The sequence below is a fragment of the Arachis stenosperma genome, chromosome 1, assembly GCF_014773155.1.
Source record: "Arachis stenosperma cultivar V10309 chromosome 1, arast.V10309.gnm1.PFL2, whole genome shotgun sequence".
In the NCBI taxonomy this organism is placed as follows: domain Eukaryota; kingdom Viridiplantae; phylum Streptophyta; class Magnoliopsida; order Fabales; family Fabaceae; genus Arachis; species Arachis stenosperma.
The window spans coordinates 28,648,585-28,720,673 of record NC_080377.1 but is presented as its reverse complement, the minus strand read 5'-3'; the positions used below and the strand labels follow the sequence as shown (position 1 = coordinate 28,720,673).

General features: G+C 38.5%; 1 protein-coding gene and 1 non-coding gene across 3 annotated transcripts; both read left to right on the top strand.

Moving 5' to 3' along the window:
* Positions 1 to 15,308: 15,308 nt before the first annotated feature.
* On the top strand, positions 15,309 to 18,236 carry LOC130946169 (transcription factor bHLH18-like). Of its 2 annotated transcripts, none has more exons than XM_057874846.1 (5): positions 15,309 to 15,405; positions 15,520 to 15,612; positions 15,706 to 16,392; positions 16,863 to 17,222; positions 17,677 to 18,236. In XM_057874846.1, exons 2-5 carry the CDS (start codon positions 15,571 to 15,573, stop codon positions 17,749 to 17,751), a joined length of 1,164 nt encoding a protein of 387 aa, XP_057730829.1. In that variant the 5' UTR covers positions 15,309 to 15,405; positions 15,520 to 15,570; the 3' UTR covers positions 17,752 to 18,236. The 2 variants fall into 2 exon arrangements, with proteins under 2 accessions (XP_057730829.1, XP_057730835.1); XM_057874852.1 differs by having other exon boundaries at positions 15,322 to 15,405; positions 15,529 to 15,612.
* A 14,429-nt stretch (positions 18,237 to 32,665) lies between these two features.
* Positions 32,666 to 32,772, top strand: LOC130954237 (small nucleolar RNA R71). Its single transcript, XR_009076232.1, has one exon. It is a non-coding gene; the product is annotated as a small nucleolar RNA R71 (small nucleolar RNA).
* Positions 32,773 to 72,089: the final 39,317 nt, after the last annotated feature.

Sequence of the window (72,089 nt, the reverse complement as noted above, 5' to 3'; positions counted from 1 at the left end):
CTCAGATCCAGGTCAGGAGCAAGAACCCGGACCTGAGCCTTCAAATTCTCGAACATAGCATCCATACCCTTAGCCACATGGCCTTCCAGCTCGTAAAAATCATCCTGAGCAGATTGCAACTTCTCCCTTGTCTCCACAAGCTCGGCATATACCCGAGTATAATTCTCCGTCGCCGCCTTCGCCATCTCCTCGGACGCTTTCGCTGCCGCCACAGCCGCGGTAGCTTTAGCTTTCTCCTTCTCCAAAGAGGCCTCCAGCTCCGTAATCCTAGCAGCCTTCAGCTCACTAAACTTCTCAAACTCGGACTGAGCCTTCTCAAGTCGGGAGCTGGTCGCGCCAATGGGAGATTTCTTGAACTCCCGGGCAATAGCAGCATGAAGACTGGCCATCCGAACACAACTCCGCGCCATATACTGAAAATGATGCTCCATAGACACGTCATCAGTAGAGATAAAAGTCTGAGGGAGAATATGCTGTTCAATCCAACCAAGAGCATCGAAATCCTTATCGTTAAAACCCGCAAGCTCTTGAGAGGTCTTCTGCTTCTTGGGAGGAGGACCCGAGAACGGGGGAGAGAAGAGGTAGCAGGCCCGGAGGTCGGAGGGTCTTGATTTATAGCTCGGAACTGGGGAGTCGGAATAGTCTTCGACCGAGTCTGAACACCCACGGTAGCCTTCTGCGGAGAAGATCGAGCAGAAGCCTCAGCCTCGATATTTCGAGCAGCCACAGACTTCTTCGTCCGACGAAGGAACTTCATGGAATCCGCCTGAGAAGACATCTCTGCAGAAATATAAAGAAAAGGATTACCACAACAGAAATTCAACCAAAAACAAGCAAAACAACAATATTGAAAAAGAAGAATCTCGGAGAGGTCGGGAAACTACCTAACTCGGAACGGAGAAGGCTTGGATCCCCCAACATTTTCTTCGTATCCAAGTGAGGTGCCCGACCCCATAAACTGCTCACCACACCCACAAAAGCCTGCTCAACCTCATCTAGACTCTCAAAAGTATACTTAGCAGACACTACATTCTCCTGCCAACAAAGAGGAAAAGAAGGCTCCCCACTCTCATCCAGAAAGAAAGGTCGGACGTCTCCAGTAGCCCGGACCTTGAAATAAAAGTTCTTGAAATCATGAAAGGACTCATCATAAAGGGTACAAAACTTCCTTCCCTGGTTAGCCCTAAAAGAGACCCAAGACACCTTCCCTCCACCCGACCCCGGCTTCGTCAACACAAACAAATAGGAAAAAAGAGAAATAGAGGGAGCGACGCCCAAAAACTGACACAAAAGTTGAAACAGCTTTAAAAACGCCCAAGAATTTGGATGGAGCTGCGTAGGGGCAAGGTTACAAGACCACAACACCTCGGACTCCAGGTCGGTAAAAGGAAGTCGGACACTCAGCTTAGAGAAAAAACAATCATAAGCATAAAAGAAGAGCTTCTCGGAACTATCTAAAGGCGGGAAGCAAACTCTCTCCTCGGAATCCGGGGCTACTAGCTCTAATCCCTCTCAGACTCTCTATTCTCACATATACTACAGTGCCTACGGAACCTAGCCAAATATTCAGAATCTACCACAGAAGGGACTTTTAGAGGAAGAGGGTCTACCCAACCAAGACCACTTGGAATCTTGGTCGACATCGCCTGAAGAACCTTTCGAGACATAAAACTCTTACCTACAAGAAGAAATACAAAAGCAAGCAAAATCACATAAAGCAGACAGCGAAAACCCGTTCAGCCAAGCAAGAAACAAAAAGAAATTGCGGCAACCCGGAACAAAGTACCAGAAAAACAAAAAGAGCTCCCCCCATATGCAAACAAAGCAATGGCGGCGCCTCTTTTTGGGGCAACCCAGGCATAAAGAAAGAAGAAACAGACAAAGAGCCACACAAAAGAACAGAAAGCATATGTGCGCAAAGAAAAGAGACGGGAACAAACCTGGAAAAAAGAAAGAAGACGACGAGCTCCGAAGCAAGAAGAACGAAACGGCGGCACAGAGGAAACCCCGGAAAGACGCACGGAAAGATTCGGGGAAGAAGAACAAAGAGAAAGAAGAGTGCTCGAAAAAGAGATGGCGAAAACTTAGAAAAAACAGGAAGGAACAGAATAAACGAAGAAAAAGGAAGGGAGCAAATAAATAATGCCTTCACAGAGCCCGAACGGAAATCGAGGAGAAACGGTAAAATGCAATAAATGCAGGAACGGCCATTTTTGAATTTTGAAAAACAACTATGCCCGAGCTCGACCTCCCAAAAAGGACGAACTCGGGCAGGGGCACTGTTCATACCCTGACCGAGCTCCTCCAACTCGGCATAATCCATGAAAGGTCCGACCTCATCCCAAGGCCCACGCCTAAGGTCGGACCTCGGACAAATAAAGCTAAGAAGGCCCATCAAAAGGAACGAAGCCCAAAACCTAAAGGCCGAAAAAGCCTAGGAAAGGCGGTTCCGCAAAGATAGAGGTAAAACTCCCAAAAGATAAGATAAGATAAGAATATCTTATCCAGGGAAGATCACGACCAACTACTATAAATACACTGGAGCACCCAGGTATGACATACATTCCACATTCTACACATATCTGCTTGGACCCATGCTAACTTAAGCATCGGAGTGTCATTGCAGGTACAACCACCAACCGCCAACACATCAAGCTCGGGTCCCTGACCCCCACCTCGGGCATCTCCAGACGACCGAGCTACACGTTTCAGGTAACCCCCGGAACAGTATTATTATAGAATTTTACCTTAGAAGTTATATAGGAGTAGTAGTAATTAGTATGTCTATTTTGATTTTATTTCCAATTAAGCTATAATTTATTTTTCTCATCATCATCAGGCATGAATAAAGTAGTAGATTTTTTTTAGAATAAAGAAGTAATCTATATTTTTCGAGTTCTTAATAATAAAAATTATAATTAATTATATGTGGTGGCAATACTTTTTGTTCTCTGAATGAATGCTTGAACAGTGCATAATGTACTTTGAATTTGATGAATATTGGCTCCTGAAAGGATGAGGAACACGAAAAATATTATTGATGATCTGAAAAATCATGAAATTGATTCTTGAAGCAAGAAAAAGCAGTTCAAAAAAAAAAAAAGAGAGAAGAAATATTCACAAGCCATGAGCCCTAGGTAAGGGTAAAAAGGATCCAAGGCTTTGAGCATCAATGGATAGGAGGGCCCAAGGAAATAAAATCCAGGCCTAAGCGGCTAAACCAAGCTGTCCCTAACCATGTGCTTGTGTCATGAAGGTCCAAGTGAAAAGCTTGAGACTGAGTGGTTAAAGTCGTGATCCAAAGCAAAAGAGTGTGCTTAAGAGCTCTGGACACCACTGACTGGGGACTCTAGCAAAGCTGAGCCACAATCTGAAAAGGTTCACCCAGTTATGTGTCTGTGGCATTTATGTATCCGGTGGTAATACTGGAAGACAAAGTGCTTAGGGCCACGGCCAAGACTCATAAGTAGCTGTGTTCAAGAATCAACATACTACACTAGGAGAGTCAATAATACTATCTGAATTCTGAGTTCCTAAGGATGCCAATCATTCTGAAATTCAAAAGATACAGGGAGATGCCAAAACTGTTCAGAAACAAAAAGCTATAAGCCCCGCTCATCTAATAAGAATCTGAGCTTCATTTAAAACTCTAAAATATTATTACTTCTTTATTTCTGTTAAAACCTATTTTATTTATCTAGTTGCTTGAGGACAAGCAACAGTTTAAGTTTGGTGTTGTGATGAGCGGATATTTTATACGCTTTTTGGGAGTAATTTCATGTAGATTTTAGCATGTTTCAGTTAGTTTTTAGTAGAATAATATTAGTTTTTAGGCAAAAATCATATTTCTGGACTTTACTATGAGTGTGTGTATTTTTCTGTGATTTCAGGTATTTTCTGGCTGAAATTGAGGGAGTTGAGCAAAAATCTGACTTAGGCTGAAAAAGGACTGCTGATGCTGTTGGATCCTGACCTCCCTGCACTCGAAATGGATTTTCTGGAGCTACAGGAGTCCAATTGGCGCGCTCTCAACGGCGTTGGAAAGTAGACATCCAGGGCTTTCCAGCAATATATAATAGTCCATACTTTGCGCAAGGATAGACGACGTAACTTGGCGTTAAACGCCAAGTTCATGCTGCTGTCTGGAGTTAAAACGCCAGAAAAACGTCATGATCCGGAGTTGAACGCCCAAAACACGTCATAACCTGGAGTTTGACGCCAGGAAAGGCCTCCACACGTGGAAAGCATTAGTCTCAGCCCCAGCACACACCAAGTGGGCCCCAGAAGTGGATTTCTGCACCAATTATCTTAGTTTATTCATTTTCTATAAACCTAGGTTACTAGTTTACTATTTAAACAACTTTTACAGACATTTCTTGTACCTCATGACATTTTTCAGATCTGAATTACATACTTTTGACGGCATGAGTCTCTAAACTCCATTGTTGGGGTGAGGAGCTCTGCAGCGTCTCGATGATTTAATACAATTCCTTTGTTTTCCATTCAAACACGCTTGTTCTTATCTAAGATGTTTATTCGCGCTTAATTGTGAAGAAGGTGATGATCCGTGACACTCATCACCTTCCTCAATCCATGAACGTGTGCCTGACAACCACCTTCGTTCTACATCAGATTGAATGAATGTCTCTTAGCTTCCCTAATCAGAATCTTCGTGGTATAGGCTGGATTGATGGCGGCATTCATGAGAATCCGGAAAGTCTAAACCTTGTCTGTGGTATTCCGAGTAGGATTCTGGGATTGAATGACTGTGACGTGCTTCAAACTCCTGAGGGCTGGGCGTTAGTGACAGACGCAAAAGAATCAATGGATTCTATTCCAACCTAGTTGAGAACCGACAGATGATTAGCCGTGCTGTGACAGAGCATAGGAACGTTTTCACTGAGAGGATGGGAAGTAGCCACTGACAACGGTGACACCCTACAGAGAGCTTGCCATGGAAGGAACCTGCGTGTGAGAAGAGGATTTCAAGGAAGAGTTGAAGTCAAAGGACAAAGCATCTCCAAAACCCCAACATATTCCACAATCCTTTATAAACAAGTAACTCTATTATTCCCTATTATTTTAACTTACAATTTTAAGTAGTTTGTAGTTTGACCTTTTACAAATAAATCCCAATAACTTCATTAGCCTCCTGACTAAGATTAATAAAATAACATTGATTGCTTCAAGCCAATAATCTCCGTGGGATCGACCCTTACTCACGTAAGGTATTACTTGGACGACCCAGTGCACTTGCTGGTTAGTTGAACGAAGTTGATCTTGTACCAGGCTCTATTATCATATTCCATAAAGAGATACAATTTCGTCCACCACTATGTCAGAGAGTTCAGGTGCTTATGAAACTGAATACTGATATATACTGAATAATGAATAGTCACATTTTCGGTTCATTGGTTGTGTTAGTTTTGGTTCATTTGTTTATTTGGTGTTCGTAATGTTTGGTTAACACGCTGATTCCATTCACTGTGATTTTGGAACAAAATAGTAGCCAGATAGTTCCAACAGATATATACATCTTGAGTCAGATATAAATGTTAACATTAGATATATACATTAACATTAACATTAGATATATACATTAAGATTTACATTAATATTCATATATATACATTGAAAGAAGCAGTGTTTTTTTTAAACAAAATAGTGTTAATTACAACCAGTCAAACAAACTATATCCTATTTACTACCATATATATCCCCATATGTAAATTTACAAAAATGGATGGAGAGGGCAGCAGATGGCTTCGGGAGTCTTATTGCTTTACATGCCCGAATGATTTGGTCTCTCATTTTGTTCAGTTTGTGGAAGATAATGTTTGCACCATATTCAAGCCTGAAAGCATCAATCTCTTTCTATATTTCAATTGAAAGGAATTAGTTACATAAGAATTGAATCCAACTCAATAAGAATTTTATTTTATTAATTTAGAAACTACTTACTTGTGTCCAAACTTTATATTGATATCGCTTCCCCCTTTTGATCTTTCGAGGATCAATTGTTTCAAGCCATTTTATGACGTATATGCCACAATCATAGCTAAGCAAGAATTTAAGTAAAATATGATTAATAATATACAAAATAAAACACATTAAAATAGCACTATAGAAGAGAAAAATTTTTACCTTGTACATTGACCATTGAGCCTGATATACTCTGCTTCTTCTCTATTTCCTTCCTCCATTAAGGGTTCTGCCCCAGCGTAAACCTTCATCTGGGATATTATTAATCCCTGAAAGTGATAAAAACAGTGACTTAAAATTAGGTGAATCAAAATCATGAACTTCACGGAACCGAACACAAATGATGACTTGAATAAAACGTCATAAAGATTGAATCAACGAGGAAAACATTATAACAATTTTGTTCAGTTTAATCCTCAAATCAGGTATTTCTTTCTTTTTCTTGTTCGCAGAGTCAAGCACATAGAATTCCTTTTATCGGACATCGGCAATCCACAACCACCAGTGTCCTCTATTGTAAATCGGTACAAACATCCTAAAGTTTGGAAAAATGATAGAATATCTCAGTGCAAACGATAGCAAATCAGAGAATTATCAAAGAAGGTTTAGAAATCACGACTTACAAATAGATGCGATGCGAGTTTTCTTTTGTCAAGACACTGGCGTTGGTGTGCACATCGATCGACATTGAACCGGTAGGCCTTCTTGGTCTTTGGATCAATGTAATCCTCGCCATGGTTTCCCAACATAAACATATGCAAAACAAACCTCAGTTAAATCACACAAGAACCAGTAAAAGACCATTCATCTTTTGAATAAAAAGATATAACCGAAGACACTAACAATCAAGTGAATGAAAATGACAAACTCCACTGAACCGAACGTAATTCATGTGCTGAATAAACCATGATACACATTTAATCATCAAGAAAATATTTTTTGCATGCAAAAGGACATAACTAAAGACACAAACAATCAAATGAATGAAAATGACCAACACCACTGAATCGAACGCAATTTATGTGCTGAATAAAACATTATACACATTGAAATAGTAGGGAATAAAAAAGTTGGCTTACCACAATATCTGTTGGCACATAGTATATATCCTTCTCAAACTGGGGACATTTTATGTCGTTGAGAATCATGCAATGTGTATTGACCACCTACAAGAAGAAAATTAACGAGATATGCGGTATTAAAGTCTCTAGAAAAATCATTAATGTTAAGGCAATAGGCAAAGAAATTACTGTGCTTTCCACTTGTTCTCCGGGAATTAGAGACATGAAGTGATGTATAAGCCCCTCGAAATTCTCTTTATGGTTCAAGATGAATAAAGGGTCATATTGATCGGTACTATCTTTGGTTTCTTTTACATGTGTCATCAAATGATAAGACTTTTCCTTCAACTCCTTCGTGATTTTTTTTCTTTCTCTGGAGTTTTGTAAACTTTAGTAGTTGTGAAGCTTGGCTCGGCACTCATTGCTTCAGCAAACTTCAATGCCACCATCACCACAGCATCTGCTACCACGTCTACCAGGATTTCAAGGTCTGATACCGTCGGCTCAGAGGGTTGAGTTGGTTGAGTCACTGCCACTTGAGACGAGGGAGTTTGTTGAGATGCTAGGGGACTTATCCCAAGGCTGAAGGAAGGCACATCATCTTCCTATCGCCTAGGACGAGCAGCACTGCAAGACGACACAGAGAGTAATTGATTTTCGGATTAAACAAAGTAGTGAATGGAAACAAAACAAAACAGTGAACTGAAATTATCCAGATTTGAACAAGCAGAAAACTTACAAATTAGGTTGTGATTCTTCTTCCAATTGCCGTGCTGCCGGAACTTCTTGGCATGGTAGTTGTTGTTCTTCAGGAGGGCTGCCGCATTAAACAGAAAAGAGTTCAATAATGACCCAGAATTATTATCCTATACCATTAAAACTAATAAAAAGAATTCTATTTACAACGTAAAGGAGCATTGAAAAAGTAGTATATAACACATAAGATTATAAAAAATGATATTAAATAAAACTTACATCTTCAACGGAGGTTGTGGCTCCATCTTCCTCGGGAAAGATTCCTCCGCGGCCTGCTTTTCAAGTCCCCCAAAGCAGCTAGAAGAAACAGAAGAGAGTCCAAAAATAGGAACACGTTGAATTCATTTTTGGATGCAACTGAACCACAACTAAACCATGTAGTGAACCAAAATGATCAAGATTTGTACAAACAGTAAAACTTACACATCAATTCAATTCAATCCTCCAGATTTGAACAAGCAGAAAACTTACAAATCAGGTTGTGCTTCTTCTTCCAATTTCTGTGCCACCAGAGCTTCTTGGCATGGTTGTTGTTGTTCTTTAGGAGGGCTGCTGCATTAAACAGAAAAGAGTTCAATAATGACCCAGAATTATTATCCTATACCATTAAAACTAATAAAAAGAATTCTAATTACAATGTAAAGGAATAATAAAAAAGCAGTATATAACATATAAGATTATAAAAAATGATATTAATTAAAACTTACACATTCAACGGAGGTTGTGGCTCCGTCTTCCTTGGGGAAGATTCCTCCGCGGCTTGCTTTTTGGGTTCCCCAGGGCAGCTGGAAGAAACAAAAGAGAGTTCAAAAATAAGAACACATTGAATTCATTTTTGAATGCAACTGAACCACAACTAAACCATGTAGTGAACCGAAATTATCAAGATTTGTACAAACAGTAATGCTTACACATCAACAGGTGCTTCTTGTTCCGATTGCGGTGCCTGTGCTTTTTTGCAGGGCTGCTGTTCCATTTTCAGAGGGCTGCTGCATTACACAGAAAATAGTTCAATAATGACCCAAATTATTATCCTATACCATTAAAATTAATAAAAAGAATTTTATGTTTAACTTACTCATTATCAGAAGGGATATGGACATAGTCATCTTTCAGTAACTCTTCCTTAAGAGAACTCGGAAGAGATACCGCAATAGGATCTTTAAGGAATGTAAAGTAGGAAGAAGTTAATGTTGAATAATTAGAATAGGTTTTGAGAAACCAAAATTTGCATATTAAAAAACTCACATTTCCAAAGGTTGAGAACGAGTTTCTTCTTGAACCTCAATTATTTGTAGGTCAGAATCAGGTATAGTTCTACTGACATTTAAACACGATTTCTGTGTGATTAATTAGATAAAATTTATTATCTAAATCTAAAAGAGCAACATAAATATTTTTAATTTACACTAGTGGAGTTTTAAAACTCTTCTTTTAATAGATTTTCTTTCTTCGAAAAACTTTTACTGAAGTTTCTGGGTTATTTTTCCTAATAAAAAAAAGATACCAAATTAAAATCAGCAACCAAGATTAAAAGCGAAGGTCTAGAAAGACATGAAATTCATTTCTGGAACCCACTGAACCGAAAGTAAAGCCTACAATGAACGAATTTACCAGGTATTGTCTGGGGCATTCACAGACGGTGTGGAGCTCGCTTGAGTCTGTAAGATAGATTCACTACCAAGATTTACAGTCGGCAATCTAAGGAAGATAAATAAATATTACTCAATGAATCCAGAGGAATGAAGAGGTTCTAGCAAATGTTAGCAAACAAAGAAAAAGAATTCAATATAGAAACCAAATCTTACGTCTTAGAGAAATCATTTCGTGCCTCTATTGAGTCAAACCTATCTAGAGCAACGTTTGCTGTCTGAGATCTTTCATTTCTTCTCTTTGATCTCTTTTCTCTTAACATCTCCAACGCATGTCTTCTTTCTGCAGCGCTGTCCTTTTCTTATTCAGTTTTGAAAATTCATAAAATAAGTATCAATGAACCTAAAACGAAAGCATGAATAACCAAAAATATTATTCGAGAAACTTACTCCTTGTCAGATTCAGTTTTGCTCTCTAAAACTATGGAAACAAGCTTTCTTGATTTGGTTTTTTTTGGCCACCCTCCCCGGTTGTTTTCTTTTTACTATGGGTGTTTTTTCAATTTCTTTTTTTCTGTAACACAGACAAACACATTGAATTTATACCGAAGAAAAATATCAGTAAGAAAAACATTTCTAATGCAAAAGAACTCAACTAAAGACACTAACAATCAAGTGAATGAAAATGAGCAACACTACTGAACCGAATGTAATTCATGTGTTGAATAAAATGTGATGCACATTCAATCATCAAGAACAACATTTTCTGCATGCAAAAGGACAAGTGAAGACACTAACAATCAAGTGAACAATAATTACAAAGCCGACTGGACTGAACACAATTCATGTGCTGGATAAAACGTAATACACATTCAAATATTAAGAGAAAACATTTCTGCATGCAATGAACTCAACTAAATAATTGGCAATCAAATGAATCAACTTTACCAACTCCACTGAACAATATTATATTTGTAATTTATTTAAGAAGCATACATAAACAATTTTTAGCAAAGAAAAGCAAAACTAAACCAGTTCAATTTGATACAATCACATAAATGAATATCACCCGATACTTACTAGCTTTTAGATTGGCTTGTGCTCTCTGAATCCATTGGCACAGGCTTCCTTTTTTGCTTTTTTTGTAACCACCTTCTGTGGTTGTTTTCTTTTCTTTGTTACTGTTTTTTCAATTTCTTCTTCTCTGCAATACATAAGAACAAGCGCATAAGAATAATTTTAACCAAATATGAGTAAAACGAAACCTATATGAACATCAAACTTACTAGTTTTTGGATTTACTTTTACTTTCTGAATCTGTGGGACTGCTTTTAGTTTCTCTTATTGTTTTTGAATTCATCTCAACAATCTTTTATTTTTTAACCAGCCCCTATTGTCTTGTTCTCCTGGCTAGTGGTGTTTTGTCGGATTTGGATTTGGATTCAGATTTGGAAAATGTCTTCTTCCGAAGAATAATCCAGATCAACAATTTTCTTTTCTTCTTTCTTCTCTTTTCCTTTCTCTTTCCCCTTCAAAAAAGTTTGTTTCTTCTCCACTTTCTTTCTTTTTGTTTTTTCCTCCTTTATTTGCTTTCTATACAGAAGTTCCCAAAATACAAACTTATTTAGTTAGCAGAGTATTTTAAAAGCATTTGAAACGAGCAAATACAGTAACAATCAGGTGAATCAAAATGAGCAAAAACACTGAACTGAACACCATTCATGTGATGAATAATACGTGATAATCATTCAATCAACAAGAAAAATATTTCTGCAACTAAGAATTAGGTGAATCAGAATTACAAAACCCACTGAACTGAACACTCACGTGGTGAATAAAATATGATAAACATTTAATCATAAAAAAACATTTTGCATGCACTAGGATTCAAATGAACACACCAACAATCAATTGAATTAAAATTAGAAATTCCACTGGATAGAAAGAAAATAAGAACACATTTCTGAATAAGTCGATCTACCAAATGAAGCAACTCAATCCAATAAACTTAAAATGCAACTAGGAGAAATTTTAGGGGAAATTTTTTAGTAATTTACTATTATGTCTGTTAGTTGATTCTTGAGTAATCCGGTCAAGCATCATCTTCTTTGTCCAGTGGGCCACCCACGGTGGTGGGGGAGCATCAGGTCCATCCAAGCGAGGGAACTTGGTTTCATAGAAATAAATAAGCATCAAACAAAAACACAGCCGTCAACGAACTATTTCTTTCCCTTTCTTTTGTTCTCGATTCGCTTCCTCAAGAAGCTAAGCGCATGATTTGCCCAATCCTACCGTCGGATGTTGTCCACATAAAAGATAGACGGCTTATGGATCGGGGAGGCCATGCTTACTGTTGTCGGCAGCAGGAAGCACTTCTGTATGAAGACGACAAAAGTCTTTCAAAAATTTTGCCGGTTTTTCTCCCCTTCAACACTCATATCCAGGACAGACTTTGTCAAAGACACCAATGTAACACATTTGAGGCTGTCAAATATTGCCTTGTCTGCCTCATTCAATTTGCCATACTCAACCTTTTTAGGAAAACGATTCTCTATAATATTTTAATCGCAAGAAATCAGCCAAAAAGCCTCAGTTTAATTTTCTGTAACCAAATGAACCAAAATCAAAGGAACCAATGAAACGAAAATAAGCAGAAAGTGGAAAGTGTATTACCGTCGTGGTTTATGCCCAATGCAGCTACTATCTTACAAGATGTTATGTATATTTTTTCATGGAGAATTTTTAAGTACCCACGGTATTCATTATAGCAATCAATCAATTCTCTCAAGAGGGCGTGAGAGACGTTCATTTCTGGGATGTGTCAGGGCACCGAATCCTATTTCTTCAACTATATCTTTCTTTTTCTGACTTAAATTCTTGAACACTGTTGCTATTGCCTTTGTTTGGCATATGCAATCGTGAGTTTTCTGTAAGGTTTCGAAACAGAATGTCACGATATATTTATAATATAAAATAGATTTTATTTGAATGAAAGCAGATAAATGTATTTAATGTGCTTACGTTGTAGCACGGCTTCTTCTTCTTTGTCACCATTGTCTTCTTCATTTTTGCTGTAAGGACAAAATAATTTGATCAATACTTTGTTCAATACACCGACAAGCACAAGCATGCATATCTTAATCAAGTGAATAAAAATGTTCCCAGCCCACTAAACTGAACTCACTTGATGCACTGAATAAAACATGATAAATTATGAAATAGCTAGAAAAGCATTTTTGCATGCAAAAGAAGCTACTTGAACAAACTAACAACTATGTGAATCAAAATTATCAACTCCACTGAAAAGTGATAAACATTCAATCATCAAGAAAATCATTCATGCATGCAAAAGGACCAAACTAAACACAATAACAATCAAGTGAATGAAAATGGCCAACCCCACCGAACCGAATGGCATTCATGCATTGAATAAAACATGATAAATTATAAAACACTTAGAAAAATATTTTTGCATGCAAAAGAAGCTACTTGAACACACTAACAACCAGCTGAATAAAAAATTATCAACTCCATTGAAAAGTGATAAACATTCAATCATCAAAAAAATTATTCATGCATGCAAAAGGACCAAACTGAACACACTAATAATCAAGTGAATGAAAATGGCCCACCTTACTGAACCAAATGCCATTCATGTGTTGAATAAAATGTAATAGACATTGAATCAGCAACAAAATCATTTTTGCATACAAAAGGACCCAATTGAACACACTAACAATCAAGTGAATAAAAATGACCAACTCTACAACTGAACACCATTCATGTTGTGAGTAAAATGTGATAAGCATTCAATCAGCAACAAAAGCATTTTTGAATGGAAAATGACTCAACTGAACACACTAACAATCAAGTGAATGAAAATAACCAACTCCATTGAACCGAATGCCATCCATATGCTAAATAAAACATGATAGACATTCAATGATCATGAAAAATAGTTCTACATGCAAAAAGACTCAACTGGACACACTAACAATCAAGTGAATGAAAATGAGTAACTTCACTGAACCGAGCAACATGCATGTGCTGAATAAAACGTTATAAACATTCATTCATCAAAGAAGTCAAGTGAACATACTAACAATCAACTGAATCAAAAATAGCAACTCAACTTAACTAAATGAAAATAAGAACACATTTCATTTCAAGCCCTAGTTACGCTGTGAAAATGGAATCAGAATGCGTTGATCTACTAAATGAAGCAACTCTATCCAGTAAACCTAAAATGCAACTAGGAGAAATGCGAGATTGTAATATTTAAAATGAACAGTAGTTTTTCTCATACCTTCCTCAGTCTCTGTTACTGTGGTGGTTCGTTTTTGCTTTTTCCTTGCAAAATCTTCTCGCATTCTTCTCCAGTAGTAGTGTTCACAGAAAACGTGAGTAAAGTTTGAGTGTTTTGAAGTTCGTGTGTTTTGGACACGTGTCTTTCACGTTTCATTTAATTGTATTAAGTTTTTTTGGTATTAAACCAACTTAGATGAACTTGAATACAAAATTACATGATGTGTAGCATGACGATATCAAATGTAAAAATTAATTCCTTAACACTATTCTATAATTTATTTAAAAATCACGAATTTAAAAATTGAGCTCTTTTATAGATCTTAAAAAGATAGCATTAGTCATTTTTTCCGTCCTATTCTTAAAATATATATATATTTGTAGGATCCGAAAAATATTTCAACTAAGAGAATTTTTTTGGAGAATAAAATTAATTGTCTAATATATTATATCTGATTTATTAGAATTTAAATTTAATTGTTTAATAAAATTTTTTATTTTTAGGTTTGTCATTTTCTGATTTACATTATCTTCTTTGAGCATACTTCATACAACATTTTCAAAAGACTAATATTATATCAATACGACTTAGATAACCAATAAAATTGAATGTTTATTCGGTCAATGTCTATAAATATTAATTTAAGAGATTTACTCAAATAAAGACGTTTAAAATATTTTTTTTAAATATTTTTAGTAATTAAAATTTAGTACATATAATCAATTAAATCATGTTATTTTTGTCAAAATTAAGCCAGACAAATTAATTTGATCGAAAATATGGTGAATCAAATTTTGAACCGATCGAAATTTAATTTTTTATAGAAATGACTATAATACTCTTATTATAAAAAATGACTAAAATACTCCTATTTAAGATATTTATAATATTATAATATTAGATTGTATTTAGGACGTTTATAATATTATATATAAAATATTTTTTGCTAACCATTATATTTATGTAATTTATCCAAAAAAATTATGTGAAACAATATGTATATAGACAAATACAGCATAAATATTTACTTATGAAGTGTTTTTGTTTTTGTTTTTCTTTCTTCTTGTTACACTTATATATCCTCACTCCATCAATATATTAATCGATTTTTTTAGGAAAATAAAAATATAGAATTTAAAAAGTAAATATTAAGGATGGAATAATAAACATACTCAACTTTTCAGAAAATGTTATATATAATCAACATATATTACATAACTATACATTCAAATATTTCATATATATAACTTCCTCTTGTTGATTGAGTTGTGTCAATGTATTTATCAAGGATTTCTGTTGTTTTATACTAGCATATGTATTTATGTGGCAAATGAAAGAGAAGATTTAGCTAGAAGCCAAAGAACCCACTATTTGACCAAATACTTTCTACACTAGTGAAGACAGAGGAGCGCCCACCATTCAAACAATAAGAAAAATGAAAGAGAAGTAACAATCCTAGAAAATGGGATATGACGCATTCACACGTGGGTTTTATAGCCAAACGGGTATGAAGCGTGTTTGTCATACATGACTCATAACTCCTACGGTCACACACACACTCTTTCTCTCTATAAAAAAGGTTTGCAAATTTGTTGCAACTTGTTCCCATTCCTTGAAAGAAACAAGAAACAACACCACCTTAACCACTCTCTTCATTATCATCTTTGCCTTCTTCTACATATTACTGTTACTTTTCGATCTAGTTAAGGTAACAACATCATCTTACACTTATTTCTTCACACTGGTACTCCACTTCAGTCTCCATCTTGGGATCTACTGAAACCGCAGCTATATATATATTCTGAATTTATTTCCTCCTTAGCTTTTTCAGTGTGACTCCAATTAATTTCTAAGGAAGCAAAGATTATTAAAGATGATGCAAATCTCCTCCACCAACAAGTACTTGCCTGAATTTGTAAGCATCTTTTATTTTGGGTCAATGTTTTCATTTGTTGCATAAATCTGACGAAAATTTCTGACCCTTTAATTTGATTTGAGCTCTTCATAGGGAATGGATGAGTCGGTTTTCTTCCATAATCAATACCCAATGATGGATTCATCAACAATCACATCATCTCCATCACCATGGCCGCAGATTCTTGATGATATTGACTTCAACCAAATCCAAGAGTCTTTCTCTTCAGCTTCATCCCCAAAGAGCTACACCTCAAACAAGCGCTTCAACTCTTCTTCCGCCGCCGGAACCACCATGCCACAAAGCTCTTTCTCACCAATTGAAAGACCAACTAAGCAACAAAAAAATGCTTATAGCCATGGGATTAGTACTAATACCACTACTACTACCAGCAATGAATTCATGGTTCCCAAAGCTTCTTCCTCTTCTTCTTCCCAAATCATCTCGTTCGAGCAGCACTCGAACGCCTCTTCTTCGGTTGCTTCCTATAACCACCATCATCAGCAACTCTACAATAATAACCCTTCTTCAAATCAGGGTAACCATGTTTTGAGGCCCAAGACTGAGAGTGTGTGCAGTGAGAATTTGGATTTTGCCACTGTGGTTTCTCATGCTGATTACCTGAGTGGTTATGATAAGGCCAATAAAGGTTCCGCGGCGGCGGCCACCACCAGAAACCCAACTCAGGCCCAAGATCACGTCATTGCCGAAAGAAAACGAAGGGAGAAGCTCAGCCAGAGGTTCATTGCACTTTCCGCCATTGTTCCTGGACTCAAGAAGGTACTATTTTTATCTTTGCCTTAAATTGCACAAGTATCGCCTTTATTTGTTTGGAAGTAGTAGTTTTACATACAAATACGAATATAGAACCATTGATAATTAATAGCATGATACATGAGAGTTGTTTCTACTACTAAAACGTTTAGAAACCATTTTTAATAATGTTCCTAGTTTTTAATTTCAAATAAAAATAAAATTTCAGCAAGGAATAAACTAGACTTCATCTTCTATAATTGAAATTTGGTGCATAAAATATATGCTATTAGGTCACCTCAAAATCTTTGTGAAATGACCAACTGATGAAGATTCGCAACAATAAGTCAAGAACCAAAGTCATGATCAATAATCTAGAATGAATTTCATAACAACTCACTTAGCTTTACTTAAACCGTGTAATTAACCATAAAATTACATGTATATAACATAATATATTTGAACATTTTTTTAATTATTCAATGGGTTTCATGCAGATGGACAAGGCTTCTGTATTGGGAGATGCTATCAAATATCTGAAGCAACTGCAAGAAAAAGTGAAGATTCTAGAAGAGCAAGTTGCTGAAAAAACCGTCGAATCCGCAATTTTCGTGAAGAGATCCATCCTCTTCGCAGAAGACAATGGATCTTCTTCGGAGGAGAACCCGGATCAGAAAATCCCGGAGATAGAAGCAAGAATTTCAGGCAAAGACGTTCTCATTAGAATCCACTGTGACAAACACAGTGGAATAGTGCCAAAAATAATCAACGAGATTGAGAAGCATGATCTCAGTGTTCAAAGTAGTAGCTTCTTGCCCTTTGGGAACAACTCACTTGACATCACCATTGTTGCTCAGGTAAATATAAATTTCAACTTCAGCTTAATTAATTTATTGTAGATGAATAATAACGTTCATTCATTAAATCAACTTCAAATTACAATTAGTTAGTTAATCACAAATAAGTAGAAATAATACCACAACTTTTGATTCAAAATATATAAGTGTTCAATTTGGATATTTTTTTTACAATTTTAGATATTTTGAGGGTAAAAATTAAAATAGTAAGTAACATTTATTATTTTAATTTTTTTTATATAGAAGTTCATAAAAATATTTCAAAAAATAAAAGAGACTCATATTTTTTATTCATAATTACATATTTAGAAATTTTAATGGAAAATAAAAAAATTGTAAAACAAAATCAGGCCTTAAATTAAAGAGCTTGAATTTTAATTATCATGATTTAATCTCTTGGATATATTTTACCCTCCATTATAAATTTTCACCCATTAATTATTTTTTGTTACAGATGAAGAAGGAATGCACATTGACAGCAAAAGATATAATAAAAGGCTTAAATCAGACTTTGAAGCAGCTGAGTTGATATTGATGACTACACCAAAAATAATGAATAATAATAATAAGCTAAATAATTAATTTCACAGTAACAATTTTTTTCATCGCAGTGCTTTCTTTTTCTTCTGTGATATGTTGACTATTCTGGTGTACCTTAATTATTTCTCCATACACAGTTTACTTGGATCAGTGCTGAGTTCAACAGAGATAAAAGGCCAATGTGGTTTTTTTGCGTAGTTATGTATAGAGGAATACTATATGGTAGGCTACGTTAATATACGCCCCACCACAATGGCATTTTCAATGTTCATATCTTAGCAACTTTATCTTTTTTTTTTTTTTTTATGAGGGAATTTTTTAGAGGATTTGACTATTGTGATAGATCTCTTTATTCCCTCTTCCACGTTGTGAATTATAATTATAGAGCAGGCTGTGTTTTTGTATTGGTCCCATTTGTGTCGGTTTGTGCCTCTGTCACTTTTGTATAAAATTACTTTCAATATTGATTGGATATTGGGTACTCTAGAACCATTTAAAAAGATAAATTCCGTTCTAAAAGGATATCATGATTAAATTTTTGTTGACTATGTTTTAAAAAAAAAAAACGTTAAATTTTTATTGATGGCTCAGCCGTCGTAAAATTAACTCGTCGAAAGAAAATTTTTTTTCCAGCAAATTACCAAAGCTCATAGTTTAGCTACGGTTTATGGTCGTTGGTAACTTATCATTCATGATCAGCCGTCAATAAAGCTGAATGCAATGGACTAATTTATAGTATTGTTAATTTGTTATATATATATATATATATATATATATATATACTATTTTTACTATATAATTCTTTGACAATAAGATTAAGTATGATGTATAGAGTGTTCATAGATCGGATTCATCTGTATATCTATAGTATTTATTTAAATCAGATTTAAAAATTGTGAATATAAATCGGATTTATAAAACTATTGGATCGGATTAGATCAGATCAGATCCGCACAGTGATATAATCGGATTGTGAATTTTATGTAGATATTCGTATATCTGCAAATTTGCAAAAATAAATAAATATTCTTTTTATGTTTTATTTTAACTAATAATTATCATATATATAGTATTATTTTATTTTTATTATTTAAGAAAAGTATGTTTAATATTATTTAAAAATAAACATATTTAAAAAAAGTAGAAAAAGAGATTTTATTAATTTTTTAAATAAAAATAAGTTTTTAAAAAATATTTTTATATTTTGTAGATATATCTAATATTTGATTGCAAATATGCAGATGTGATTGAATCCAAACTAAAAATTTACGAATATTAAATTTGATTTGATTCGATAATTTAAATATGAATTGAATCGAAATTTTGGTTATAACTTATTCGATCTCATTCGCGTTTACTCCTAAGTTAATGTATGATATTTCATTACTTTATAAAATACTCTTGTTTGCATATCAATCTATCTCACAACTAATACAATCTATATTAACTAGGGACGTCATGATCAAGTTATGTTGATGATAAAGATAGATAATGTTTTGCTCAACAGGTATCAAACATTATTTTTTATTTGTTTATACCAAAAATACTAGTATGAAACAATATCATTGAATGTCAATAAATGTAAACTTTGATCTACTTGGAAGAAACTGCATACGTGTATATATTTTTAATTAACTACAAGATCAGCAAAAGATCTCATTATGGTTTGATAATGAAGTGTTTCTTTTATTAAAATTGAAAGAGAACAATAATAATAATAATGTGATGACATGGCCCCACGATTCGCTTGCAATGTCAACAATCAACAATGATAATCCGCCTGTTTTACAAATAAACTTATTATATATATATATATATATATATATATATATATATATATATTATATATAATATATATATTTTTTAAAAATTTTAGCATTTACTTTATTTTTAAATTTTTTTTTATTTTTTTTAAACTTATTTCAATAATTAAACCCGTTGTTGGAGTTAACAGAAATGAAGACATATCAATTATGTAAAGTGCTTCTCAACATAAATTTGACCTATTACCCTATGTCAATTTTACAGATAATTGAAAACATATTAAATAAAATGTTTGTGGATAAAATTAAAAATAAATGTTATGGTTGGAGATGAAAAGATAAAAAAAACTCCGCAACTATTTTTGTGAATAAAAATTTTATTATGATGAATACTTTTTTCTGTTAAAACTAATAAATACAACAATTTTTTAATTAAAAATAAATATTAAATGATAAAAAATAGCTAAGTGTCATATATTCTTATGAATAATTATATAAAAATATTTTTAAAGGAATGTGACCTATTTCTATATAGTAAAAGTATAGTACGTTTAATCATTTAATTTACTATGTAAGTATGTTTTGACTTTTGAGAGTATCCTTAATATGGTTTTTATAAATTTCAGTTTGTATAATTACTAAATGAGAATTCTTAACATGTTTTGAGAGTATTCTTCTGGATGAATTTTAATTTTATTATTTATTTTAATTTTTTCTACATTTTGGTAAATTTTAATTATATTTCTAAACTTATATATAATGTAGTTTAGGAATCATGTATTGTGATACACGTCAACTTAGAATTAACACTTAAGTATCTACGCTATTAAAGACACTTTTAAAATCTATCCAAGTTATATAACCATAAATGCCCTTGTTAGAAAACTAATTTAAATATTTACTCGTGTATATATATATAATTATGGTTTTCCTATTTACTTTTTTTAACACCTCCAATTAAATGATTAAGAAGCAAATGCACGTGGTCATATAGGCAAGATATATCACTTCCAAGTTCCAAGACAGTTGTCACGATTGCAATTATCACTAAATTTAAGCTTAATTTTCTTCATTAAATTTAATTTAATCACTTTTATATACACTTATATGATCAGATAAATGCACGTGGTGAATTCTACCAAAAATGCACGTGGCTATAAGAAAAATACTGCAAGACAGTTGTCACGATCAAAAGGTATAGCTTTATCAAAAAGTGGAAGTGATTTTATTTTCACTAATTATTTTTTATTTAATGAATAAATTAAAATGGTATAATACATTGATGAGTTAAAATAAATGTATTTCAGAAATGTGATACATAACATAAATCGGTACTCACGGTTTCATAACAAAAAATCATTATTTACGATTTTATAAATTATAATGTTTTAATTAATAAATTAAAATCATTATGACTCACGTTTTTTTATTTCTTTTATCCTATTTGAAATTGTGATTCATAATTTTTGTTTATTTTTTTTATTTTTGTCTTATTTAAAATTGTTATTCACAATTTCTTTTTATCTCATATTACTGTATTACATAAAAATATTATAATATTAACAAAACCCAATGTAAAAAAAATTAATCTCTTATTTTGTGTATTATATTTTCTATTCTTTTGCAAAATCTTTTTCTTAATTCATTTTTAAAATATCATTCATTTTTTAATTTTATTTTTGAATTTTTTTAATTAAATTTATTTTTAAAAATTTTAAATTAGTCACATTAATATTTTTGTCATTTTATTATTATTAATATCAAAATTTGTTGATATAACAACTTTAGTAACACCAATAAACTTATGCATTAAAATTTTTTAATTTAAAATTAATTTGATCTAATTTTATAAACTTATCATATTAACAACTAATTAAGACTATCAACATATATATTATAGTATCATTTAATGTATAATATTAACAAACTTTAATGTCATGAATAGCAAAAATGACTAATATAATCAATTTAAAATTAAAAAAAAAATTTAAATAATTTTTTTAAAAAAATTAATTTAAAAAATAAATCATTTTTCATTAGTAAAAGTAATCATTTACTCAATTATATGAATTATTACAAAAAAAAAAAAAAGACGGAATCTGGATAAGCAAATAGATAGGAGACAAATTACATTAAATAATAAGTATACAGGCCAGAGGTGAGCCCTACTAAAAGAGTTGGTAACAACATTAAATTTTGGTAGAGTTTCAAATTTTTCTTTATTCATTTAGTTTGATGAAAATCCAATATGAACATTTAGGATCCAATCCCCGAATAGCTGCGGCAACGTCCCTTTCATTATAAACAAGTGAACTAAATATAGAGTAATCAATACTCAAGCAAATCCTTCTCAAATTGAATTTCTAGAATCATCAAGTTAAAACAATATTTTTATCAGAAGCCCTAAATTAATTAGTTGAGATAGATCGAATAAGATCGTAATAATAATATTTTTAAATTATGTTCATTCAATTTTAATATTTTTCTCGTTTAAAATTAAATATCTTTTAAGATTTTAGTAGGCCTATAAAAAATAATTAAAATTACGCATTATATGTAAGAAATAATTATATTATTTTGATATAAATTTAAAACTCTTTCATAGTAATTTATGAAATGATCATAAGTTAACAGGGACGGCTTTTAGAATTGATCGGACCTAAATCAATTAAAAAAACTAGTTCAACGGATAAAGAATGTCTCACTTATAAACATCATAGAGAGTATATGATAACTGTAGGACATAATACAATCCCTTATACATTAGATCAACCAAAAAATGAGGCTGATTGTTTTACATATAAAAAAAATATTGGTGTTGCATATGAAATGGATGTATATAAAATATTTATACTGGTATGATATTCATGCAAAATGCAGGCTATAATTTTATTTTATTTTTTTTTAATTTTAATCCTACAAAATATAGGTTACAATTAGCGTTTTAATATTTTTAAAACATACAACCAAAACGCAAGTTGTATTTTACTTTTGTTTTTTTCGAACTTCATTTTGTAATATAATTTTTTTATTATAAAATTTGTAAAACCCAAGTTACGTTTTGTAAAGTGTGGGTTACATTTTGATTAAATAAAATATTTTAATTCGAGAATCTTACTTATAAATATCATTGTCATTCATCTCTCTTCCGTACTTGTAATTTTTTTGTGACAATTAGTAGTGTCAAAAAAATTTGGGTGAGATGAGGTTGAAATTATGAAAGGTATTGCAAATTTGCGAGTGTATTATAATAGTGAGATCATACCTTTATACACGAGAAAATGACATTTATTTGTGAATTTCTGTTTTTTTTTTTTTTGTTATTCCATGCACCATGAGTTTTGTAGAGTTATAAAATAGTCTTTGTGAAAACATATAAAGTCATATTTCAAAGAGGGTGAGTAACATTTTATATAGGAATCATGTACAAGTATTTGGTGGGATACAATTTCAAATAATGTCCATCATTGATGACGCATGTATGTAGAAGATGTTCTATATTCATCAACAAACCCAATTTTACGTGCTGATGATAGAGTTGTACTTTGAGTTTGAACAATATTTAGGGCCGGACGTGGTTGGCGAGGAGGTGAATATTGATGAACTCGGAGATATAGATTGGGAAGAAGATAACAACGATAGTGAAGAGGAATTCGAAACCAACTACAAAGTCAATGATAAAAACGATGACAAAAACAAGGCAGGCAACTCGACAGTGCAAAATAAAGCAGATGCAGTTGTCAACCAGCACCCTTTTGGTGTTTCGTCTTTTATGCGAACTCTGGATCTCATAGCCATGCATGCTTCAGAATTTCCTGAGTATGCGAATTTGGATAAGTTATGTTTATTAATTGAAGTTACCATTATCGTTTCTTTGTTTAGCCTTGACCGACTAACGGTGGTTCGCATTTCATAGGTGAAGGCAATGCTGCAGTAGAAGATGGTGAGTTTAGTATTGGAATGGAATTTGGTTCTAAAGAGTCGGTGATCTCTACAATCAAAAGATACACTATTTCTAGATGAGTTGATTACATTGTGTATGAGTTAGAGCCGCGAACATTTTATGCAAAATGCAAGGGATGTGGTACAGGATGCGATTTGCTTATCCAAGCTAGCTTGATTCGGAAGAAATGTTATTGGGAGATCAGGAGATACAATAGCAAACACACGTGTACCATGTGGATGATTTTACAAGATCATGCCAAGTTGGACTCAGACATAATTGCAGATGCTATCAGGAAGTTGGTTGAAGTAGACCCATTGATAAAGGTAAAATCTATTATTGCAGAAGTTCAATCTAGGTTCAACTACATTGTAAGTTACTGCAAGGCTTAGTTGGCAAAGCAAAAGTTTGTTGCAAAATTTTTTGGGGTTGGAAGTGCGATAAGTTCTAGGGTTCAGGTTGGAAGCGCCACCAAGCTACTTTGGGGGCTAGGAATGGAGGCGCGACCAAGCTGCTCTGGGGTTAGGGTACATTGGAGGCGCGATGAAGAAGCAGGGTTAGGGTTGAAGGCAGGATATGATGAAGAAGTTGTAGTATGATAAAGAGTGATGAAAAACGTGTAAGTGTTAGTGTTAATAGTGAAGTGTTTTTGCTCAATATATTAGAGATACTCTATTGACATGCTTTACAATTGTCATCGTATGATTGCTCTATTAGTACGCTTCACAAAAAATATGGTTAAATCTCTAACCAATTGTCACCCTTATAAAAGTATGGCCATTGACCCTTTTGGTCATGTTTTTGAAGCGTGACAAGAAAAAGTATGGCCAAATCTCTAATCAATCACCACCCTCATCAAAGCGTGGCCACTGACCACTTTTGACTGCACTTTTGAAGCGTAGCATGAAAAAAGTGTGACGACAAACCTTTTTTCTTGTAGTGAAAATTCAACTAACGTGATATAATTCTCTCCACCATTTTTTTAGGCATTTTGAATAAACTTAAGTAGTACAAGAGAAAATTATTAAAAACTAACTTGATTTAAACAAGCTTCTTAGAGTTTAAGAGACATTTTTCTTCTAACATTTTAGTCTCCTTTCCATTTTCTTGATGACCGATGCCAAAGTCTCCACATTCTTGAGATTTACCCTTAAAAAATTACCCGAATATTAGATGGGAAGCTCAACCTTATTACATCCCCAGAATGTAACATGGTTGGTCGGTGGCCCCCTTCTCACAATTCATATCAATGATCACTGATTTTTGAATCTGATCTTCAATCCCATCATAAGTTCAAACCCCTTTAATAATCTCTTATAGTTCACCACTAATATCAGATCACATGACTTTATTGCATCCTACCTCCAAAGTTTTTGTATCTTTTTGTTCAAGACTTCTCTAACTAAGACAAAGGAAAAAAGGTGGCAATGGGTCTCCTTACCTCAGACCACATTCCAACCTAAAAGGTTTTATAGGCACCCCATTTACCAGAATCGACATCGAGGCTGTCAAAGGACACACCCCAATCCACGATATCTACTTCTCCTCCAAATCCATCTTCTAAAGAACAAAGTCCACAAAGCTCCATCTTATCCTATTGTAGGCCTTTTGAAAGTCAAGTTTAATAAGCCATGTTCGATACTTCCTCTTTTTCATCCAAAAAGATAGTTTCACACGCTATCAAAGTCCCATAAAAAATAAATCTTTTTTTTTCTCTCACAAATGTTGACTAAACGTCCCCCACTAGCTTTCACATAAGAATCCGCAATCTATTTGCTAGTAACTTCAATTTCACCTTATATAAGTAACCCAACATGCTTATAGGTTTGTAATCCTTCAAATCCTCTATCCTTCCTAATGCTCTTGAAATTGAGGTCATTTGGTCTTGCCGTTCTAGGACCACAATCCAACTTGCACTTTTAATCTCTTCATAATCGGGGGTCCTTTTTAACTAAGTTACTTTCGAACTAGCTATTGAATTTACAAGAGTAACATCAAAACCAATGTTAAGCTGATATTCTTTTGAGTATAGCTTCCTGAAGAACCTCCTAATTTCCCTTTTCACCTTCTTAGGCCCTTTAAACTTTCTATCAATAATCTGAAACTCCTCAATAACCCTTTTACTTTTTTTGGACTTCACAATAACATGGAAGAATTTTGTTTTTGTCGATGCTATCCACAAACTTTGAACACAGAAACTTCTTACAACTCTCTCCTAACATACCAACCTTCCTCCATTAACCTAAGGATCATTCTTCTTGCTAACGAGCATTTATCTACTTTTCCATCTTTTGTTAACTTGTCAATTTTCTCAATCTTTATTTCTAACATTTTAATTTTATGCTCATTCACCCCAAATTTGTCTTTGTTCTAAATCGTTAGTGGCTTCCTTAGGCTCTTCAATGTTTTCATAAAAATTTATCTCTTCAAATATTAGTCATTCATCTGTACCACTTTCACAAAGTTATCATGAGTTAACCACGTACGTCTGATGTCCTAAAATGTTTAGGACCTTTATCAATATCATCAGTGTGCATCACTAGCAGGCAGTGGTTCAAAAATTTTCTAAGCAGACCCTTTAAGTTGAGGCTACCATAAGCTTTCAAACTGGTGGACGAAATTGTGACCCTCTTTGTATTTGCATGAGATTTATTTAATGGTTATTGGCTATGTGTGGACACAACTCCGTTCAACTTAACCAGCAAGTGTACTGGGTCATCCAAGTAATACCTTACGTGAGTAAGGGTCGATCCGACAGAGATTGTTGGTATGAAGCAAGCTATGGTCACCTTGTAAATCCCAGTTAAGTGGATTCATAAAGTCAAATGTGATTAGATTGGATAAATAAAGATAAATAAAATAAAAAGGGATAGAAATACTTATGTAAATCAATAGTGGGAATTTCAGATAGGCGTGTGGAGATGCTAGAATCCTTTCGAATCTCTACTTTCTTATTGCTTTCATCCAATTCTTCTTACTCCTTTCCATGGCAAGCTGTATGTAGGGCATCACCATCATCAACGGCTACTTTTAATCCTCTCGGAAAAATGGTCCTATGCGCTGTCACTGCACGGATAATCGTTTGGAGGCATCACCCTTGTTGATAGCTACATCCCATCCTCTCAGTGAAAATGATCCAAATGCTCTGTCACAGCACGACTAATCATCTATCGATTCTCAATCAGGTTGGAGTAGAATCCATTGATTCTTTTGCGTTTGTCATCACACCCAGCCTTCAGGAGTTTGAAGCTCGTCACAGTCATTCAATACCGGAATCCTACTCGGAATACCACAGACAAGGTTAGACTTTCCGGATCCCCATGAATGCCGCCATCTATCTAGCTTATACCACGAAGATTCTGTTGGGGAATCTAAGAGATATGCGCCCGGCCTAAGGTAGAACGGAAGTGGTTGTCAGTCACGCGCGTTCATAGGTGAGAATAATGATGAGTGTCACGGATCATCACATTCATCAAAGTGTTGTGCAACGTATATCTTGGAATAAGAATAAAAGAGAATTGGATATAAAGTAATAGTAATTGTATTGAAACTTGAGGTACAGCAGAGCTCCACACCCTTAATCTATGGTGTGCAGAAACTCCACTGTTGAAAATACATAAGTGAAAGGTTCAGACATGGCCGAATGGCCAGCCCCCTTGAATGATCAAGAGACCGAATAATCAAAGGCTAAACAATCAAAAGATTAAACTGTCAAAAGATGTCTAATACAATAGTTAAATGTCCTATATATACTAGACTAGCTACTAGGGTTTACATGAGTAAGTAATTGATGCATAAATCCACTTCCGGGGCCCACTTGGTGTATGCTTGGGCTGAGCTTGATCTATCCACGAGCTAAGGCTTCTCTTGGAGTTGAACTCCAAGTTATAACGTGTTTTGGGCGTTCAACTCCGGATCATGACGTGTTTCTGGCGTTTAACTCCAGACAACAACATGTACTTGGCGTTCAACGACAAGTTACGTCATCAATTTCCGAATAAAGTATGGACTATTATATATTGCTGGAAAGCTCTGGATGTCTACTGTCCAACGCCATTGAGAGCGCGTCCTTTGGAGTTCCGTAGCTCCAGAAAATCCATTTTGAGTGCAGGGAGGTCAGATTCCAACAACATCAGCAGTCCTTTTGTCAGCCTTCTTTCAGAGTTTTGCTCAAGTCCCTCAATTTCAGCCAGAAATTACCTGAAATTACAGAAAAACACACAAACTCATAGTAAAGTCCAGAAATGTGAATTTAACATAAAAACTAATGAAAACATCCCTAAAAGTGGCTTGAACTTACTAAAAACTACCTAAAAACAATGCCAAAAAGCGTATAAATTATCCGCTCATCACAACACCAAACTTAAATTGTTGCTTGTCCCCAAGCAACTGAAAATCAAATAGGATAAAAAGAAGAGAATATACTATCAATTCCAAAATATCAATGAATATTAATTATAATTAGATGAGCGGGATTTGTAGCTTTTTGCTTCTGAACAGTTTTGGCATCTCACTTTTTCCTTTGAAGTTTAGAATGATTGGCTTCTCTAGGAACTTAGAATTTTGGATAGTGTTATTGACTTTCCTAGTTAAGCATGTGATTCTTGAACAGCTACTTATGAGTCTTGGCCGTGGCCTAAGCATTTTGTTTTCCAGTATTACCACCGGATACATAAATGCCACAGACACATAACTGGGTGAACCTTTTTAGATTGTGACTCAGCTTTGCTAGAGTCCCCAGTTAGAGGTGTCCAGAGCTCTTAAGCACACTCTTTTTGCTTTGGATCACGACTTTAACCACTTAGTCTCAAGCTTTTCACTTGGACCTTCATGACACAAGCACATGGTTAGGGACAGCTTGATTTAGCCGCTTAGGCCGGATTTTATTTCCTTGGGCCTCCTATCCATGATGCTCAAAGCCTTGGATCCTTTTTACCCTTGCCTTTTGGTTTTAAGGGCTATTGGCTTTTTCTGCTTGCTTTTTCTTTTTCTTTTTAATAATTTTTTTCGCCATTTTTTTTCGCAAGCTTCTTCTTTTTCACTGCTTTTTCTTGCTTCAAGAATCAATTTCATGATTTTTCAGATCATCAATAACATTTCTCTTTGTTCATCATTCTTTCAAGAGCCAACAGTTTTAACATTCATAAACAACAAGATCAAAATTATGCACTGTTCAAGCATTCATTCAGAAAATAAAAAGTATTGTCACCGCATCAATATAATTAAATTAATTTCAAGGATAAATTCGAAATTCATGTACTTCTTGTTCTTTTGAATTAAAGCATATTTCATTTAAGAGAGGTGAAGGATTAATGGATTTTATTCATAGCTTTAAGACGTAGTTACTAAACACTAATGATCATGAAGTAGAGACACAAAACATAAATGAACACAACATAGAATCCGAAAAACAGAAAGAAATAAGAACAAGGAATGAATCCACCTTTAGTGGCGTCTTCTTCTTGAAGGACCAACAATGTCCTTAAGCCCTTCTATGTCCCTTCCTTGCCTTTGTTGCTCCTCTCTCATTGCTCTTTGATCTTCTCTTATTTCATGGAGAATGATGGAGTGCTCATGATGTTTCACCCTTAATTGTTCCACATTGTGGCTCAAATCTTCTAAGGGGAAGTGTTGAGTTGTTCCAATAGTGTTGGAGGGAAAGTGCATCCCTTGAGGCATCTCAGGGATTTCTGATGATGAGCTTCCTCATGCATCTCTTGAGAACCGTGAAGGGTCTCTCTTGCTTGCTCCATCCTCTTCTGTTGAGTTGTTCCCAATAGTTGTTGGGAGGAAAGTGCATCCCTTGAGGCATCTCAGGGATTTCTTGATGATGAGCTTCCTCATGCATCTCTTGAGAACCGTGAAGGGTCTCTCTTGCTTGCTCCATCCTCTTCTTGGTGATGGGCTTATCCTCTTCAATGGAGATGTCTCCTTCTATGATAACTCCAGCTGAGTAACATAGATGACAAATAAGGTGAGGAAAAGCTAGCCGTGCCATGGTGGAGGGCTTGTCGGCTATTTTGTAGATTTCATTGGAGATGACCTCATGAACTTCTACTACCTCTCCAATCATGATGCTATGAATCATGATAGCCCGATCCACAGTAACTTCAGATCGGTTGCTAGTGGGAATGATGGAGCGTTGAATGAACTCCAACCATCCTCTAGCTATAGGCTTGAGGTCCAGTCTTCTTAGTTGGACTGGCTTGCCTTTGGAGTCTCTCTTCCATTGAGCTCCTTCCACACATATGTCCATAAGGACTTGGTCCAACCTTTGATTAAAGTTGACCCTTCTATTGTAGGGGCGTTCACTCCTTGCATCATGGGCAAGTGGAATGCCAACCTCACATTTTCCGAACTAAAATCTAAGTATTTTCCCTGAACCATTGTGAGATAATTCTTTGGACTCGGGTTCATACTTTGATCATGGTTCCTAGTGATCCATGCATTGGCATAGAACTCTTGAACCATTAAGATTCCGACTTGTTGCATGGGGTTGGTTAGGACTTTCCCACCTCTTCTTCGGATTTCATGTCAGATCTCCGGATACTCATTTTTCTTGAGCTTGAAAGGGACCTCAGGGATCACCTTCTTCTTTGCCACAACATCATAGAAGTGGTCTTGATGGCTCTTGGAGATGAATCTTTCCATCTCCCATGACTCAGAGGTGGAAGCTTTTGTCTTCCCTTTTCCTTTTCTAGAGGATTCTCCGGCCTTAGGTGCAATTGATGGTAATGGAAAAACAAAAAGCTTATGCTTTTACCACACCAAACTTAAAATATTGCTCTCCCTCGAGCAAGAGTAGAAAGAAGAGAAGAAAAGAAGAAAGAAGAAATGGAGGAGAGTGAGGGGATGGATTCGGCCAAGGTACAGTAGAGGGGGTAGTGTTGTATGAAAATGAAGTAGAATGGAAGGGTATATATAGGGAGAGGTGAGAGGGTAGGTTCGGCCATTTAGGGTGGGATTGGGTGGGAAAATGTTTTTGAATTTTTGAAGGTAGGTGGGGTTTATGGGAAAGAGTGGATGGATGTGAGTGGTGAATAGGTGATTGGGAAGAGAGATTGAGGTGATTGGTGAAGGGTTTTTGGGAAGTGTGACATGGGGAAGAGTAAAATAGGATTAGGAGGTAAGGTGGAATATAGTAGGTGGGGATCCTGTGGGGTCCACAGATCCTGAGGTGTCAAGGAATTCCATCCCTGCACCAAATAGGCATGTAAAATGCCTTTGCACACCATTCTGGCATTTAAACGCCGAGTGGTGCACATTCTGGGCGTTCAACGCCCATGTAAAGCATGTTTCTGGCGTTGAACGCCAGTTTCATGCTTGTTACTGGCATTCAGCGCCAGCTTTTCTTCTAGGCACATTCCTGGCATTCAGCGCCAGAATGTTGCTTGTTTCTGGCGTTCAGCGCCAGTTTCATGCTTTGTTCTGGTGTTGAACGCCAGCCAGATGCTCCTTACTGGCATTGAACGCCAGCCTGTGCTTCCTCCAGGGTGTGATTTTTCTTCTGCTGTTTTTGATTCTGTTTTTAATTTTTATATTTTTTTTGTGACTCCACATGATCATGTACCTAATAAAACATAAAATAACAATAAAATAAAATAAAATAAAAATTAGATAAAAAATTGGGTTGCCTCCCAACAAGCGCTTCTTAATGTCAATAGCTTGACAGTGGCTCTCATGGAGCCAAAGTGATCAGGTCAATGTTGTATAGTCCCAACACCAAACTTAGAGTTTGGATATGGGGTCTTAACACCAAACTTAGAGTTTGGTTGTGGCCTCCCAAAACCACTTAGAGTTTGATTGTGGGGGCTCTTCTTGACTCTGAACTGAGAGAAGTCTTCATGCTTACTCTCTTTTGTCACAGAGGATGCCATGTGCCTTAAACACAAGGTAGTCCCCATTCAATTGAAGGACTAATTCTCCTCTGTTGACATCTATCACAGCTCCTGCTGTGGCTAGGAAAGGTCTTCCAATGATGATGCATTCATCCTCTTCCTTCCTAGTGTCTAAGATTATGAAATCAGCAGGGATGTAAAGGCCTTCAACCTTTACTAACACGTCCTCCACTATTCCATAAGCTTGTCTCAATGACTTGTCTGCCAATTGTAATGAGAACAAGGCAGGTTGTACCTCAATGATCCCCAGCTTCTCCATTACAGAGAGTGGCATAAGATTTATCCCTGACCCCAGATCACACAGAGCTTTTGCAAAGGTCATGGTGCCTATGGTACAATGTATCAAAAACTTGCTAGGATCTTGTTTCTTTTGAGATAAAATTTGCTGAATCCAGGTATCCAGTTCACTAATGAGCAAGGGAGGTTCACTTTCCCAAGTCTCATTACTAAACAACTTGGCATTCAGCTTCATGATAGCTCCTAAATATTGAGCAACTTGCTCTCCAGTCACATCTTCATCCTCTTCAGAGGAAAAATAGTCTTCAGAGCTCATGAATGGCAAGGAGATTTAATGGAATCTCTATGGTCTCTATATGAGCCAGTCCTTCCTTTGGATCCTTAATAGGAAACTCCTTCTTGCTTGAGGACGTCCCAGGAGGTCTTCCTCACTAGGATTTTCGTCTCCTCCTCCCTTATGCATTCGGCCATATTGATTATATCAATGGCCTTGCACTCTCCTTTGGATTCTCTCTGTATTGCTTGGGAGAATACTGGGAGGAGTTTCAATGACTTTCTACTCAGCTGGCCCACTTGTGCCTCCAGATTTCTGATGGAGGATCTTGTTCACTCATGAAAACTGAAAGTGGCCTTTGACAGATCAGAGACTAGATTGGCTAAATTAGAGGTGTTTTGTTCAGAATTCTCTGTCGTTGCTGAGATGATGGAAAAGGCTTGCCATTGCTCAGCCTATTGCGTCCACCATTGTTAAAGCCTGATGCATTTTGCCATCCATTCAGACTTTGAGAGATGTTGACCTGTTGAGTCAACACTTTGTTCTGAGCCAATATGGCATTCAGAGCATCAATTTCAAGAACTCCTTTCTTCTGAGGTATCCCATTATTCACGGAATTCCTCTCAGAAGTGTACATGAATTGGTTGTTTGCAACCATGTCAATGAGTTCTTGAGCCTCTTCAGGCGTTTTTTTTAGGTGAATAGATCCACCTGCAGAATGGTCCAATGACATTTTCGAAAATTCAGATAGACCATAATAGAATATATCTAATATGGTCCATTCTGAAAACATGTCAGATGGACATCTTTTGGTCAGCTGCTTGTATCTTTCCCAAGCTTCATAGAGGGATTCACCATCTTTTTGTTTGAAAGTTTGAACATCCACTCTCAGGTTGCTCAGCTTTTGAGGAGGAAAGAATTTATCCAAGAAGGCTGTGACTAGCTTATCCCAGGAGTCCAGGCTATCCTTAGGTTGTGAATCCAACCATATTCTAGCTCTGTCTCTTACAGCAAAAGGGAAAAGCATGAGTCTGTAGACTTCAGGATCAACTCCATTCGTCTTTACAGTCTCACAGATCTGCAAGAACTCAGTTAAAAACTGATAAGGATCTTCAGATGGAAGTCCATAAAACTTGCAGTTTTGTTGCATTAAGGCAACTAGCTGAGGTTTCAGCTCAAAGTTATTGGCTCTAATGGCAGGAATGGAGATGCTTCTTCCATCAAATTTGGACGTTGGCTTTGTGAAGTCACCAAGCATTCTCCTTGCATTATTATTATTTTTGGCTGCCATCTCCTTCTCTTGTTCGAAAATTTCTGAAAGGATGTTTCTGGATTGTTGTAATTTAGTTTCTCTTAATTTTCTCTTCAGAGTCCTTTCAGGTTCTGGATCAATTTCAACAAGAGTGCCTTTTTCCCTGTTCCTTCTCATATGAAAGAGAAGAAAACAAGAAAAGAAGAGGAATCTTCTATGTCACAGTATAGAGATTCCTTTATGTTAGTAGAAAAAGAAAGGGAAGAAGAATGAAGAAAAATGGGTTCGGATTTTTTTTAGATGAAGAGAGGTGAAGAGAAATGTTAGTAATTAAATAATTAAATAGAAGAAGAGAAGAGGAAGAGAATTCGAAAATAATTAAAAAAAAAGGGTTAGTGATTTTCGAAAATTAGAGATAAGATGTAATTAAAATTAAAACATGAAACAATTAGTTAATTAAAAAGAATTTTTGAAAAAGGGGTGAGATATTTTCGAAAATTAGAGAGGGAAAAGTAGTTAGGTGGTTTTGAAAAAGATAAGAAACAAACAAAAAGTTAATTAGTTAGTTGAAAAAGATATTAAAATCAAATTTTAAAAAGATAAGAAGATAAGAAGTTTAGATAAGATATTTTGAAATCAAATTTTGAAAAAGATAAAATTTTTGAAAAAGATATGATAAAAGATGAAAAGATTTAATTCAAAAATTTGAAATTACTTACTTCACAAACAAGAAATTACAAGATAAGATTCTAGAACTTAAAGATTGAACCTTTCTTAACAAGAAAGTAACAAACTTCAAATTTTTGAATCAATCACATTAATTGTTAGTGAATTTTCGAAAATATGATATAAAGATAAGAAAAAGATTTTGAAAATATTTTGAAAAAGATTTTTTGAAATTTTCGAAAAAGAGGAAAAATTGGAAAAGATATGATTTTTGAAAAAGATTTTGAAAAGATAAGATTTTTAAATTTTTGAAAATTTGACTTGACTTGTAAGAAACAACTAATTTTAAAAATTTTTTGACCAAGTCAACCCAAAATTTCAAAAATTTGGAGGGAAATAAGGAAAAGATATTTTTTATTTTGAATTTTAATTATGAGAGAGAGAAAAACAACAAAATACTCAATGCATGAAATTTTTAGATCAAAACATGTGATGCATGCAAGAATGCTATGAATGTCAAGATGAACACCAAGAACACTTTGAAGATCATGATGAACATCAAGAACATAATTTTGAAAAATTTTTGATGCAAAGAAAACATGCAAGACACCAAACTTAGAAATCTTTAATGCATGGATTCTAACAAACGAAAAATGCATATGAAAAACAACAAACAACACAAAACAAGAAAACATCAAGATCAAACAAGAAGACTTGTCAAGAACAACTTGAAGATCATGAAGAACACTATGAATGCATGGAATTTTCGAAAAATACAAGAAAAATTTTTAAAGCATGCAATTGACACCAAACTTAAAAATTGACTCAAGACTCAAACAAGAAACACAAAATATTTTTGATTTTTATGATTTTCTAATTTTTTTGGATTTTTATTAATATTTTTTTTTCTAAAATATTTTTGGAAAACGAAAAAGAAAAGAAAAATTTTGAAAAAGATTTTTGAAAAGAAGATTACCTAATCTGAGCAACAAGATGAACCGTCAGTTGTCCATACTCGAACAATCCCCGGCAACGGCGCCAAAAACTTGGTGGACGAAATTGTGACCCTCTTTGTATTTGCATGAGATTTATTTAATGGTTATTGACTATGTGTGGACACAACTCCGTTCAACTTAACCAGCAAGTGTACTGGGTCATCCAAGTAATACCTTACGTGAGTAAGGGTCGATCCCACAGAGATTGTTGGTATGAAGCAAGCTATGGTCACCTTGTAAATCCCAGTTAAGTGGATTCATAAAGTCAAATGTGATTAGATTGGATAAATAAAATAAAAAGGGATAGAAATACTTATGTAAATCAATAGTGGGAATTTCAGATAGGCGTGTGGAGATGCTAGAATCCTTTCGAATCTCTACTTTCTTATTGCTTTCATCTAATTCTTCTTACTCCTTTCCATGGCAAGCTGTATGTAGGGCATCACCATCATCAACGGCTACTTTTAATCCTCTCGGGAAAATGGTCCTATGCGCTGTCACTGCACGGCTAATCGTCTGGAGGCATCACCCTTGTTGATAGCTACATCCCATCCTCTCAGTGAAAATGGTCCAAATGCTCTGTCACAGCACGGCTAATCATCTGTCGGTTCTCAATCAGGTAGGAGTAGAATCCATTGATTCTTTTGCGTTTGTCATCACGCCTAGCCTTCAGGAGTTTGAAGCTCGTCACAGTCATTCAATACCGGAATCCTACTCGGAATACCACAGACAAGGTTAGACTTTCCGGATCCCCATGAATGCCGCCATCTATCTAGCTTATACCACGAAGATTCTGTTGGGGAATCTAAAAGATATGCGCCCGACCTAAGGTAGAACGGAAGTGGTTGTCAGTCACGCGCGTTCATAGGTGAGAATGATGATGAGTGTCACGGATCATCACATTCATCAAAGTGTTGTGCAACGTATATCTTGGAATAAGAATAAAAGAGAATTGGATAGAAAGTAATAGTAATTGTATTGAAACTTGAGGTACAGCAGAGCTCCACACCCTTAATCTATGGTGTGCAGAAACTCCACTGTTGAAAATACATAAGTGAAAGGTTCAGGCATGGCCGAATGGCCAGCCCCCTTGAATGATCAAGAGACCGAATAATCAAAGGCTAAACAGTCAAAAGATTAAACTGTCAAAAGATGTCTAATACAATAGTTAAATGTCCTATATATACTAGACTAGCTACTAGGGTTTACATGAGTAAGTAATTGATGCATAAATCCACTTCCGGGGCCCACTTGGTGTATGCTTAGGCTGAGCTTGATCTATCCACGAGCTGAGGCTTCTCTTGGAGTTGAACTCCAAGTTATAACGTGTTTTGGGCGTTCAACTCCGGATCATGACGTGTTTCTGGCGTTTAACTCCAGACAACAGCATGTACTTGGCGTTCAACGCCAAGTTACGTCGTCAATTTCCGAATAAATTATGGACTATTATATATTGCTGGAAAGCTCTGGATGTCTACTTTCCAACGCCGTTGAGAGCGCGCCATTTGGAGTTTTGTAGCTCCAGAAAATCCATTTTGAGTGCAGGGAGGTCAGATTCCAACAGCATCAGCAGTCCTTTTGTCAGCCTTCTTTCAGAGTTTTGCTCAAGTCCCTCAATTTCAGCCAGAAATTACCTGAAATTACAGAAAAATACACAAACTCATAATAAAGTCCAGAAATGTGAATTTAACATAAAAACTAATGAAAACATCCCTAAAAGCGGCTTGAACTTACTAAAAACTACTTAAAAACAATGCCAAAAAGCGTATAAATTATCCGCTCATCACAAACACTTCGGATCCACAAAAATTCCGTCAATATAAACACGGAATTTTTCACCAACCCACATGAATTTCTGTCCTTTTAATCCTAGTTCAATCAACTCCATATGGTTCACCCAGTCTCTAAAACTCACATTGCTCTAAGAAAGCGACTTGATGCTTTTCCTATCATCCATCTCCAACACTTCATTAAAATTGCCACCAAACAGTAGTGACACATCACAAACCCTTCTTAAATCCTATAATTCTCCCCAAAACAGCTCTTCCTCTTCCATTGATGTGGCCGATCGACTACACCAATTGCACAAACAAACTTTATCTCCTTCATCCTACCTATAACTGTGAGCCAACTTTATCTTCCTTTACGAATTCTCGCTATCTCTAAAAAGCTACAACACCACCTAAAATAATACCCCTTTCATAATTAATCCATTTTCCCCCGCCCAATCAACATCACTCCCTCTCTAAACAAACCATCTTTTTTTATTTTTTCCAAACCAACAAAATCAATACTCTACATTTGCATAAAAGTCTCATCATCTCTAATTTTTCTTTTTCTCTCCCTTACACCCTTAAAATTATAGAATGCATATGTTTCATTTCAAAAAAATAAAAACACCTTATCTCAAGAATAAAAAAATGATAAATGTTAATTTACTTTGAATAAAATAAGAAGTGTAGTACTTCTTAAATTCTCTTTAAAGCCTAAATTCTAACTCTTAAATCATAAATACTGTTCCGGGGGTTACTTGAAACGTGTAGCTCGGTCGTCTGGAGATGCCCGAGGTGGGGGTCAGGGACCCGAGCTTGATGTGTTGGAGGTTGGTGGTTGTACCTGCAATGACACTCTGATGCTTAAGTTAGCATGGGTCCAAGCAGATATGTGTAGAATGTGGAATGAATGCCATACCTGGGTGCTCCAGTGTATTTATAGTAGTTGGTCGTGATCTTCCCTGGATAAGATATTCTTATCTTATCTTATCTTTTGGGAGTTTTACCTCTATCTTTGTGGAACCGCCTTTCCTAGGCCTTTTCGGCCTTTAGGTTTGGGCTGCGTTCCTTTGATGGGCCTTCTTAGCTTATTGTCGAGGTCCGACCTCAGGCGTGGCCTTGGGACGAGGTCGGACTTTCATGGATTTTGCCGAGTTGGAGGAGCTCGGTCAGGGTATGAACAGTGCCCTGCCCGAGTTCGTCCTTTTTGGGAGGTCGAGCTCGGGCATAGTTGTTTTTCAAAATTCAAAAAATCCTGCATTTATTGCATTTTACCGTTTCTCCTCGATTTCCGTTCGGGCTCTGTGAAGGCATTATTTATTTGCTCCCTTCCTTTTTTTTATTGTTCCTTCCTGTTTTTCTAAGTTTTCGCCATCTCTTTTTTGAGCACCGCTTCTTCTTTCTCTTTGTTCTTCTTCCGAATCTTCCGTGGTCTTTCCGGGGTTTCCTCTGTGCCGCCGTTTCGTTCTCCTTCGGAGCTCGTCGTCTTCTTTCTTTCTTCCAGGTTTGTTCCCGTCTCTTTTCTTTGTGTACATATGCTTTCTGTTCTTTTGTGTGGCTCTTGTCTGTTTCTTCTTTCTTTATGCCTGGGTTGCCCCAAAAGAGGCCGCCATTGCTTTGTTTGTATATGGGGGGGCTCTTTTGTTTTCTGGTACTTTGTTCCGGGTTGCCGTATTTCTTGTTGGGTTTTTGTTTCTTGCTTGGCTGAACGGGTTCGCTGTCTGCTTTATGTGATTTTGCTTGCTGTTGTACTTCTTCTTTGAGGTAAGAGTTTCATGTCTCGAAAGGTTCTTCAAGCGATTGTCGACCAAGATTCCAAGTGGTCTTGGTTGGGTAGACCCTCTTCCCCTAAAAGTCCCTTCTGTGGTAGATTCTGAATATTTGGCTAGGTTCCGTAGGCACTGTAGCATATGTGAGAATAGAGAGTCTGAGAGGGATTATGAAATAGTAGCCCGGATTCCGAGGAGAGAGTGGTGCTTCCCGCCTTTAGATAGTTCCGAGAAGCTTCTTTATGCTTATGATTGTTTTCTCTAAGCTGAATGTCGACTTCCCTTTACCGATCTGGAGTCCGAGGTGTTGTGGTCTTGTAACCTTGCCCCTACGCAGCTCCATCCGAATTCTGGGCGTTTTTAAAGCTGTTTCAACTTTTGTGTCAGTTTTTGGCGTCTCTCCCTCACTTGCTTTATTTCCTATTGTTTGTGTTGACGAAGCCGGGGTCGGGTGGAGGGAAGGTATCTTGGGCTTCTTTTAGGGCTAACCAGGGAAGGAAGTTTTGTACCCTGTATGATGAGTCCTCATGATTTTAAGAATTTTTATTTCAAGGTCCGGGCTACTGGAGACGTCCGACCTTTCTTTCTTAGATGAGAGTGGGGAGCCTTCTTTCCTCTTTGTTGGCAGGAGAATGTAGTGTCTGCTAAGTACTTTGAGAGTCTAGATGAGGTGGAGCAGGCTTTTGGGGTGTGTGGGAGTTTATGGGTCGGGCACCTCACTTGGACACGAAGAAAATGTTGGGAGATCCAAGCCTTCTCCGTTCCGAGTTAGGTAGTTCCCGACCTCTTCGAGATTCATCTTTTCTTAGTATTTTGGTTTTGCTTGTTTTGGTGGAATTTCTGTTGTGGTAATCCTTTTCTTTTTATTTCTGCAGAGATGTCTTCTCAGGTGGATTCCATGAAGTTTCTTCGTCGGACGAAGAAATCTGTGGCTGCTCGAAATATCGAGGCTGGGGCGGCTTCTGCCCAATCTTCTCCGCAGAAGACTACTGGGTGTTCAGACTCGGTCGAAGACTATTCCGACTCCCCAGTTCCGAGCTATAAGTCAAGATCCTCCGACCTCCGGGCCTGCTACCTCTTCTCCTCCCCCGTTCTCGGGTCCTCCCCCCAAGAAGCAGAAGACCTCTCAAGAGCTTGCGGGTTTTAATGATAAGGATTTCGATGCTCGGTGGATTGAACAGATATTCCCTCCAGACTTTTATCTCTACTGATGACGTGTCTATGGAGCATCATTTTCAGTATATGGGCGGAGTTGTGTTCGGATGGCCAGTCTTCATGCTGCTATTGCCCGGGAGTTCAAGAAATCCCCCATTGGCGCGACCAGCTCCCGACTTGAGAAGGCTCAGTCCGAGTTCGAGAAGATTAGTGAGCTGAAGGCTGCTAGGATTACGGAGCTGGAGGCCTCTTTGGAGAAGGAGAAAGCTAAGCTACCGCGGCTGTGGCGGCAGCGGAAAGCGTCCGAGGAGATGGCGAAGGCGGCGACGGAGAATTATACTCGGATATATGTCGAGCTTGTGGAGACAAGGGAGAAGTTGCAATCTGCTCAGGATGATTTTTACGAGCTGGAAGGCCATGTGGCTAAGGGTATGGATGCTATGTTCGAGAATTTGAAGGCTCAGGTCCGGGTTCTTGCTCCTGACCTGGATCTGAGCTTATTTAGTACGGATAACGTTGTTGTGGAGGGAAAGATGTTCCTTCCCAATGAGGATGAGGTTCGGTGTCCGACCTCAAGGTTCCGGTTGCGAACCCGACTTCACCTTTGGCCGGGGATGGATCTGGTGTGGAGGTTTCAAGCCGGGATGACGGTGCCGTTGATGCGTCCCGATTTTCTATGTTTCCTCCGCAGCCTTCTGTTGATGTGGAGTCCGGAAAGGACCTTGATCTGTAATTTTATTTTGGTTTTTTGCCCGGCCTGTGGGCTTTTTTTTTGGTTTTGGATGGTTTCTGTGAACGCTTTGGACACCTTTTTTGCTTTTAGCTACTTGTAGTAACTTTTAGCTTTATGGTGTTTTATTCGCGTTTTGACTTTTTGTTCCGCTTTTGCTTTTTTAGTTGTTTTTGGATAACAACTTTTTTAGCTAGCGCTTTGAAACTTTGCTTTGCCTCTTCCTTGATTTCGTTTTTTCGCTTGTACTTTTTAGTTGTTTTGTATAGCAACTTTTAGCAAGCGTTTTCGAAATCTTGGCTTTGCTTCCTTTGATTTCGTTTTTTCGCTTGTACTTTTTAGTTGTTTTTGTATAGCAACTTTTAGTAAGCGTTTTCGAAATCTTGGCTTTGCCGCTTTAAGGCTTCTTTCTTGGATCCGGGTTTTTCCTCGGACCTGGGTGTTCGAGTACTTCCCTTTGTTGGGTCCGACCTTGTCGTGGCGGCCTTTTAAGTTATTTTTGTAATCTCTTTTTATTTGGCTTTTTGAACCTTTTCAGAGTTACTTTATAACTTCTCACATTAATTTGAACCTCGTCGCTTTATCTTTGCCGACCTGTGCGGTCTTTTGGCAAATGATTTTTTTGCGTTTTGCCGAGCATAAATTAATGCGCCTTGGCGGGGTACTTTGATTTGTTTCATCAGAGGAAGAAGAAAAGAAAATAGAGAATTGATTAGTATTAAAAAAAGAAAGAATATTTACAGAGTGTTTTACCCTTGACTAGGTCGGGTGTCTTACTTAACGGGTCTCATTAAAAACCCTTGTAGGGAAAAAGAGTACACCTCGGGTTAAGTTTTCTAGCTGTAGTACCGTCTTAGATTACAGGCGTGCCAGGCCCTGGGCAGCTCATTGCCTTCTAGGTCGGATACTTTGTAATAGCGTGTCCCTAAGACTTCCGTTACCTTGTAGGGTCCTTTCCAATTTGCGGCTAGCTTTCCTTCCCGACTTTTGTGTTCCGATGTCATTTCGGATTAGAATCAGGTCGTGAATGGAGAAGCTTCGCTTTATTACTTCTGATTGTATCTGAGGGCCGTTCGCCGTTTAAGGCTTCTTCTCGGATCCGGGCTCTTTCTCGGACCTCGGGGAGGAGGTCGAGTTCTTCCTTTTGTGCCTGCGGGTTACTTCTTCGCTGTAGAAGATGACTCTGGGTGACCTTCTCTATTTCGATAGGAATCATTGCCATCCCGTAAGATAGTCGGAATGGCGATTCTCCCGTTGTAGAGTGTGGAGTTGTCCAATATGCCCATAGCACCTGGGGGAGCTCTTCGGCCCATCCCCCTTTGGCTTCTTGGAGTCTCCGTTTTAACCCGGCCAAGATGACTTTATTTGCAGCTTTGCTTGTCCATTGGCTTGCGGGTGCTCGACTGAGGTGAATGTTGTTTGATTTTTAGTTCGGCCACCAAGTTCTGAAAACTTGTGTCTGTGAACTGTGTTCCGTTGTCTGTTGTGATGGAGTAGGGGACTCCGAACCTTGTGACAATGTTTTTGTATAGGAATTTGCGACTTTTCTGAGCCGTAATGGTGGCTAAGGGTTCAGCTTCGATCCACTTTGTGAAGTAGTCGACCCCTACTATGAGGTATTTGACTTGCCCCGGTCTTGGGGGAACGGGCGAGTAGATCAAGTCCCCATTTTGCGAAGGGCCATGGTGCGGTGATGCTGATAAGGTCTTCGGGTGGTGCTTTGTGAAAATTGGCGTGTTTTTGGCAGGGGGCATATTTTCACAAATTCCGTTGCGTCTCTTTGCAAGTCGGCCAGTAGAACCCGGCTCGGACTACTTTCTTGGATAATGCCCGAGCTCCGAGATGGTTCCCACACATGCCCGTGGACTTCTTCGGGACGCTCTTTGTTTGAGGTCGGGACGCACCTAAGGAGGGGGATTGAGAATCCTCTTCTGTATAATACGTCGTGAATTAGTATAATTCTGGGCGTTCGTGAGTCTTTTAGCTCCTTTCTTCGGTGGGGAGGGTTCCCGACTTCAGGTAGTTGAGTATGGGGGTCATCCATCCTTGCTGTTGGTTGGATATACTTAGCGTTTCTTCTCTTATCACGGAGGGAGATTGTAAGGTCTCCTGGAGGAGACTTCTGTTGTTGCCTCCGGCTTGGTGCTGGCGAGCTTTGAGAGGGCGTCTGCGGGCGTTTTGTTCCCGAGGTGTGTTGGATCTGTATTTCTGAAAAGTGGCGTAGTTGTGCTTGTGTTTGGTCCAGGTATTTTTTCATAGTTGGGTCTTTGGCCTGGTAGCTTCCATTTACTTGTGACGTGACGACCTGGGAGTCGCTGAAGATCGTGATTCTCTGGGCTCCGACTTCTTCGGCTAGTTTTAGGCCTGCTAGTAGGGCCTCGTATTCGGCTTGGTTGTTCGAAGCCTGGAACTCGAATTTTAGGGATAGTTCTATCCGCGTCCTTGGTCGCTTTCGAGTATAACCCCTGCTCCACTTCCTGTTTTGTTTGAGGATCCGTCGACATACAGGTTCCATGAGAGTGGGGGTTTCCAGGGGTCTGTGTATTCTGCGACGAAGTCGGCTAGATACTGAGATTTTATGGCAGTCCGGGCTTCATAGTGGAGGTCGAACTCGGATAGTTCCACCGCCCATTGTAGGATTCGTCCCGCCAGGTCTATTTTTTGTAGGATGTGTCTCATGGGTTGGTTTGTCCGGACTTTGATGTGTGGGCTTGAAAGTAGGGACGGAGCCTCGAGCTGTGAACACTAGGGCGTAGGCGAATTTTTTATTTTCTGATAGTTTAATTCGGCCCCTTGTAGTGCCTTGCTTACAAAGTATATGGGGTGTTGTCCTTGGTCATTTTCTGTGTTAATGCTGAAGCGACTGCTCGATGTCCGACCGAGAGGTATAGTACGAGCTCTTCCCCTTTTAAAGGTCGGGTTAGGATTGGTGGCTGCCCGAGGAATTCCTTGAATTCTTGAAAGGCTTTTTCGCACTCCGGGGTCCATGAGAAGGGTTTCCCTTTCTTTAGGAGAGTAGAGAGGTAGTGATTTTATCGCTGATCCTGCCAAGAATCTTGATAGCGGCCAGTCTCCCATTCAGTTGTTGTACTTCTTTGACACACGTCGGGCTCTTCATATTGAGTATCGCTTGGCATTTGTCCGGGTTGCTTCGATGCCCTTTTGAGTTAGCATGAAGCCTAAGAATTTTCCGGCTTCTGCGGCGAAGGTGCACTTCGTTGGGTTAAGTCTCATGTTGTGTTTTCTGAGGGTGCCGAAGACACTGGTGAGGGCGGTCAGCAGGTTTCTGTCTTCTTGTTTTTTACCAGCATGTCATCGACGTACACCTCCAGTGTAGTCCGTGTATGAGACACTTTGTTCATTAGCCTCTGGTAGGTTGCCCCTGCGTTTTCAGCCCGAAGGGCTTACTACGTAGCAGTAGTTTGCCTCGGGGTTATGAACGAGGTTTTTTCTTGGTCGGGTCCATACATCGGGATTTGATTGTATCCGAGTATGCATCCATGAAGGAGAGATATCTATAGCCTGAGGCTGCGTCTACTAAGGCGTCGATGTTTGGTAGTGGATATGGGTCTTTGGGGCAGGCTTGTTGAGATCCGTGTAATCGACGCACATCTTCCATTTTCCATTGGGCTTTTTCACCAGGACCACGTTTGCGAGCCATAGGGGGTATTTTACTTCCCTAATGAACCTGCATCTAGTAGTGCTTGTACTTGTTCTTCTATTGCTTGCATGCGTTCGGGTCCGAGCTTCCTGCGTCTTTGTTGGACAGGTCGGGATCCCGGGTACACTGATAGCTTATGGCACATCAGTCGGGGCTTATGCCTGGCATGTCGGAGGCTTTCCAGGCGAAGAGGTCGGAATTTTCTTTTAAGAAGGTTATGAGTTCCTTTTAGCCCTGCTTCGAGGTTTGCTCCCTGTTTGTTACTTTTTCAGATGTGTTCCCGATCTGGACTCTTTCGGTTTTCCTCTGGTTGCGGCCGAAGATCTTCTCGGGCTTGAACTCGCCGAGTTCTATTGTGTTGATCTCTTTTCTTTTAGGCTCAGGCTTTCGTTGTAACATCGCCGTGCTAGTTTTTGGTCGCCTTTTAGGGTAGCGATTCCTTTTGCGGTAGGGAACTTCATACAGAGGTGTGGGGTCGAGACTATAGCTGCCAGTCTATTTAGGGTTGGTCGCCCAATGAGGGCATTGTATGCTGAAGTGACGTCGACTATAATGTAGTCGATGTTTAATGTTTTAGATTGCTCGCCTCTTCCAAAGGTAGTGTGTAGCGAGACGTATCCTAAGGGATGGATTGGGGTATCCCCTAGCCCAAATAGGTCGGTGGGATAGGCCTTTAGTTCTTTTTCTTCAAGTCCGAGCTTGTCGAAGGCCGTTTTGAACAGGATCTGCGAGCTTCCCTGGTCAATCAGGGTTCGATGTAAGTTGGCGTTTGCTAGGATAATGGTGATTACCATTGGATCGTCGTGCCCGGGTATATCCCTTGAGCATCTTCTGGGGTAACGAGATAGTAGGTAGTTAGGGCAGGGGACTGTCTTCTCGGACGTGGTAGACTTCTTTGAGGTGTCTTTTTCGCGAGGATCGGGATGTTCCTCCGCCTGCAAAACCTCCATTTATCATGTGAACGTGCCTTTCGGGGGTTCGTGGGGTTTGTTCGGCCCGATCTTCGTTATCTCCCCGCCTCTCTTCTGGTCTCTTCTCCTTTTTGCTATGTATCTGTCGAGTTTTCTTTCTGGCTAGCTTTTCTATAACGTTTTTTAGGTCGTAGCAGTCGTTAGTAGAATGACCGTAGAGCTGTGATATTCACAGTATTCGGACGATCTTTCCCCGCTCTCTTGTGTTTAAAGGTCGGGGCGGTGGAATTTTTCGGTGTGGCATACTTCTTGTAGACGTCTACCAGGGAGACTCGGAGGGGGGTGTACGTTTTTTAGGTCGTAGCAGTCGTTAGTAGAATGACCGTAGAGCTTGTGATATTCACAGTATTCGGACCGATCTTTCCCCGCTCTCTTGTGTTTTAAAGGTCGGGGCGGTGGAATTTTTCGGTGTGGCATACTTCTCTGTAGACGTCTACCAGGGAGACTCGGAGGGGGGTGTAGTTGTGGTACTTCCGTGGCTTGTCCGAGTTGGGTTCTTCTTTCTTCTTCTGTTCCCGATCTCGATCTCGGAGTGGGTAAGTTGATTCCTTCCTAGAAGAGTCTCTTAGCTGGGAGGTTTCCTCCATGTTGATATATTTTCTGCCCGCTCCTGTACTCGTATAGGGAGGTCGGGTATCGTTTGGATAGGGATTGGCTAAACGGTCCCTCTTTTAGGCCGTTTGCTAGTCCCATGATGGCCGCTTCAGTGGGCAAGTGTTGTATGTCCAGGCAGGCTTTGTTGAATCGCTCCATGTATTCTCGGAGAGTTTCTTGGTTACCTTGTTTGATCCCGAGTAGACTGGGGGCATGTTTTGCCTTGTCCTTTTGAATGGAGAACCTTGTTAGGAATTTTTTTGTTAGGTCTTCGAAGCTGGTGATTGATCTTGGTGGCAGGTTGTCGAACCACTTCATGGCTGACTTGGTGAGAGTGGGGAAGGCTTTGCACCGAATCGCGTCGGAGGCGTCAACTAGGTACATTCTGCTTCTGAAGTTGCTGAGGTGGTGACTTGGATCGGTGGTGCCGTCGTAGAGATCCATATCGGGTGGTTTGAAGTTTCGCGGTACCTTCTCCTTCATGATCTCTTGCGTGAAGGGATCATGGCTGTCTTCGGGGGTGGTGTCGCGTTCTGTCCGATCTTTCAGGTTGGCCTCTATTTTTCGCAGTTTTTCTTCTAATTCTCTGCGCTTGCGAGCCTCCCTTCTCAGATCTTGTTCAGTTTCTTTTTGCTTCTTTATGTCCTCTTCGAGTTGTTTCAGTCGGTTTTGTTGTGCCCAGACTGCTTCTAGAATTTCCGAGCTCTTTTCTTTTTCGGGATTTTGTGGATCCTTGTTTGGGAGTGATGTCTTTGGGCGATTCTGTTTGTTTCCTCCTGGAGTGCGTGGTGACAGAGGGCTGTCCGGTCGTTCTCCGGTGTCAACTTCCTCTTGTTCTGATGCAGCGTGGTCATTGTTGAGAGGGTCGTCCGCCATGGTAAAGGGATGACTTCCAGGTCCCCGGCAACGGCGCCAATGTTCCGGGGGTTACCTGAAACGTGTAGCTCAGTCGTCTGGAGATGCCCGAGGTGGGGGTCAGGGACCCGAGCTTGATGTGTTGGAGGTTGGTGGTTGTACCTGCAATGACACTCCGATGCTTAAGTTAGCATGGGTCCAAGCAGATATGTGTAGAATGTGGAATGAATGCCATACCTGGGTGCTCCAGTGTATTTATAGTAGTTGGTCGTGATCTTCCCTGGATAAGATATTCTTATCTTATCTTATCTTTTGGGAGTTTTACCTCTATCTTTGTGGAACCGCCTTTCCTAGGCCTTTTCGGCCTTTAGGTTTTGGGCTGCGTTCCTTTTGATGGGCCTTCTTAGCTTTATTGTCCGAGGTCCGACCTCAGGCGTGGGCCTTGGGACGAGGTCGGACCTTTCATGGATTTTGCCGAGTTGGAGGAGCTCGGTCAGGGTATGAACAAATACTATATTATATATATTATAAATCTTAAAACCGAAATTTTAAACTTATTAAATTCTAGTAATTGATATAAAATATAATAAATAAAAAATTAAGATTTGTTTAATTGATAAGCAGTCCAATACTCCTTAGTAAAGAATATATAACGATGAACCACAAAAGTATATATTATATATATATATAAAATATATATTATTTTTCAGACTTTACCACTGTTGATGAGTTTAGGGTCTTTTTCAGCAACTACTCCATTTTTTTCAATCGTCTTTTAACATTATTAAATAAAATAAAAAATAAAAAATAATTAATTGTACCATTTTAAAATAACGCTGTTTCAAAATTTAAACCGTATCCGATAGTTTTTTAGTTGAGACGTAGATACACATATATAATTTTTCAAAATTTTATATTCTTGATTGACAAAGTAATGATTAACTCAGACAGTTAAGTTTTAGTTAGATTCAATTAAAGTCAGTTAGAGCTCGCTGTTATGAGTGCCAGGCTAGACTTCAGTTAGTTGGACAGTTAGTCAGTTAGCTTGCATCGGTTAGCTAGTTAGTTACCCTACATTGTCCTTGTATAAATAAGACTACACAGTGTACCTAAAGTAACTTGAAGAAGCAGTAATCAATCATACAAGATTTCACTCAACTCTACTCTTCTTTCTTCTTTCTTTTTTATTCTCTTTTTTCTGCTCAGGCCTGGTACCTTTCATGGTATTGATTGAAAGAGGAAAATGTTGTGTTAGTAAATAATTTCTCAATGAAATCTCGTTGCAAGTATAATTCTGAACCGACAAATAATCCTCCCAATCAAAATTTGGTTGTCACAAGTACAAACCCCAATGAAAATTAACCGAAGTATTTAAGCCTCGGATCGTCTCACAAGGAATTGCAATGAAGTGATCAATTATTGGCTATGAAGGAATAAGGGGGATTGGTTTATAAAAGTGTTCATACCCTGGGTCGAGGTGTCCGACCCGGGATGTTCGACAGACAAAGCGACCAACCTCTTCAGGTCAGGACAACCCGACCTCTTCCCAAAAGAGGTCGGTCAAGTCCCCAGGAAAGCCCAGAGATGGGCCCAAATAGAGGAACACGCCCTGAATCCTAAGGCGGCCCAAGCCTACAGAAAGAAGAGCGGTTCCCTTGAAGATAAGATGACCTCACTTAGAAATAAGATAAAGATAAGATAAGATAACTAACTTATCTTATTCGCAGGAGGCCACATCTCACCCTTATAAATACACTGGAGCACCCAGGTATAACTCATACTCTGATTCTACTCAATACCTGCTTAATACCCTTGCTAACTTAAGCATCGGAGCCCCTTGCAGGTACCCCCCACCCTCCGAGGACGAAGGATCAGCAGCACTTTCAGTGTTACAAGTCGGACACACTAGCTCCGGTGACTATATACCTGCCAGACACATCGGCTCCGACCAACGCAGAAGATCTCGATTGAGATCGACCTATAGTTTTAGGTAACCCTCGGAACATTGGCACCGTTGCCGGGGAACCTGGAAGTCATCCCAACACCATGGCGGACAACCATGACAACGACCACGACTCAGGTTTGGAAGATAGAACGCCACACAAGAACACGGATGCTGTGTTTAAAAATACTCTGGAATCCAATGGAGACAAAAATTCATCAAATCCAGGGGCGATAGAAGCGCTTCAAAATCGATTGGAGCAACTTGAGAAAGAAGCCCAACATCAACGTGAAAAAGAAGAAGATCTATGTCGGGAGATAAGGCGGCGCCGAGAATTAGAAGATAAGCTTATGAAACTCGAAGCTGATCTCAAAACTAAAGCTACTCGACCCTCCACAGAGGATAGCTCTCAGAAATATCAAGATCCATTCACCAGGGAAATTATGAAGACCAAAATCTCAAAAGATTTCAAACTTCCGGATATGACTCTATATGACGGCACCTCGGACCCCAACCATCATCTCAGCAACTTCAGAAGTAGAATGTACCTCACTGATGCCTCAGACGCAGTTCGCTGCAAAGCCTTTCCAACAACTCTCACCAAGACAGCCATTAAATGGTTTGACAACCTACCTCCAAAATCCATCTCGAGTTTCGACGACCTTGCCAAAAAGTTCCTGGCTCGATTTTCTATACAAAAGGACAAAGCCAAACACGCACCCAGCCTACTAGGGATCAAGCAAGGAGATCGGGAGAGTCTTCGCAACTACATGGAAAGATTCAACAAACATGCATGGACATACAAAGTCTACCAACAGAAGCTGCCATCATGGGCCTCATAAATGGCCTACGAGAAGGACCATTTAGCCAATCTATATCAAAGAGGTACCCGACATCCCTAGACGAAGTACAAGAACGGGCGCAGAAGTACATCAACATGGAGGAAAATTCTCGACTTGGCAAAGCCTTGAGGTTCGGTTCTGCCTACCGAGATAAAGAATCCAAGAAAAAGGAAGATCGCTCCAGAGAGAAAATAAAAAATATCATAACTACACCCCTCTTAGGGTATCCTTGGTAGATATTTACAAAGAAGTCTGCCATACGGAAAAAATACCCCCAACTCGGCCACTTAAAGGCAAAAGGGGAGGAGGAAATCGGAACGAATACTGTGAGTATCATCGAGTCCGAGGACATTCCACCAACGAATGCTTTGACTTAAAAAATGTCATAGAGAAATTAGTTAGGGAAGGAAAACTAGATCGGTTCCTGGCCAATCGGGACGAAGAACCAAGGAAAAGAAGAAGGGATGAAGATGTCGGACGATCTGAACGATCACCCCGCACACCAGAAAGACATGTCCATGTGATACACGGCGGATTTGCTGGAGGAGGAATCTCCAAGTCATCCCGCAAGCGACACCTCAAAGAAGTATACCACGTCGAAGGCAAGAAAGAAGTGCCAGACATCCCAGCAATCACGTTTACCCAAGAAGATGCATCCGGAATCATCTCAGGACACGACGATTATATTGGCAAATGCCAACCTCCATCGTACATTAATTGATCAAGGAAGCTCCGCCGACATTTTATTCAAAACTGCCTTCGACAAGCTCGGCTTAGAAGAGAAAGAGCTAAAAGCATATCCGAATAGCCTGTTCGGACTTGGGGACACCCCCAGTACAGCCACTAGGATACGTATCGTTACACACCACCTTTGGAAAGGGGAACCAATCCATAACACTTAAGATAGACTATATCGTGGTCGACGTAAGCTCAGCCTACAATGCCTTAATAGGTCGGACGACGTTAAATCAACTCGGAGCAATAGTTTCAACTCCACATCTATGTATGAAATTCCCAACTATAGAAGGGATAGCTACAATAAAATTAGATCAAAAGATGGCACGTCGCTGTTATAACGAAAGTCTAAATCTCCGAGGCGAAGGAGGAGAGTTCCACACAATCGAACTCGGCAGAGATAAGAGACGAGAAGAACTCCGTCCACGACCCGAAGGAGAAATAGAAAGAGTTCAGATCGGAGATACCTCGGACAAAACAACTAATATTGGCATGATCTTGAAAGGAGACGCAAAAGAATCACTAATACGGTTTCTACGAGATAATGTTGATCTCTTCGCATGGAAAGCTGCCGACATGCCAGGCATAGATCCCGAACTAATGAGCCACAAGCTGGCAGTCTACCCGTGATCTCGGCCGGTACAACAAAGACGAAGAAAACTCGGGCCAGAACGGTCTCAAGCTGTAGAAGAACAAGTACAAGCACTACTAGAGGCAGGATTCATAAGAGAAGTTAAATACCCACTATGACTAGCAAATTTTGTCTTGGTGAAAAAGTCAAATGGGAAGTGGCGAATGTGCACTGACTACACCGACCTCAACAAAGCCTGCCCAAAAGACCCTTATCCACTCCCAAGCATCGACGCTCTAGTAGATGCCTCATTAGGATATAAGTATCTCTCATTCATGGACGTATACTCAGGGTATAACCAGATCCCAATGTATCCACCAGATCAAGAAAAAACCTCGTTTATTACACCAAAAGCGAATTATTGCTACATCGTAATGCCTTTCGGCCTTAAAAACGTGGGAGCCACTTATCAAAGGCTAATGAATAAAGTCTTCTCAAACCACATCGGAAAAATCATGGAGGTCTATGTGGGCGACATGTTGATAAAGACACGAAGTGAAGAAACATTACTAACCGACTTGGTTCAAGTGTTCGACACCATACGGAAGCACAACATGCGACTCAACCCGGCTAAATGCACCTTCGCAGTAGAGGCAGGAAAATTCCTGGGCTTCATGCTCACACAAAGAGGAATAGAGGCAAATCCAGATAAATGCCAGGCCATACTCAACATGAAAAGCCCGACCTGCGTCAAAGAAGTCCAACAACTCAATGGGAGACTGGCAGCCCTGTCCAGATTCCTAGCAGGGTCAGCAATAAGATCCCTCCCCTTCTACGCTATCTTAAGGAAGGGAAAAAACTTCGAGTGGACAACGGAATATGAACAAGCCTTCCGAGACTTTAAAAAATTCCTGGGACAGCCCCCCATCCTATCTCGACCACGAGAGGGAGAACCACTCATAATATACCTGGCCGTATGAAGTCGGGCAATAGCCTCAGCACTAATTAGAGAAGATGAAGGGGGACAATAACCCGTCTACTTCATTAGTAAAGCACTATAGGGGTCAGAGCTAAACTACCAGAAAATAGAGAAGTTCGCCTACGCTTTGATACTCACATCCCGACGACTTCGCCCATACTTCCAAGCGCACACCATTAGAGTTCGGACCAACCAGCCCATAAAAGGGATACTGCAGAAAACAGATCTAGCAGGAAGAATCCTACAGTGGGCAATCGAGTTGTCCGAGTTCGACCTCCAATACGAAGCGCGGACAACCATCAAATCACAATACCTAGCCGACTTCATTGCAGAATTCACAGACACCACAGAAATTCCCATAGAGTGGAACATATACGTGGACGGCTCCTCAAATAAAGCCGGAAGAGGTGCAGGTGTGATAATCGAAAGCAACCAGGGAACCCAACTTGAGCTTTTCCTGAAATTCGGATTCTCGGCCTCAAACAACCAGGCGGAATATGAAGCGTTATTAGCTGGTTTGAAGCTGGCTAGGGAAGTTGGAGCTCAGAAACTCAACATCTACAGTGACTCACAAGTCATTACCTCGCAAATAACGGGAAGCTACCAAGCCAAAGATCCTACCATGAAAAAATATTTGGATAAAACCAAAGAACAGCTCGGACAACTTGGAGAATATAGGATCTGCCACATACCCCGCGAGCAAAATGCCCGAGCTGACGCGCTCTTAAAGCTAGCCAGCGCCAAACCAGGGGGCAACAATAGAAGCCTCATCCAGGAAATACTACAGAACCCATCAATATCGGAAGAAGAAAAAATGATCCTAGCTATAATAGGTCGGGATCAAGGATGGATGACCCTTATAATTAACTACCTCAAAACAGAAGCGCTTCCCACAGATGGAAAGGAGGCAAACAGGTTAAAAAGGGAGGCACAGTATTACACTATCATAAACAACATCCTATACAAAAGAGGGATCTCAACACCATTGTTAAAATGCGTCCCGACCTCCAATACAAAGGAAGTCTTGGAAGAAGTACACAGCGGCATTTGTGGCAATCATCTCGGAGCACAAGCTCTCACCAAAAAGGTACTCCGAACAGGATTCTATTGGCCAACTCTACGAAAGGAAACTACTGAATTTGTAAAGACATGTCCACCATGTCAGAAGCATGTCAATTTTCACATCGCCCCGCCAGAAAAACTCATTAGCGTGACCTCACCATGGCCATTTGCAAAATGGGGACTCGATCTTCTCGGACCCTTCCCACAGGGATCGGGACAAGTCAAATTTCTCATAGTAGGGGTAGACTACTTCACAAAATGGATCGAGGCAGAACCCCTAGCCAATGCCACTGCTCAAAGAAGTCGAAAATTCCTATATAGGAACATTATTACAAGGTTCGGGGTTCCATACTCCATCACCACGGATAATGGCACCCAATTCACAGATGCAGGCTTCAGAAAACTAGTGGCCGACTTAAACATAAAACATCAGTTCACCTCCGTCGAACACCCCCAAGCCAATGGACAAGCCGAAGCAGCCAACAAAGTCATATTGGCTGGGCTGAAACGGAGACTACAAAAAGCAAAGGGAGCTTGGGCCGAGGAACTTCCACAAGTCCTATGGGCGTATCGAACAACTCCACATTCCACTACAAACGAATCCCCATTTCGACTAGCATACGGAGTGGAGGCAATGATTCCAATAGAAGTAGAAGAAGTATCTCCCCGAGTAGTCCACTACAATGAACAAACCAACTCTCAACTTCAAAGAGAAGAGCTCGACCTACTCCCGGAAATCCAAGAAAGAGCTCGGATCAGAGAAGAAGCACTAAAGCGGCGAATGGCTTCCAGATATAATCAAAGGGTAGTGCCAAGAGGTTTCGCTGAGAATGATCTCATCTTAATCCGAAATGATATTGGAACAACTCGACCCGGGGAAGGAAAGCTGGCAGCCAACTGGAAAGGACCCTACCGAGTCACAGAGGTACTTGGGAAGGGCTACTACAGACTGTCCGAACTCGAGGGACGAGAACTCCCAGATCATGGCACGCCTGTAACCTAAGAAGGTACTATAGTTAGATAAAGGTCTCATCACAAGATGCACTCTTTTTCCTGAAAGGTTTTTTAATGAGGCGTCAAGATTGAGATTTAATCCGACTTAAGGGTATGAAAAACTCCCGCCTGTATATATTTGCACTTTCTTTAAATAAAATACATTTCAGATATTCTACAAAGTTCTCAAGACGTATTAATCTGAAGCATTCATCGTCCAATTATAAAGCAACGGATCAAACAGAAAGTGAAGAACAGATTCACTATACGATCTGGATAGGAATAATCGACCGACAAAGGTGAAAACGCGATTCACCTAAAGGTCGATTAAACCAGGAAAGAAATCACAATCTACAAATCGGTAAAAGATGAACACAGAATAATGCAAGAAGTTATCGAAAGTGATCCCAAAAAAAGAACCTGACGAGGTCTTATGGATTGCTATATAATAACTTAAAAAAAGACTGGCTGACATTAAAAAGTCGGACCAAGCCAGTCCAAGTTATCAGCAAATCCTTGGAAAGAGGTCTGGCCAACCCTATTAAAGAGGAATTGCTATAACTTAGAAGAGATCGACCTGACGAAGTCGGTTTCCTACAAAATAAGTTGTAAAAGTAATCCCTGAAAGAGACCTAACAAAGGTCCAAGAAAGAGGATTACAAAAACAACTTAGAAAAGATCAACCTAACAAAGTCGGTTTCCTACAAAACAAGTTGTAAAAGTAATCCGTGAAGGAGACCTAACAAAGGTCCAAGAAAGAGGACTACAAAAACAACTTAGAAGAGATCGACCTAACGAAGTCGGTTTCCTACAAAACAAGTTGTAAAAGTAATCCCTGAAAGAGACCTAACAAAGGTCCAAAAAAGAGGATTATAAAAACAACTTAGAAGAGATCGACCTAACGAAGTCGGTTTCCTACAAAACAAAGTTGTAAAAGTAATCCCTGAAAGAGACCTAACAAAGGTCCAAGAAAGAGGATTACGAAAACAACTAGGAAAAGATCGACCTAACAAAGTCGGTCTACTACAAAGATAAGTTATAAAAGTAATCCCTTAAAGAGACCTGGTAAAGGCCCAGAAAAGAGGATTACAAAAATAACTTAGAAGAGGACCAACATAAAGAAATCGGTTATAAGGCGCTAAAAATATAAAATAAAAGGGAGGAAACCGAAAAACAAGTTGGACCCCCACAAGTCACGACCTCAAAAGGATCCAAGCTACAAACAAAAGTACGAAAAACAAGTTGGACCCCCACAAGTCACGACCTCAAAAGGATCCAAGCTACAAACAAAAGTACGAAAGCAATCTAAAGAGGCCAAGCAGCAAGATTCCAACAGACACCCTGCTAAAGCATAATGAAAGCATAGTATGATAAAGCTTTAAAGAGGCCACCGAAATCAACCCCAGAGAAACCATTTTATTTTCAAAATAAAGTTGCTAAAAATAGCAACTAGAGTATCGACAGTCAATAAAACATCATTCACAAAAACAAGTTCAAAAGCCCACAAACCGGGCTATTTACACAAATAGTCAGAAAAAGATCATCTAAGATCGGGAGCCTTCCCGGCAGCATCAGTACGGGGAGAAGGAGGGCGAGTCTGAAGGGACACAGCATCTACAGTTCCATCATCCCGGTTCAGAATCTGGCAATCTGAATCAGACGTAACGGGAGGAACCGAGGAGGTCGACACCTTAAGAGAAGGCACTGGGGGAGGGTCAGCATCATCATCATCCTGGTCATCAGGGACAATTTTACCATCCCTCACAACATTGTCCAGGCTGACAAGAGTCAAGTCGGCATCAGGGGCAACAATTCAGAACTGCTCCATTAGGTTCTCGGAGGCAGCAGTTACGCTGCCCACAAGGTGACCCTGAAGCTCGCCATAATTAGCCCGAGCAGTCTCCAACTCATCCTGGAGGCGCATTAATTCCCTATAGGCTGAGACATAGCTATCCTTATGCTTCAGGGCCATGTCCTCAGCCAGCTTCAAAGAAGCAGCAAGGGCAATAGAGCTGGCCTTCTCACCCTCCAGCTCCTTCTCCACCTTCGCCAACTTCACCTCCAACTCCTCCTTTAGACCCTTGATTCGATCAAATTCGGACTTGGCCTCCTCCATGAAAGATTTTGTAGCATGAATCGGAATCCCCTGAACCGTTCGGAAAATAGCCGCACCCATATGAGCCATCTTCACACTATTTTTGGTGATAAAATCCAAATACTGAAGAAGAGACACGTCGTCGATGGAAAGCCCACCATATGGGGCAATTTGCTGGTCAACAAACTCAATAGCATCAAAGTCCGGGGCATCCAGATTAAAAGGCTTGGATGTTTTTTGCTTCTTCAAGGGAGGGACGCCAGAAGCAGTGGCAGAAGTCTGAGGAGGATCGACCTGATGAAACTGAGGAGTAGGAATTACTTTCCTCGGCCCAAGGGAACTCGGCACAGGAGGCTTCACGGGGACCTGTGAAGATCCCTCGCCGGCCACCTTGGCCGAGATGTTCAGGGCAGCAGTTGCCTTCTTTGCCCTTTTAAAGGCCTTCATGGAGTCGTTGTTCTTTGACATCTCTACAGACACAAAAACAGCCACGACAAAGAGTTACAAAAGAGGAAGAAAAAGGAAATAAGTATAGAAACAAGTAAGGCAAATAGACAAACAAATACCCAAAGCAGTCTGAACCAAGGACGGATCATTCAAAAATCTTTTTGAATCAAGATGGGGTGGTTTCCCCCAGAGATCCTCAAGAACAACCACAAAAGCGCGTTCGACATCATCAAGCATCTCCCAAGTGTAGCGAGACACTCTTACATCCTTCTGCCACTCCAGAGGGAAGGAGGGCTCATCATTTTCATCAAGAAAAAAGGGGCGGGCCCCCTCAACAGCTCGAACTTTAAATAAGTAGTTCTTGAAGTCCTTAAAGGACTCATCATACATCGCAAACACTTTATGGCCCTGAGCGGACCGGAAAGAAACCCAAGAAGCTTTCTTTTTTGAAGAACCGCCAGGCTTGGCGGAAACAAACAAGTAAAGAAAAAGAGTTTAGGAAGGTGTTACATCTAGTTCACGACAGAGAAGTTGGAAAATTTTAATAAAACCCCAGGAATTCGGGTGAAGCTGGGATGGAGCAATGTTACACGACCACAACAGGTCGGTTTCAAAAGCAGTAAAAGGAAAAGAAACGTTCAACTGACTGAAAAAGTATTCGTAAGCATAAAAGAAGGGACGCTCTCCCTCAACAGAAGTCGGAAAGCAAACTCTCTCGTCAGAATCAGGGGCAACAAGCTCGTAATCCTCCTCACGGGCATTGTTACCACAAATCCTATAGCGCTTCCTCAGTTCTGTGCAAAACTCAGCATCCACAACAGAAACACACAACAAAACAAGGGAGTCCAGCCAATCAGACATCCCCTCGGGAACTCTGGACGACATCTCTACAATATTATTGCGAGAAGACATGAGGCCAACTAATCCTACAAGTAAGAAATGAAAATGAGGTTACTACAAATATCTCGGACAAAGGAGAAAACAACTCGGTCAATACTTCCCAGGCAATAAAAAGCAAGAAAAGGAAAACCCCAAGACTCAAACCAAAATCCTGAGGCATCCTTTGGAAGCAGTAACAAGGCAAGGTTTCCAGAAAAATAGTGTGAAGTTCGCATCCCGACATTTCTCAAAACAGAAAAATAGTGTGAAGTTCGCATCCCAGCATTTCTTAAAAAGAATCCAAAACAGCAAACACTTTTCAGCAAAAACACAAGAAAATCATTACAGCAAAAAGCACGCCAAGCAGAGACCATTAAAAGATGCAACCTTTTTTAAGTTTTAGACACGAGGAACAGACACGGACAAGCAGTATCAAGAACAAAAACAACAAAAACATGCAAAGCCCTAAAGGCACCCAGCAAAGGCGAAAAGGATCATGCAGAAGATAGAGAAACTCTCAGAAAGCACATTTCAACAAATCTAGGGATCAAGGAAGATAGAAAGATCCAAACTTTTCCAAAAGAGAGGATCAAGACCAAAACCTCATCACAAAAACCAAAATCAAAGAGAAAGCACGAAAGGGGACTAACCTGAAGACAGAAGAAACCCCGAAAAGGGCATAAACGAAAGTGGCCTAGGAGACCGCCGAGCGACGCCGCTAACACCAGGAAGCAGAAGCGCAAGCGAAAAACAGAAGAGTGGAGAGAACGGAGAAAATAAGTTATGAAAAAGGCGAAAGAAGAGAAACTATTTCTAGGCTTTCAAAATCAAAATAAAGAGCCAAAAGGGAAACGAGGCAATTAATGCTAAAATTAAGGAAAGCATTAAACCCTCGCACGTTCCCAAAGCGCCGATATAAAAGCGCGCGCTTTTTAGAGGAAACGTTCTACCTTCAAAAGCTACTACAAAGGAATTGACAAAATGCTTGAGTTCGGCTTCACCAAAAAAGGACCGAAGTTAAGGACTCGACCTCAAAAAGAAAACCGAGCTCAAGCAGGGGCACTGTTCATACCCTGGGTCGAGGTGTCCGACCCGGGATGTTCGACAGACAAAGCGACCGACCTCTTTAGGTCAGGACAACCCGACCTCTTCCCAAAAGAGGTTGGTCAAGTCCCCAGGGAAGCCCAGAGAAGGGCCCAAATAGAGGAACACGCCCCGAATCCTAAGGTGGCCCAAGCCTATAGAGAGAAGGGCGGTTCCCTTGAAGATAAGATGACCTCACTTAGAGATAAGATAAAGATAAGATAAGATAACTAACTTATCTTATCCGCAGGAGGCCACATCTCACCCTTATAAATACACTGGAGCACCCAGGTATAACTCATACTCTGATTCTACTCAATACCTGCTTAATACCCTTGCTAACTTAAGCATCGGAGTTCCTTGCAGGTACCCCGCACCCTCCGGGGACGAAGGATCAGCAGCACTTTCAGTGTTACAAGTCGGACACATTAGCTCCGGCGACTATATACCCGCCAGACACATAAGCTCCGACCAACGCAGAAGATCTAGATCGAGATCGACCTATAGTTTCAGGTAACCCTCGGAACAAAAAGGGACAAGGAAGTAAAGAGGCAAGAAAAGTAAATCAAGGAACTAATGAAAGCAAGTAATAAAGAGAGACATTCATGTCAAGGATTGAGAATATAGGCTTTCTATCCTAGTCACTAATAACAGTAACAAGAATTTATCTTATTTCGTCATCTCCAACAATGGAAGAAGGTATAATGTTATCTTCACATAGCGAGAACATCAAACAAGACTAGCTAATCTCAATCCAAAAGTCCTAATCAACTCACTAATTGAATTAGCAAGAGATTAGAGTCAATGGAAATCATATTAACTAAACTCTAGATCGCCAACATGAGCTGGGTCTTAATGACTCAAGATTACCTAATTACTCTTTTCAAGCCAAGAATGCTCACAAATCTACTCTGACATCCAACCAAGTATTTTGTCAAACACTTGGAAGGCATGAAGGAAAGCATAATAAATTGCAAGGAAAGATAAATCTACAAACTACCAATTGCAAGAAAAGTAAAATCAACAACTCAATTCAACAATAAAGGAACATCAAACATCAATTGCATTAAAAGAGATCTAAATCCAACATGAGCATTCATAAACATAAAAAGAGGCATAAAAGGAAAATTAACACTAAAAACTATGAGAATGAAGGAGTAGAAGCAAGAAATTGTAAAGGAAACAAGATGAAAACAACAATTGAACCCTAGATCTAAGATGCAAAATAGCCTAAGAACCCTAATTCTAGAGAGAAGAGGGAGCTTCTCTCTCTAGAAAACTAACTTACATGATGGTATCTTACAACTAAGTGCTCCTCCTTTGCCCGAGCTTGAATTCTGCATGAAATACCCTCAGAAACGAGTTGGATTTAGGCCTGGGTAGCTCAGAAATCGCCCCCAGCGTTTTCACTTAAATGAGGTCACGTGCGAGCAGTGACGCATATGCGTGGGTCACGCGTACGTGTAGCTTGGCATTTTACTATCCACGCGTACGCATCATGTCACGCGTACGCGTCGCCATGTGACTTCATATCCATGCGTACGCGTCGATGAATGCACTCCAAATCCTTGTTTTTCCATGAATTCTCCACTTTACATGCTTTTCTCTTCATTCCTTTAATTCATTCCTAGCCTTTTCATCCTGAATTCAGTAACAAACACATCAAGGCATCTAGTGGAATCAAAGATGAATTAAAATTACCAATTTAAAGGCCTAAAAAGCATGTTTTCACACTTAAGCACAAATTTAGGGAGAATTACAAAACCATGCTATTTCATTGAATAAATGTGAGAAAAGGTGATAAAATCCTCCAAAATAAGTACAAGATAAACCACAAAATTGGAGTTTATCAAACCTCCTCACACTTAAACTAAGCATGTCCTCATGCTAAGCTCAAGAAAGAAACAAAGGGTATCAACATTTATTCAATGCAAACTATCTAAATGCACCCTATCTATATGCAATCTATCTAAATGAATGCAAGTACTTGGTCAAAATAAATCAACTTCCAAGAATACAAATATAAGTGCAAGGGTTAAAGCAATAGCAGTTGATGAGCGGATAATTTATACGCTTTTTGGCATTGTTTTTAGTATGTTTTTAGTATATTTAGTTGAGTTTTTAGTATATTTTTATTAGTTTTTAGTTAAAATTCACTTTTCTGGACTTTACTATGAGTTTGTGTATTTTTCTGTGATTTCAGGTATTTTCTGGCTGAAATTGAGGGATCTGAGCAAAAATCTGATTCAGAGACTCAAAAGGACTGCAGATGCTGTTGGATTCTGACCTCCCTGCACTCGAAGTGGATTTTTTGGAGCTATAGAAGCCCAATTGGCGCGCTCTCAACGGCGTTGGAAAGTAGACATCCTGGGCTTTCCAGCAATATATGATAGTCCATACTTTGCCCAAGATTTGATGGCCCAAACCGGCGTTCAAAGTCACCCTCAGAAATTCCAGCGTTAAACGCCGGAACTGGCACCAAAATGGGAGTTAAACGCCCAAACTGGCATAAAAGCTGGCGTTTAACTCCAAGAAGAGTCTCTACACGAAAATGCTTCATTGCTCAGCCCAAGCACACACCAAGTGGGCCCGGAAGTGGATTTTTATGTCATTTACTCATCTCTGTACACCCTAGGCTACTAGTTCTCTATATATAGGACCTTTTACTATTGTATTTTTCATCTTCGGACATCTAGTTCTTAGATCATTTGGGAGGCTGGCCATTCGGCCATGCCTAGACCTTGTTCTTATTTATTTTCAACGGTGGAGTTTCTACACACCATAGATTAAGGTGTGGAGCTCTGCTGTACCTCGAGTATTAATGCAATTACTATTGTTCTTCTATTCAATTCCGCTTGTTCTTTGTCCAAGATATCACTTGTTCTTCAACTTGATGAATGTGATGATCCGTGACACTCATCATCATTCTCACTCATGAACAAGGTGACTGACAACCATTCTTGTTCTACAAGCATACGAGGCTTAGTGAATATCTCTTGGATTCTTTAACCGGAATCTTCGTGGTATAGGCGAGAACTGATGGCGGCATTCAAGAGAATCCGGAAGGTCTAACCTTGTCTGTGGTATTCTGAGTAGGATTCAATGATTGAATGACTGTGACGTGCTTCAAACTCCTGAGGGCGGGGCGTTAGTGACAGACGCAAAAGAATCACTGGATTCTATTCCGGCCTGATTGAGAACCGACAGATGGATAGCCGTGCCGTGACAGGGTGCGTTGAACATTTCCAATGAGAGGATGGGAGGTAGCCATTGACAACGGTGAAACCCTTGCATAAGCTTGCCATGGAAAGGAGTAGGAAGGATTGGATGAAGACAGTAGGAAAGCAGAGAGACGGAAGGGAAGGCATCTTCATACGCTTATCTGAAGCTCTCACCAACGATATACATAAGTACCTCTATCTTTATCTTTATGCTTTATTCGTTTATCACTATACCCATTTGAGTCTGCCTGACTGAGATTTACTAGGTGACCATAGCTTGCTTCATACCAACAATCTCCGTGGGATCGACCCTTACTCGCGTAAGGTATTACTTGGACGACCCAGTGCACTTGCTGGTTAGTTGTGCGAAGTTGTAGTGATCACAATTTCGTGCACCAGCAGTCAAACAAACCCACAATTGAATTGAGTTGTTAGAATGATTTTACAAACTTGCAAGAAAAGATGATCATGGGTGGAAACATGTAATTGAGTGATCGAACCCTCACCGGATGTGTATCCGCTCTAGCCACTCAAGTGTATGGGGTTGATTAACTCAATTCTCCCCTAATCATGCTTTCCAAGATTTGTTTTTCATCTAACAATCAACACTTATTTCATGCATGCATACAAATATCATGAGGACTTTCCCAGAGGTTGTAATGGGACTAGGGTCAAGATAAGGATGCATATGGTTAAGTGAACTAGAATTTGAATCTTTGATTAACTTAAACCTCCCACCTAAGCTATATAACAACCTATAAAATTCTAATGCAAACCTAACTCCCCATAATTCTCACTTTTTCACATACTCATGCATTCTCTTTTTGTCCACCACACATATGCATTGATTTTCATTGAACTTTACTTTGGGGCATTTTGTCCCCTTCTTATTGCTTTTTTTCTTTCTTTTTCTATATATTTTTTTCTTTTGGTATATATATATATATATATATATATATATATATATATATTTTTTTTTTTTTTCTTTTTGCAATAAAGTATATACAAAAGCATCAATGCATATAGTTTTACATTTAATTAACACATGAATATGTACCCAATTCTTAATATTTTCAATAAAAATACAAAAACACCCTTTTATCCCAACCAATGTTTCCAAACTTTCCAAACTTGAATGATAAGCACTCTCACTAGCCTAAGCTAATCAAAGATCCAAACAAAGGACATTTATTGTTTTTCACTTAGGGCTTGTAATGTGCTAAAATTAAGAACAAATGGATTAAGCATAGGCTCAAAGTTGGCTAACAATGGAAGATAAAAGGTAGGCTATTTGGGTGAGTGAGCTAATCGAAACGATGGCCTCAATCATATAAGTGCATGTATACACAAAATAATGGACATATATAATCAAACAAATCAAGGATTACAATCATAGAAAGAGAATAATGCACACAAGAATGAAAATAGGTGGTTATATAATGCAACCACACAATTAGGCTCAAATCTCACATGCTTGTGTTCTTAGCTCAAAAACATGATCCATAATATATGTAATTCAAGCAAGTTCTAGAAAAAAAAATTTCAATCAATTGGGGTGCCCTATAGATAAAATCCTTGGAAAATTTCACTATTTTGACAAAGCTTATTATATATACATATGCAAAACAAGAAAATGCAACTAAAAATCCTAAAAGAACTAAAAATGAAATGCAAAAGTGTTGGGATTAGAAATTTGTCACCCAAAAACGCCGACTGGTCGGATGACCTCCCCACACTTAAAAGTTTGTACCATCCTCGGTGCATTCAAAGATGAGCAAGGGGGTATGGCGACTTTCTGAATTGCTACCTTCAGCTGGTAGATCAACTGGTTGCTGCGTGTTCTTTCTTCCGCTTCCATTTTTTGCTTATGGTGACTCCTCCATGAAAAATAGAAATGATGATAGTAAGAAAAGTAAATACAAAAGCAAGGAAGCGTAAATTGTTAGAATGAGGTAAATCACTAGAATTGATTTGAGTGAATTAGTGTGACATTAATAAAACAAGTGTGTGAGATCTAAGTTTGCGCGCGGTTTAGAAAACACATACTAGCATAAGGAGCTATGTCACAATTACACAAAATAAAGCATACACTTCACTCATTCTAGTATGCTTGAAATACTTCAAAAGACTTGTAGGTCAAGATACAAATAAGTAGTGAAGAAGCATAAAGCATTCAAGCAATTAATCAAGCAATTGTGAAATTGGATAATGCATGTGCATTGATTGATGTGCAAGGAAACTTAATGAACAAAATGGTGACACAAATTGAAATTATTGCAACACCTAAGTGACATAGAGGTGGAACACATGAGTGCTATGAAACTTAGGAAAAGAGATATAAGAGTTAAAATCAATCACATAGCAAACATGGTCCACAAAGCTTAGAAAGCTCAAAAATATGTAACTAGGTAAGCTTTCAATCCAATTTCGCAATTCCAAAATCTCAATGCATGAAATAGGTGGTGTCAATAAGGGTAAATCATAAACAAGCATCATCTCACAAAAAAATGCATTGATAATGTACAATTGCCTAACAATGGATGATGAATGCATGGTGGCCAAAACATGCAATTCAAAAGGGTTAAGATGCTTGAAGGCAATGTCATACACTTGGTATTCAAAATTATTAAGCTTTAAGAACTCAAAACAAAGTGACAAAATTTAACCTCAATAAAAGCAATCCAACAATGAATATAAAAAACAATTATGCTAAATAACATTCAGTTAATAATAAGCAGCGATAAGCAGTAAACAAGATTAATAATCCAACACCTATAATGAAAAATAGAAAATTAAACAAAAATTAAACTAACTAAATAACTAATTAAAAGAAATGATGATAAATGGTATTTGGTAGTATTGGATGATGGGTGAGAGAAGGGAAGAAGAGAAGAGAAGAGAGAAGAAGGAAATAAATGAAAAGAAGAGAAGATAGAAAGGTGGTGAAACAGGGCAATCCATGCGTACGCGTGGAATGACGCGTAAGCGTGGATAGGTGAAATGGGATCAACGCGTACGCGTGAGTCACGCGTATGCGTGGTGTGTTATTCAGAGAGGCGACGCGTACACGTGGCTTGGTTTTGTGCTAAAGGCACAAATTCAGCACACATCTCGCACAACTCTCGGGTAAATGTATGGGTGTTGAAAAATTTGGATCCACGCATACGCGTGGATGGGCAAAATGCTAGGGGCACGCGTACGGGTACGCGTGGGTTACGCGTACACATGGCATGGTGCTCTATTTTTCAAAAGTTTTTCATATTTTTGCACCAAGCCAAGCATTCCAAACCTCCAAACAGCTACCAAAACATCATAAAACCTTATTTAACCTGCTAGACTCCTAATTAAAATCAACTAACCAAACAAAACATGAAATTAGACTTATTTTACCGATATGTACAAAAAAGAAAAATGAAAAGATGTTACTATGGTGGGGTATCTCCCACCTAGCACTTTTGTTTATTGTCCTTAAGTTTGACTTATGGGGAACTCTCCATCAAGGTGGCTTGTGCTTAAATCCATCCTCGAACATCCACCAATGCTTGGACTTCCAGTGTGCTTCATCATTTAAAGTTAATAACTCCAAGCATTGAGGGAGTTCTTCACAAACCATGGGCTCCTAACATTGATTCTCTTTGTGTGATCTGGGATCCCACACTTTGTTTTCACACCCGTCTTCAATTTGATCACTTTGATTCCCTCCGGGTGGTAAACAAACTGAATTCTCATGAAGGCACCAAACGATCCTCCTAGACCCATCCAATTGAGAATCACACCAACCTTTGCATGCACTCCTTGAAGCTTCAACCATAATGAACCTAGATTTACATCGCCAACCACTAAACATCCTTCTCCTATGCTTAATTCCACAAAGCACCCTAAGTTGGCCATCCGTCTCAAGAATACCATATTCAAGTGGGATAATAAAGCTAAGAGTAATGAGTTTTACCCACTCAAATGAAGGATTAGATAACAACATAGGTAGAGGGGTTCCCAACGGTCTTGACAAGGCACGTTCTACTCCCGTCCATCCTCATCTAGAGGCTTCCACCACTTGGCAAGGTTCTTCTAGCTCTACCTCTTGCCAAGTTTCCTCAAGTCCAAGTTCTTCCTCACCAAATTCTTCTAGCTCTTCACCATCACTCAAGTCATAAATAGGAGGTTTAGTGAAATCTACCTCATCATCAGTTCCAAGCATAGTGGGGAAGGATTCATCAAGCTCAAAAGGATCATATGTTGATGCGGAATCATCATAGATAGGGGAACTTGGTGCTTGCCCCACTTCTTCCAATTCTTCAATCTCATCATGCCTTGGAGGTTGTACACTTTCCTCCTCAACATCGATATCAAGCTTCATGGAAGAGGACTTTTCAACTTGTGATTCCTCTTTGCATTCAACATTTCCTAAATTTTTAACCACTTTCTTTGGTTCAATTATCTCCACCTTCTTCTCTTGTTGCACTTCTTGCTTTAACTCCTCTTCCTCATCTTGAAACTCTAAATTCACTCCCTCACTAAGCTCTTTGGTTGCTTCTCCACATTCAACAATGGGAGTGCTTTGATTGCGCAAGCTTAGGTAGGATGAGTACTGATAAACCACTATTTTATGGATTATCTTGTGCTTAATTGAGTGAATTTTATCAATCTTTCATACACTTATTCATACTAATTGCATGAGTTTACGTTTTCCTTCCTGATTTTGTGCTATGATTGAAAACAAGCTTCTTTGGCCTTAGATTTGCTAATTATTAATCCTCTTTTATTACCATTCGATGCCGTGATATGTGTGTTAAGTGTTTTCAGAGATTACAGGACAGGAATGACTCAGAGGATGGAAAGAAAGCATGCAAAAGTGGAAGGAATACAAGAAACTAAAGGAATTGCCAAAGCTGTCAGCCAGACCTCTTCGCATTCAAACGGTCATAACTTGATCTATAGAGGTCCAAATGATGCAGTTCCAGTTGCGTTGGAAAGCTAACGTCCGGGGCTTCGATTTGATATATAATTTGTCATAGTGGCCATACAGCTAGGCGACGCAAACGCATGCTTCACGTGGATGCGTCGCATCTGCGAAAATCAGCATGGCAGAATTCGTTTCCAGCGATTTCTGGGCTGTTTCTAACCCAGTTTTTGGCCCAGAAAACATAGATTAGAGGCTATAAAGTGAGGGAATGCATCCATTCATTCAACACAAGATAGACAACTCATAATTCACTTTTCATAATTTAGATGTAGTTTTTAGAGAGAGAGGTTCTCTCCTCTCTCTTCTCTCTTAGGATTAGGATTCCTCTTAAAGGATTTAGGAATATTTTATCTTCTTCATCACAGGTTCAATGTTCTTTTTATTTATTTTCTCTTTTATTTGTTTATGAACTTTTCATGTTAGGATTTTCTTAATTAATATAATTTGAGGTATTTCAGACTCATGATTGCTTTCTTCTATTTATTATATAAATAATTTAGATTTTTCCCTTTTGGCTTTGGTTGATTAATTGGTAACTCTTGAGTTGTCAAACTCATCGTGATTGATAATTGTTACCTTTGCTGATTAATTTAGATTCCTATAACTCTAGTCTTTCCTTAAGGAGTTGACTAGGACTTTAGGTGTTAAATTGATTTGTCCACTTAACTTACCTTCATAGTTAGAGGTTGACTTAGTGGTAGCAAAAATATAATTCTCATCACCAGTGATAAAGATAACTAGGATAGGACTTCCAGTTTTCATACCTCGCCAAGAGTTTTATTAGTTATTAATTTATTAATTCCTGCAATCTCTTTTCTCCTGTTCAAAACCCTTTCAAAACCAAAAATACTGTTTTTCATAACCAATAATAAATCATACTTCCCTGCAATTCCTTGAGAAGACGACCCGAGGTTTGAATACTTCGGTTTATAAATTTTATTGGGTTTGTTATTTGTGACAAACAAAACTTTTGTAAGAAAGGGATTCTTGTCGGTCTAGAAGCTATACTTACAACGGAAATTTATTTGTGAAAATTCTAGATCGCGCGAGAGTTTCGTTCTTCAAAATGGCGCCATTGCTGGCTTCCATCACAATAGCAACCTTGGCTTCTATCTCCTTGATCTCTTCATCTTGCTTCATACATCTAGCTAGAAGATCTTATTGCTCTCGCATTAGGTGTTGGTTAGATTGGTCCCTTGAAGGTGGTGGTGGAAGAGAGGGTTCATCATTCGAAGGAAACGCATTGTAGTTGGAAGGTGGTTCATATTGGTGAAAGTCTTGAGGTGGTGTATATGAAATTTGTGATTCTTTTGAGTATTGGTGTTGGAATGGTGGTGGCTCTAGATATGGTTCATATGGTGGTTGGTATGGTAGATATGGGTTAGGATCATATGGAGGTGAATGGTGGTATGAGGCTTGTGAGTATGGTAGAGGGCTATATTGAGGAGGGGGTTCATATGCATATGATGATTGTGGTTGAGAACCACAATGAGAGTCATCACACACATTAGATTGGTATGCATCTTGGGGTGGTTCTTGCTCATAGTATATTGGTGGTGGTTGTTGCCATGAAAGTTGATCAAAAGCTTGGGGCTCCTCCCACCTTTGATTGTTCCATCCTTGATGCATATTCTCATTGTAATTTCCATCTCCTACAACATAGTTGTAACCACACTCATAGCCAAAAGGATGAGAATTCATAGTGACAAGAGAAAATAAAAAAAAATACTAATAAGAAATAAAGAGAGTAAAATCCTACAACAAGCAAAAACTAACAAACAAACCAAAAATCAAGCTATTCACAATATATACAATAGCCAATAACATAGCACTATTGCAATTCCCCGACAATGGTGCCATTTGTTTGTCCTAAAGTCTTGTAATAGTAATGTCCATTTTGATTCGAATAAGTCAGTATGTGAAGCCTGTTGTGTAGGAAAATCTCATCAATTACATTTTCCCATTTCTGAATCTACGTACACAGCACCACTTCAACTAGTGTATTCTGACATTTAGGGCCCTGCCCCTACACCTGACACTAATGAAAACTTCTACTTTATTTTGTTCATTGATGCATTCTCTAAATTTTCCTGGTTGTACCTCATCAAAGCAAGGTCTCAACACAAATCAGTTTTTATTTCTTTCCAATGCATGGTTGAATTGCAATTAGATACTAAGCTAAAAATGCTGCAAACTGATAATGCTGCTGAATATACCAGTTTAACTAAAGAATTGCAGGCACAGAAAATTATACACAGGTTCTCATGCCCTTACATACACTAGCAGAATGGCAATGTTGAAAGAAAGAACAGACATGTAGTAAAGAAAGGACTGTCAATGCTTGCTAGAGCTGGCATGTCTACAAAATACTGGGGAGAAGCCTTCTCATCAGCAGCAAATCTAATCAACAAACTACCTACACCAACTCTGGACAATTCCTCACCTATGGAAAAGCTCTTTGAAAAGAGGACGAATTATGACACTCTAAGAGTGTTTGGCTGCCTTTGTTTCCCCCATCTAAGGCCTTACAACAAGCACAAGCTAGACTTTCGCTCTGCTCCCTTTGTGTTCATAGGATACAGCTCAACACACAAGGGCTATAAATTCCTTACACATAGTCTTTGATGTAAACATATTCCCTTTCAAAGAGGAAAAATTCTTGATCAGCAAGTTAGAGAAGGAGAATTCAGACACCAACAATCATACTCCACCAAAAATACATCTTCTACAAAGTTTTATGCCTCAAGGACAACACCCTTCAACACAATTGCAGCATCAAACTCTACCTCATCCAACCACATCAAACACCAGCTCAACAATAACCTCAATTATAACACCTAACACCTCAACCCTGCAACATATCCTACAATCTAACTCTCCCATACAACACTCTATTCCCTCAAACTCACCAAATCAGCCAATATTACCTATGAATCACATATCACAACCTAAAATTCCTATACACCAGCCTATACGACAACATATAGCACCATCTAGCATTGCAATTCCAATTCCTATCTCTAACATAGAGGTTGTCTTACCTTCACTACCAGATGATGCTGCTCAAACAAGAACCAGCAATATGCACCCCATGATCACAAGGAGTAAGCACGGGATCTTTAAGCCAAAAGTTCTACAAGCCATTATTGAGTCAAGAAGTGTCAGAGAAGCATTAGCTCATCCTGAATGGAAGAAAGCTATGGGTAGTGAATATAAAGCATTAATAAGGAATCAAACATGGAAACCGGTACCACTGCCATAAGGAAGAGAAGCCATTGGAAGTAAATGGGTGTTTAGAGACAAGTACAATGCTGATGGCTTATTACAGAAGCACAAGGCCAGGTTAGTTGCACAAGAATTCTCCCAAAGACCTAATTTTGACTTTGATGAAACATACAACCTAGTAGTGAAGCCAACTTCGATAAGAGTGATTTTAACAGTAGCACTGTCAAATGAGTGGAGTATTAAGCAGCTAGATGTTAATAATGCATTCACTTAAGTGAAGATGTCTACATGAGGCAACCTCAAAGATATGCTATTAGAGATAGCAGCCTAGTTTGCAAACTCACCAAGGGATTATATGGGCTAAAACAAGCACCCAGGGCCTAGTACTACAAACTTTGCACAACACTTAATCATCTGGGCTTCACTGCTACAAAGTCAGACATTTCAGTGTTTTCTAGGTTTACAAAAGGGACTAGCCTATTTGTTCTAGTCTATGTTGATGAAATTATCATCACAGGAAGTTCAAATGAAGAAATTAACCAGGTGATTCAACAGCTAAACAGCAAATTTGCACTCAAAGACTTAGGTGATCTACACTACTTCCTAGAAATACAAGTCTAGAAAACTTGTAATGGTGGACTGTTGCTCACTCAAGAAAAGTATGTTAAGGACTTACTCATCAAGGCTAGAATGGTTTGATGCAAGCCTTGCCATACTCCCCTGCCCTCGTCAGTCAGAATCTCAAAATTTAAAGGAGCTAGCTTCGAAAATCCCAAATTATACAGGTCTGTGGTTGAAAGCCTGCAATATCAAACTATTACGAGGCTAGAATTGGCCTATGCTGTAGGTAAAGTTTCACAATTCCTTCATAATCCTCTAATTAAGCATTGGAAGCTGGTGAAAAAAATTTTGAGGTACATTAGTGGGACTTGTAACTATGGATTGCATCTGCACAAGAATAACTACATGCAATTCACTGCATATAGTGACTCAGACTGGGGTGGTGACCCAGATGACAGGAAGTCTACAAGAAATTTTTGTGTGCTCTTGGGCAAAAATCTTATCTCTTGGAGTGCAAATAAGCAAACTGTTGTAGCAGGTCCAGCATTGAAGCTGAATATAGAGCCTTAGCAGATTTAGTAGCTGAACTAATATGGCTCAAAAACCTTATGCTTGGATTAAGAATTGATATTCCAATTTCTCCCTTGATGTACTGTGATAATCTCAGTGCAGTCTTATTGTCAGCAAACCCCATCTTACACTCGAAGTCAAAACACTTTGAAACTGATCTCCACATTGTTAGAGACTATGTAACAAAGAAAGTGGTGGCTATCAGTCACATTCATGGTTCAATACAGGCAGCAGATGTGTTCGTCAAAGCACTTTCCAATGCTGCATTCCTGCAATTTCGATCAATGCTGAATGTAGAAGAGAACAGGCCGAGCAGTGAAGAAGGAAGACTAAAGTCAGAAGAGCCAGCATACGAGAATCATGAAGAAAAGAATTTAAAGTGTAGAGAAGACTCAAAATTTGTGGAAGAAGTAGAAAAATATGAAAACAGGGAGCATGATAGAGTAATGATTAACTCAAACAGTTAAAGTTTTAGTTATATTCAGTTAAAGTCAGTTAGAGCTTGTTGTTATGAATGTCAGGCTGGACTTTAATTAGTTGGATAGTTAGTCAGTTAGCTTGCATCAGTTAGCTAGTTAGTTATTCTGCATTATCCTTGTATAAATAAGACTACACAGTGTACGGAAAGTAACTTGATGAAGCAGTAATCAATCATACAAGATTTCACTCAACTCTACTCTTTTCTCTTCTTTCTTTCTTCTTCTCTTCTTCTCTGTTCAGGCCTGATACCTTCATAGATCTTACTTTTAAGTATAAAGGAATTAAAAACGTCTAAAATTTATATCGTTTAAAATATAGCCACAAATTCTAATAGCTTTTATAAAAAAAACTAGTAAATTAATAGAAACATTAATCGATTAATTAGATTTAGATGTATAATAATAATAACGACGACGATTAAATAAGAAAGTAAGTATTTTTTTAGCATCTTAAATTAAAATTTTAGGAACAAAAATATGTTTTTATGAATAAATATATAAATACGATTATTACTTTTTGGGTCCAAAATGTCGTACTTAATTTATGCCAATAACTCCGAATAAGATGAAAGTACGAATAAACATGAATGTATTCATGTCCACATTATAAATTGCCATAATCAATACACCATAATTATCCAATTCGAAAAAAGACATGTAAAACATGGACGGCATCTGAATTATTGGCGTCTTATAATTAATTAAGTTTCGTGTTTTTTCCTTTAATTTCCCTATACGTGTCAAGGACTCATTCACCAAAATAATTTTGTTCAAAACATCATTTACCGCCTATCATGACTTTGATGAGACTCTTGACTCAACTATATTATTAAACATGGTCGGTGATCTTACATTATTTCTCCAAATTTCCAGGAATAGCAACAATTTCCATGTAAACACAATGATTACTATTCCTCCTTTAATTCTCCCTTTTCTCACTGACTTTCTCGCTAATGACTTTTGCACATCAACTTTGAAGATGAAACAGAAAGACCCTAGAATGTGAAAATTCCACTAGTAATAACAATAATAATGTGCCACATCCCCGTGTAGATGCAACGAAATTTCCCATATGTATTATTTGTACTATAGTGCTACCTAAATCTCTATGTAAATAATGGACAAAATAAAATGTGAACAAATTA

Coding starts and splice junctions, on each gene's coding strand:
- LOC130946169 (XM_057874846.1), top strand. CDS start 15,571: ATGATGCAAATCTCCTCCACCAACAAGTACTTGCCTGAATTT. Junction 15,613..15,705: donor ACAAGTACTTGCCTGAATTT/GTAAGCATCTTT, acceptor AGCTCTTCATAG/GGAATGGATGAGTCGGTTTT. Junction 17,223..17,676: donor ACATCACCATTGTTGCTCAG/GTAAATATAAAT, acceptor TTTTTGTTACAG/ATGAAGAAGGAATGCACATT.